Here is a 72,089-nt window from a genome sequence, read left to right as displayed (position 1 = left end):
GGAAACCATAGCAGGAACCCCTATCGTGCCCTTAGTGCTGGAACTCCAGGACCGCCTGCAGGAGTTGACTCAGGCTGTGCGTGTGAACATGCAGGCGGCCCAACGGCACCAGCGTGTATGGTACGATCAGAGGGCTAGAGAACGCACCTTCGAGATAGGACCGAAGGTCCTGGTACTAGAACCGGTTAGGCAGAACAAATTCCAGGCCGCATGGCAGGGGCCTTACCGGGTAGTGGGGAAAATAGCCGACACCACCTACAATGTCGCCGATTGTGACGACCCCAGGGTTATCCGCATGTTCCACGTGAATATGCTGAAGCCCTACCGGGAGCGCCCTGAAGATGTAGCTGCCATCTGCGCACCCGAAGCAGAGGATTTAGCCGAACTCCCCTTGCCTGATGTCTTAGGTGAGAGGACTCAGTCGAAAACCTGGGACCAGGTACACTTAGGAAAAAACCTAGGGGCCCGGGAGAGAGGGCAGGCCGAGACATTGCTGAGGCAGTGGCAGAGGATGTTCTCAGAGAGACCGGGGTTCACCCGACTTGCAAAACACAAGGTTGAGACACAAGATCAGACCCCCCTGAAACAACCCCCCTTCCGCGTCCCGGAGTCTGTACGAGAAGGGATGCGCGACAAGAGATACAGGAGATGTTGCGCTTAGGGGTCATTGAGGAGTCAGAGAGTCCCTGGGCGTCCCCTGTAGTGTTAGTGCCTAAGAAAGATGGGACTACCCGGTTTTGTGTAGACTATCGCAAGCTAAATGAGAAAACTGTGACGGATGCGTATCCCATGCCGCGTGTGGACGAGTTGTTAGACAGGCTGGCTGGGGCAAAGTATTTGACCACCATTGATCTATGCAAAGGCTATTGGCAGATTCCCCTAAGTCCTGATGCTATTCCCAAGTCTGCATTTGTCACCCCGTTTGGCTTATTCCAGTTTCGGGTTATGCCATTTGGGATGAAGAATACCCCCGCGACTTTCCAGAGGCTGGCAGACCGGCTTCTGGATGGTCGCCAGGACTATGCTTGTGCCTACCTGGATGACATCGCCGTCTACAGCGCGACATGGGATGAGCATCTAAATCATCTAGAGACAGTATTGGATAGGATCCACAAAGCCGGACTCACCCTGAACCCCAACAAGTGTCACGTAGGCAAAGCAGAGGTGCAGTATTTAGGACATTGGGTGGGGGGTGGAAAACAACAACCGGAACCCGCCAAGATTGAGGCCGTAGCCAAGTGGCCCACCCCACGTACTAAAACCCAAGTCATGGCCTTTCTAGGGACAGCGGGATATTATAGGAAATTTGTCCCTAATTACAGCAGCATTGCCAAGCCCCTCACTGATCTGACACGTAAGAACCTCCCCGCCAGGTAACCTGGACCCCTGAGTGTGAGGAAGCCTTCCGCCAGCTAAAGGACGCTCTCACAAATACCCCGATATTGTCCGCACCCTATCCAACTAAACGTTTCCTTGTTCACACAGACGCATCTATGTTTGGGTTGGGGGCAGTACTGAGCCAAGTCGGGCCGGACGGCCAAGAACACCCAATAGCTTATCTGAGTCGGAAATTACTGCCTCGAGAAGTCAGCTATGCGGCCGTCGAAAAGGAATGCCTGGCAGTAGTATGGGCTGCCAAGAAGCTCCAACCATATTTGTATGGAAGACAGTTTTCACTCATAACGGACCATAACCCCCTGGTATGGCTTAATCGGGTCTCCGGGAACAATGCCAGACTACTACGGTGGAGTTTGGCGCTACAACCGTTAGACTTCATCATCCACTATAGACCCCGCAAGCAAAATGGCAACGCCGATGGACTAAGCCGACAAACTGAACTGCTACCAACCTCATAAATCGTGGACCTCCTCCAGCTGATCCGTCGGGGAGCAGACTGGGTAGGCCGATCCTGTCCGGGAAGAGCGAGCATTGTGACGGATCAACCCCGTACTCCAAGATTTTGCCACATGGGGGTTGTCGTAGCGCCTATGCAGCTAATGGGACATAATGTTATAAAGTGGGGTGAATATGGTGGATCGCATATTGTTGGACATTCTGTGATGTGACCGTAGCACTCTTGGCCCCCACCTTCCTGTGTTCAGTTAGCAGTGGCAAACAGACAATGTGCTGATTAATGGGTTGTTGCATTACTGCTGTCTGGGAGCCTTCTGTGGGTATTATCTGGTGAGAACAATGGGTGCTAAAAATAGCCTGTGTGATTCCCTATAAAACCTGCTTGTGAGAATAAAAGTTAAGTTCATCTTGGAGACACTGTGCGATAGTCATATTTTATATATCCCAGCGTAAGAAAAGCCTTTCCATGTCAGGGGCCTGCAGAAGAAGATTGGACATCTGCGGATGGGGTAACTAGCTCCCGTCACAGTATGTTCTTGTAATAATGTCATGTATTTATTGATTGATTTATTTTGCCCTGTTAATGGACAATTAATGTGACACGGACACTTCTAATTGCATTTAGTTACCCATAAGGGTATATATAAAGGATTTGGTGGCTAAGGACTGTGAGCAGCCCAAAAACTGTCATGTACATAGTTGCACTCCCTGGAGTGCCCCTTAAGTGACCACGGAAAAAAAACCCGTTTGGTGTGGCCGAAGAAGGGGTCCAGCACCTGGATCACTTATGCCCTGTAGCCACGCACAGGGCCTACGTTGAGGGTTTTCAGGCGGGTCCCTCATGTTTCTTCATCGGTGAAATGGACACCAGGTTACGGGACTTACCGTGACTTAATTAATGTTATTTATAATTGTTATTATTGTATTATAATGTTACCTGTAACGTTCAAGAAAAGTGCCTCCCATAAAGGGAAGAAATGTTATTGTTTTAACCTGTAATGAAAAAAATGCTTCAGTTCAGGAGTACTCAGTTTTGCTAGGGGGAAATGTGGCGCCCTGCTGCGCATTGGTGCCACAGAACCCAGATGGGTGCATGGATGGACTTCTCCACAAGAGGCCCTCACTACATTCACACACCTCCACCCTACCACCTCAGACGAGCAGAGAGAGCCCATCAGGGATATATAAAGGGAGGGTGGAGCCAGGCAGCTCAGTTAGTGTTTGGAGTTTAGTGTTCAGTCAGACAGAGAGAGAGCGAGAGTTTGAGAGCGTGCTGACGCTAAGAGAGCAGCGAAGAGGCAGCAAGCTGGCTGCTGTGCTTAGGCGAGCAGAGGCCTACAGCACATGTGAAGGACTAGTGAAGGCCCTGAGTGGCCGAAGGTGAGAGGACAAGGAAGAAGTAGCGAGGGGGCAGAGGAGTATACCAGGCTCACCCCGATATATATATACCGCACACCGGGTCCGCGCCTACAGGGACCCATTACACCCAGTAGGAACCACCGGAACCCCTGGAGGACTACAGGTCCCAGGTTCACCAAACGCTGATTACAGTACCAGGGCTAGGAGTCACGGAGGCCCCAGCATCCAGGGAGAGTGATCTCCAAGAGAAAGTCCTACCAACAGGTCAGCAGGTGCAAAGAGAGACAGTAACCAAGCTAGGCCTAGCTCCAGACAGGTCAGAAGCTTAGCGAGGAAAGCCACGGATCAGGAGACCCTATACCCGCTCACTGAGGAGAGTCCAAAAGTGCGCCCTTCATCCGGAGTACCCTGGACCGTGCCTGCACCATCACCAGTAAAGGTACTGAAGCTTACCCCCGTGTGAGTGTCCGTCTTTCCTCCGGGACCGTCCTGCCGTCTCTTCCCTGCACCACCATCCATTACACTCCTACACTGCCCTGGAGCTAGCTCTACTTGTGGAGAGCCACGCCATCCCTGCTGCCATAACACTAGCTCCAGAGGACTGCTCCACAGCGGCGGCACCCTTTAGCCGCAATCCACAGGTGGCGTCACGAACACTTTCCCAAATCCCCTATAAACAATTCCCCTTTTACTGACCGCCCTGGGTCACGGACCGGGCCAGCTACCATGATATCCCCCGGCAACCAGAGGCCCAGCTGCCGAGTACCCCACGGCTCAGGGGACGCGTCATCAGCCTAGTCCAAACTAAAAGGCCCCATTTCAAGTGCAAGCTAATGTGTCACCCTGGCCTGGATGCCACAAATATAATAAAGCTGTGTCTGAGAGCAAGGGGGAGGTTCTCTAGTCAAGGAACATTAGCATGCAATACCTCCTGTCTCAGGCCAGTAGGGGGAGCAGGCTGCCCCTATAAAAGTTGGAACTGGGGGCAGGGTTAGGGAGAACTGGACAACCTGTCTCTGGATTGAGAAGTGTCCCAGAGCAGGGACAGACAGTTGTGTTGCAGCCTAAGAGGACGTGTGGCAGTAGGAGAGCCACGAGCCAGGGACAAGAGGCGAAGTGCGCCTGTCCTGGCAGACAAAGAGACTAATCTACCAGACTTTGGTGTCTGAGGCTGTGAGGATTCCACGTCCCACAGAAGAGGAGTCCTTCCGCCAGTTGAAGATGGTCCTCACAGGGGATGAGATCCTGGCCTACCCTGATTATGGCCAGCCTTTTATTCTCCACACAGACGCCAGTAATTTGGGACTGGGAGCCGTACTGTCACAAAACCAACAGGGCAGAGAAAGGGTGATCGCGTACGCCAGCCGGAAGCTGAGGCCCACCGAGAGGAACCTGAAGAATTACAGCTCCTTCAAGCTAGAATTCTTGGCGGTGGTGTGGGCCGTAACAGAACACATCAAGCATTACCTGGCCTCCGCAAAGTTCACTGTGTACACGGACAACAATCCGTTAACACACCTAGACAGTGCAAGACTTGGTGCCCTGGAACAGCGGTGGATGGCCCGTCTCTCTAATTATGACTTCGTGATCAAGTACCGGGCAGGCAAAACCAAGGCCAACGCTGACGCCCTATCGAGAATGCCTCACTTACCTGAAGGTGACGAAGACCCAGAAGAGCTGGAGGAGGTAGAACTCCCCGCGTTTCACCGGTATGGAGCCACTCAATACTCCCACCGCGTGAAGGAGGAAGATTTAACAACCGTTATGATCAATCCCCTACCTCACCACAGCTGGGCCGACACCCAAGATAGTGACCCTGCAATCCGCCTGGTGAAAGATCTGCTGACCCAGGAACACGCCCGCTTAGATCCGGATGCTCCAGAGGATTCCAAGCAGCTATGGAAAGAGAAGAGCAAGCTGTTCCTCTATGAAGGCAAGCTGTGCAGACGACTTGTCAACCACCGGACACACGAGCTGACTTGGCAAGTCGTGGTCCCAAATCGGGATGCAGCTATGGTCCTGGGGGCTTACCATGACAGAGCGGGGCACTTCGGTTGGAAGAAACTGGAGTTCCTTCTAAGAGGACGGTTCTTTTGGGTTGGCATGAGAGGGGCTGTAGAGAAGTGGTGCAGGGACTGTGGCCCTTGTAACTTAAGGAGAAAAGACCGCACCAGCCAGAAGACACCCTTGAAGCCCATCGTCACCCAGCAGCCTCTTGAGCTGGTAGCTCTGGACCTCGTCAAATTGGCTCCAAGCTGGTCAGGATACATCTACGCCCTGACAATCGTGGACCACTATTCCCGTTTTCTAGTGGTGGTCCCGGTAAAAGACTTGACAGCCCAAACGGCGGCCAGAGCCTTCCAGCAATATTTCTGTCGCCCACACGGGTATACAGAACAAGTTCTGACAGACCAGGGTCCAGCGTTCGAGGCCGAAATCTTCCAAGAGTTCTGCAACCTCTATGGCTGTAAGAAGATTCGGACAACGCCTTACCACCCACAAACCAACGGGATGTGTGAGAAAATGAACAATATAGTCATTGAACTCCTGAAGAAGTTGCCCCTGGAGGAACGCAGTCTGTGGCCAGAAAAACTGCCGGACCTGATAGATTTATACAACCATATCCCGGTGAATGCTACAAACTGCACCCCGGCTTACCTGATGCGAGCCAGACCAGGTAAGCTGCCCGTAGACCTGGAGATGGGAGTCCTAACACCTGAGGACACCTCCCCGGGTAAGGACTGGGATACGGAAAGGCGACTGCAGTACAAGAAGGTACAGGAGAGTGTGGAGAAGAGCCTGGCCCAGGTGAGAGAAAGGCAAGAAAGACTCTTCAACCAACACGCCCCTGCTGGTCCCCTAGAACCTGGTGAGCAGGTCCTGAAGCGAAAGAGAAGGCTACATAAGTTGGACGACCAAGTGGTAATGGGAAGCCTACACTGTACTGCAGTCTGATCACGACAACTCGAAGGTGTGCGTGATCACCAGGGATGGAGGAGAAACCACTAGTACTGTCTCCAGAGACCACCTAAAAAGGTGCCCCGAGCAACTCCGTAGTGCAGAAGAGGATCAAAGTGACCTTGAACCCGCAGAGGACAAGGAAGAAATGATCAGCACCGTTCTCGGAGAGTTCCCTCATTCCTGGAATCGAATAAACGATGCCATACTGGTACCCGTCCTGCATTTCCTGCAACCGGCTCAGCAACAACCTACACCAGAGCTGGAAGGTGAAGAAGAGCTAGCAGTTCCAGAGGCAGAAGAGCCAGTACCAGCAGCACAGGAGAGTCAACCCTCTGCTGACAGTGAGCCTGCCATGCCTGTGGTAAGCCAAAGGACCCGCAGACAGCTGCCTGCCCTACCTGTACACCCAGCTGGTAGCTGTACCCCTAACGCTAGTGGGGAAAGCCAGGTCGGTCCACCACCAGACAGTGGGTTACGCAGGTCAACCAGGAGCACAAAGGGGCAGATACCCGCTCGCTGGAGAATATAGGGTACACTAAAACTGTAAATAACCCTGTTGCCAAGTGTTGAAATGTTTGCAAAGTTACATGCATGATTGCTAATTCTGTGCTTCAGTTTCTTACAGTTACCGTACAGACTCAAAGGTTATGAACTTTTAATAACCGGGACTTTGTATGGACTGCGTTCGGAGCCTGACCCAGGAATGAACCTTGACTGTCTCAGGCCAGTAGGGGAAGCAGGCTGCCCCTATAAAAGCTGGAACTGGGGGAAGGGTAAGGGAGAACTGGACAACCTGTCTCTGGATTGAGAGGTGTCCCAGAGCAGGGACAGACAGTTGTGTTGCAGCCTAAGAGGACGTGTGGCAGTAGGAGAGCCACGAGCCAGGGACAAGAGGCGAAGTGCGCCTGTCCTGGCAGACAAAGAGACTAATCTACCAGACTTTGGTGTCTGAGGCTGTGAGGATTCCACGTCCCACAGCAGAAACCAGTCCGCAGGGGACTGTATGTTCCTTGGCCCAAGAAGCCCGGAGGCTCCGCCACAGCAGAAGGGACCAGCAAAGCCATACCAGGCTGGGAGTAGAAAGGGACCCACGTTGCAAGCCATATGGGCGAGAGGACACAGTGAGCTCGGGAACGTGGGCTGTTACCCTACAAGGAGGGAAATAGCCAGAAGGAGCACAGAGAGCACGGTAGGCCTACACCCTCACCCTGACCAGGGCCAGCCTCCCACTTGTTCTCAGACATCCAGGCCCCTTCCTAGCCGGGCCTGTTTCTGGGTCATATTACCTGTTCTAATAAAGACCCTGAACTGTTTAAGAGGCCTCCGTTTCCTGGCTATCGCGGTCGGAATCATCCCCTCCATCATCCATTATATATTCTGCCCTGGGGCCATACTCCTCCCGTGGGGAGTTGAACAATTCAGTGCTGCACATTTATATCAGCCCCAGCGGTCTGCACTGCAGCGGCGGTTAGCCCTGACCGCAATCCACGGGTGGCGTAGTCGTACATCACTTAAAACTTATAAAGGACTGCCACTGGTCTGACCACCCTGAGCCACGGACCGGGTTGCCACTACTACCCCCATCGTCTCCTTGTTGCCCGGCTCCGAGTGCCCCACGGCGGCGAGTCACTAGCAGTATAGTATTGCAGCCTGCGGGTGGGTGGTTGGCTGCATATTTGCGCTTGCATAGCAAGGAATGGGGGAGGTACAATTGAACACTGCCTTGGGACAAGGACTTGCACGGGGATAGTTGCAAGTCTGCATCTTCTGATGCGGCAAGGATCACTTCTGATGGGCACACTTTTAGGCAGTGACCTGGGAGTCAGAGATGCTTCCAGGGGTCTTCCCCATGCTGTTCCCATGTCTTTTCAGCACTGTATGCATGTGTCACACAGCACATGGCCAGATAAGGTTGTAAAATGTTAAAATGACATTTCCCGATGAATGCATTTGTCACAGTTGAAAGCAATACAAAAGTGCAAAAACGCATAAAAAATGCTACTTGTGAACATAGCTGAAGGTGTGGAGGAGTATTTTTGTTTTTGGTTATTTATTTTACCTTATACACAAGTCTTTACCCTGGAAAGGAACTTCCTTAACATATTTCACAGGAAAGCAGTTTCAGTTTCGTTTTTGAATGTTTTATTTTGAGCCCGTAAAAGTGACTTAATACCTCTGACCACGTTGTTGACAGCAGTGACCTGGGGGTCAGAAATGCTTCCTGGGGCGATCCCCATGCTGTCCCCATGTAATTTGAGCACTGTCACTATCGTTTTGAGCACTTTTTCGGCTTTCTACAGACTGCCTGGGGTGCCGCCGCAAAAATGCTCGGGGCTCCCATAGACTAACACTGGGCTCGTTGCTTGGGTCGAGCACCCGAGTATCACGGTGAGCTCGGCCTGAGCTTCGAGCACCCAAGCATTTTAGTGCTCGCTCAACACTAGCTATCACATTAGAGATGGTGAAGTTCAAGCTCTTTGCTTTGGCATGTGTAGGAGGACACAATCTTTTATGTGACCTCAACTACAGGACCGAATGCTGGCTGCAGTGCTGGGAGAGAGTGGAGTAGGGTGAACATGACAAACTGCTAGACTGTGAGAGAGGTGTAGGCGGAGATGTTATGGTGGATTGAGAAAGATGTAGTGTGCTCGGTGTCTGAGATCAGTCAAAAACAACAGGCATGTCCACTTCCGTAACAGCTGAAGGGCTCTCACTCACCCCTCATGTATTGGGTAAACAAGTGGAGGTTCAGCGGTCGGAGACCTGTGTGAGAACATTTGACTTGGTGACGAAAGGAGGAAGAAGCAGCAGTTGCGGTCGATAGGGTGGCCGATGGTTGGCGAGGCCCAATAGTCTGCATTTTAGGGCAGTGAGATTCCCAGTCTAATGCATGTTGATCGCGCATGTGCAATTTCATGCATATAGTAGTCAAATTATTGCAATTTTTGCCTCTGCTCAGTCATTTTTAATACCTGTGAACTGCAGACCCACGATTGTTGCTGACTACAGCCACAGTTGTGGCTGCGGATGCAGTGCTTGTCATTGTTGCAACACTCAGTGCCTGTGCGGGAAGCTGCAACATAACCTCCTCATCTTCCTCCTCCGCCTCCTCTGCTGAGCTACTCAGATTCGTGCCTCTGAGTTCACACCAAGTGGGATCTACAACCTCATCGTCATACTATCTGTTCTCCCACTCCTCGTCCTGAGAGTCACCCTCCTCCTCTTCCTGCTCTGACAGCACAGTAAAGTCCGCGTGCACCTCAGGTATCTGAGTCTCATCAGTATCACCGAATTCATCATCTTTCCACCATCTCATTCAGCCACCCAAATGACCTATCCATCCAAGTCAATGGCTGCCCACTGTCCCCAGTCCCACAAGCTAGACGCTGATCTCTCCTTCAAACCTGAGATCCAAGCTCTTTCCACTTCCTGCCGACTCCAACTCCAAAATATCTCCTGGATCCGCACATTCCTCAACCATGAATCCGCAAAAACACCAGTGCATGCCCTCATCATCTTCCGTCTCGACTACTGCAACCTCCTGCTCTGTGGCCTCCCTTCTACCACTCTCGCACCCCTCCAATCTATCCTAAACTCTGCTGGCTGACTAATCCACCTGTCACCCTGCTATTCTCCGAGTTCTCTCCTCTGTCAATCCCTGCACTGGCTCACCGTTGCCCAGAGACTCTAACCCTATCCCTAACTTTGGCATACAAAGCCATCCAAAACCTTTCTCCTCCATACATCTGTAACCTAGTCTCCCGGTACTTACCTGCACACAACCTCCGATCCTCTCAAGATCTCCTTCTTTACTCCCCTCTTATCTCTTCTTGCCCCAATCGCATACAAGATTTCTCCCGTGCATCCCACCTACTCTGGAAGTCTCTACCCCAACACATCAGACTCTCGCCTACCGTGGAAACCTTCAAAAGGAACCTGAAAACTCACCTCTTCCGACAAGCTTACAACCTGCAGTAACCATCGCTCCACCATACCGCTGCACGACCAGCTCTACCCTTATTTACTGTATCCTCACCCATCCCCTGTAGACTGTGAGCCCTCGCGGGCAGGGTCCTCGCTCCACCATACCGCTGCACGACCAGCTCTACCCTCACCTACTGTATCCTCACCCATCCCCTGTAGACTGTGAGCCCTCGCGGGCAGGGTCCTCGCTCCACCATACCCCTGCATGACCAGCTCTATCCTCACCTACTGTAGCCTCACCCACCCCCTGTAGATTGTGAGCCCTCGCGGGCAGGGTCCTCGCTCCACCATACCCCTGCATGATCTCCTCTACCCTCACCTACTGTATCCTCACCCATCCCCTGTAGACTGTGAGCCCTCGCGGGCAGGGTCCTCGCTCCACCATACCGCTGCATGACCAGCTCTATCCTCACCTACTGTATGCTCACCCATCCCTAGTAGACTGTGAGCCCTCGTGGGCAGGGTCCTCTCCTCTCCTGTACCAGTCGCTGATCCCTTTTTACATGTAAAGCACCATGGAATAAATGGCACTATAATAATAAATAATTATAATAATTATACTATTTGTACGGTCGGTCAATTGATGCCACTTTTCTTGGAGTCTGTCCTCAATTTGAGCTGTTTTGGCAGCTTTTGGGCCCCTTTGAAGGTGTTTTGTATGTGTTTGGTTTTGCCTCCCAATGAATCCAATGGGATTCAGATATGTTCGTGGAACTGTTCGATGAATTGTTCAGAGAATGTCGTGAATTTCACCGATCTGAAACGAACTGAACCTTGAGAGATTCGCTCATCCCTACTCCTTAGTTTTTAAAGAGCTGAGATTTTTTTAATACTACAGTTAGTTCATCCTATTTTTAACAACCCAGTTGCTGCACTTAAATTTCACTATTGGTACACCCGTAAAGCATGAGGTACCTAGTTAGTAGTTTTTCATTATTTTTTTCATTAATTGCAGAGTGCTTTTCCATATGTTTATATACACATATAAGTTTGGACACAACTGTTCATGCTATGGATTTTCTTCTTATTACTGGAATGTTCAAATAAACTAAATGATCCAGATCACCCTTTCCAAAAGTAATAAAGTCAGTGGGGAACCCGGAAAGAACACAACTGAAGAGGTGTATCTAGACGCAAGCCACACATCACGGGCCCACGAGCCGCATGTGGTTCTCGAGCTACAGGTTGGGGACCCCTAATCTAACTTTTCCGGCACCCGGTGCAAGAATTCAGTTTGGCGTCCCCCCCTCAAGCACATATGTGATTTCCACACTTAGGCCACAGCCCCATTATCAGTATTTGGTCAGTATTCGGTCAGTATTTTTTCTCAGGAGTGAGAGCCAAAACCAGGAGTGGGTGATAAATACAGAATTGGTGACTTGTTTCTATTATACCTTTTGTCTGATTGTTCCTCACCTGGTTTTCTCTCCCACTCCTGAGAAAAAATACTGACCAAATACTGACCAAATACTGATAGTGGGGCCGTAGCCTTAGTTACGTGCCGACAAGCTGCTCTCCCTAATTGTCTCAATGTTCAGTGAAAAACAGAGAAGCAGAGGAGAAGCTCGTTGTCCCATGACCGTAAGTATGAAAATCGCATATGAGTGAAGTGGCCGTGTGATCACTGCTGGAACCTGCAAGCAGAGCTGAATCCTGACCGGGAGGATATTACACGCTGTAAGGAACGGCATGCTGCAGGGCTTCATTTTATAATTAAAGGGCTTGTCCAGGTTTGAGATGAAAGTCTCTATGTGAATGAAGCTGTATGTGACTTCAGGCTTCAGAATTCTCACAGTACATGCAAAATACACACTTTTAGGATTCTAGTAGTGTTGAGCGAGGACAGGGTCGGACTGGGGTGTCTGGGGCCCACAGGGAGAACTGACTCTAGGGGCCCACCTACAGCCATATGCAAATATCTGTTATCCGCTCTCCCTGTTATAGTGGAGCATTGACTGGTGGCTCCTGCACATCTACTGTGCGACACTAACTGGGATGTACCATTACGGTAGTTTGCATTAAAGGGGTTCTTTGGTGAAAACAAGTTATCACCGATCGATGGGATCCACAGGATCGGTGATCACTTATTGATCGTTTGGATCCGAACATTGGAAAACGCACCTATCGGAAGAATGGGGAAGTTTCATCCCTGACAGGACACTTATCCCCATTTTAAAATGCAGCTTCCAAAAAAGAGCAGCGCTCACAGTCACTGAGGGAATGACTGGATGAGTGGTCGCATCTCACATGAGCTCCAGTCTAATGGGGAGAAAAGCTCCACATTCTGCCGATTGTGTCCCAGCAGTCAGACCCCCACCAATCAATATTATCACTGATCCTGTGGAGAGGTGATTACTTGTTTTCACCGGAGAGCCCCTGTAAGTAGTGTTGAGCCACCCCCGTAGTGTTCGAGTTCGGTTCGGTTCGTCGAACACCCGTGTGTTCGCCGAACTGTTTGTCGAACTGTTCGTCGAACACCTTCGAACACCATTAAAACCAATTGCAGGCAAACAAAACCACAAAGAAACACATAGAAAACACCTTCAAAGGTGTCCAAAAGCTGACAAACTGCTCAGAAGACATAACTAACACATGGAAAAGTGACAAGTACATATAGTCATGCGAAAAGAAAAGAGGTGGAGGAGTAAAAGGAGGGGGAGACACAGATATAGGCATGTCATGCCCTTCTAGAATCCAAAAAGTGAGAAGCCGACACGTTCAGTCCGCTCCTGCCCGTGCCACCTCCGTGTCGCCGGGTTTGTGCCAGAGCCGCGGTGAACCCTGACGGCCAGCCCCCCTCTCCCAATACTGGTGCCTGTCCGCTGGTGGGTCGAGCGAGCCCCCCTGTGGTGGAGGCAGCTCTAAGCTTTTTAATTTAAATTGTCTCTCTAATTTGAATGAATGCACTTTAAATCCATTTACAAGGATCTATTGGAGGGCAAGTCTCATGCCAGCAGCCGCATAATTCCAGCTCCAGTAGCGTCCACTAAAGCTGCTGCAGTTAAAAAGCTTTTATAAGGATCGAGCTCGGCTGTCCACCGCAAGGCATCCTACTGCCAGTCCCAGCCCCTATGCCTTGGGGTGCCTCCCGATGCTCTTCACTGAGTATCCCGTGGTCCCGAAGCATTTCCTTTGAAAAAATTAAGTGTCCAAACTACAGGTGGTGTAGCTTGCTTAACAGCCGGGATAATCCGCTGACTAGCAGACACTGCTACTAGGCATAAAGTATTTCCTGGGCTAGATGCAGTTAAAAATTTGTAATTAGATACTCTCGTTGGATGCTGAGAAAGCATTCCATAGAGTCTCCTGGCACGCCATATATGATTCTCTTAAAAAGCTTTGGGTAGGGGTCTAGGGGACCCTTTTATAGCCAAAATCACGGCCCTGTATCACAATACGTCACCTAGGCTGAAGATAAATGGAACTGTAGCACCCTGAGGGCTCGGTTGCTACAGAGGTATTGCACCTCACCCAGAGGTGTGATATCTCACTCTCAGGTAAGGATGGAGTGTGGATCAGGACCCGACAACTGCATGAATTACACCACATTGCCGTGGGGCAGGGCGACCAATATGCCTCTGAGATGGGCACGACAGTCCCTGTCCCTGGCTGGAGTGGGGGGAGGGAACACTGAGGAAGGGGAACCCTGTAGTGCAGGAGCAGGGAGGAAGCAGTTCCTGGGTGCATTGAGAAGGGAGTATAAAAGGTGGGCACCATCTTAGTTCAGTGCAGAGAAGTCTGAGCAGAAGTGGCAGGGTGCAGGGGCTCTGCATGAGCTCTGCTCCGGAGGCGGGCCTAGTAACAGAGGCCCAGGCCTGGAAGAGGGAGAAGGAAGGAAGAGGAGCGGAGAAGGCTCCAGGAACGAGGAATGAATGGATCCCAGGGGTGCGGACGGGCGAGTCGACACTGCACGCCCGAATCCACCTGCGTGGAGGGGTCAGGCCAAAGGGGGAGACCGGTCCCCGTAACTAGTGGAGGCAGGAAACGACCCTCAGCTAGAAACCGGAGGCTGTGACATTTTATGTGGCGCAGCCCCTCGCTACACCCGCTAGGAAGGCACCACATAGGGTCAGGGAAACTGGCGCCAAGTTTACCAAGAGGAGGCCCGAGGCAGCCGGACAGAAGGGTTGGTAAGAAAGGCCAGACAAAGGACACACAAAGGGGGTCCTGTGAAGCGCTCCAAAGTTATCTGGGAGTTGTCTGAGCCCCTCACCTGGTGAGCACAGTACGACGTGGGCAGCCGTTACCTGCAGACGTGGTCTGGATAATAAGAACTGTGAGTAAAGGCCCTGGACTGCATCACTGACTCCGTGTCATTACTGCTGCTGCCCTGCACCATCACCCCCATCCTCCGCATACACTGCCCTGAGGCTATACTCCTCCCTTGGGGAGTTATGCTACGCTCTGCTGCACCCACAACACCAGCCTCAGCGGTCTGCCCTGCAGCAGCGGTTCACTCTGACCGCAATCCACGGGTGGCGTAGTCGGACATTTAAACATCAAAACCACATAAATAGTTCCGCCACTGGTTTGACCACCCTGAGCCATGGAACCGGGTCGCCGCCACGAAGACTACAACCACCAGCATCCACCAAAAAGGGTCCGGCTCCGGGTGTCCCAAGGCCCAGGGGGTGCATCAGAACATTTTCATCACCTTTCACAATCACCAATGGGACAAGGCAGGGATGTCCTCTGTCCCCTCTCTTATACATCCTAGTGACGGAGCACCTGCTCTCATCAATTCGCCATAACCCCAAAATTAGGTGGATTGAGGTGGGAGGCACCGAGTACAAGTGCTCTCTATTTGCTGATGATGTCCTAGTATATATCACTCAATCACATATATCCATCCCTGCTGTTATGGCTGAAATAGATCACTTTGTTACATGGTCAAATTTTAAAATCAATGCAGCGAAGTCTGAGGCCCTCGATGTCTCCCTCCCCAAATCCATATAGGATTCCATCCAGTCCAACTTTCCCTTTGCCTGGCCCTCACAGGGTATCAAATACTTAGGAATTCCTATTCATAGAGACCTCTCCCATCTATGTTATCTTAATTTTGGGCCCTTTATTGAACAACTCCCTACAGACCACGGTTGGCAAGTTAGAACTGTAAGATTCACTACGTGAACCACTGGTGTTTTGTGGAAAAGCACATGTACACTGTGTTCCTAATTATTATGCAAAAAGTGTTTAGGAGTGATAAGGGAAGAATTTGTTTGTTTGTCAGTTAAACTCATTGATGGTGATGTGTGTCAGGGCTCTTTATATCACTGTAAGCAATTGCAGACACCTGTGCTAATTAGTTTGGCAGGTGTGTCCAATGAAAGGCAAGACTACTTAAGAAGGCTGTCTCACATTATTAAGCAGCCTACATTTTCTGCCAAAATGGGAAAGAAAAAGGATGTGTCGGCTGCTGAGAAGCAACAAATTGTGGAGTGTTTAGGTCAAGGCATGACTACAATCAACATTGTGCGATGATCAGGATGAAGTATCTTGGCAATCAAGAAGTATGTAGCTGATTCACAGTACACACGTGTGCGTGCTGATAAGGGCAAATTGAGGACTCTTTCCTACAGGCAATTACGTCAGGATAAAAGAGCAGCGGCAAAAAAGCCTTGTCATAGCAGCAGACAAGTTTTTGAAGCTGCTGGTGCCTCCAACGTCCCCCAAACAACAAGATGCAGGGTCCTTCAGAGGTTTGCAGCTGTGCATACGCCATCCTGTCGACCTCCTCTATCCACTTCACACAAGCAGAAACGGCTCCAGTGGGCCAAACATTACATGAAGACTGATTTCAAAACTGTTTTGTTCACGGATGAGTGCCATGCAGCGCTCGATGGTCCAGATGGATGGAGTGGAGGATGGCTGGTTGATGGACACCCCACGCAAACACGGCTACAGCGCCAACAAGGAGGAGGTGGAGTAATGTTTTGGGCTGGAATCATGGGGAGAGAGATTGTCGGCCCCTTTAGGATCCCTGAAGGCGCTAAAGATGAACTCCATAATGTATGTGGATTTTCTCAAACAGCACTTCCTGCCATGGTTCAAGAAGAAGAACCGTGTATTTCACAGCAAGATCATTTTTTTGCATGATAATGCACCATCTCATGCTGCACATAAAACATCTGCATCTCTGGCTGATATGGGCATAAAAGGGGACAAACTTATGGTGTGACCCCCATGCTCCCCTGACCTCTACCCCATTCAGAACCTCTGGAGCATCATCAAAAGGAGTGTCTATGATGGCGGGAGGCAGTTCACATCTAAGCAACAGCTCTGGGAGGGTATTCTGTCCTCATGCAAAACAATTGAAGCAGAAACCATCCAAAACCTGACAAATTCAATGGACGAGAGAGTTCAGAAGCTCCTTTCGAACAAGGGGTCCTATGTAAAAATGTAACATCACCTAGAATAAAGTTTTGAGTTGAAAACTGTTTGATTTCAGTTTCTAATAACCTGCTAATGCTTATAATTTCAAAAATGACTATTTTTTTGGTCTTTATTAAAATGAAAAGGTTGATCGAAAAGTTTGGGGGATCTAAGAGTGTGGCAACCCAGTAGTCATGATTACTTCAAATTCTGACAATATGAGGGTCATGTTGCAGGTAGTGCAGCAATAAGGCACTTATGTGTCTTGCGCATCTCGGAGCCCCAAAATTATTTTCCGGGTTAGATGCAGCTAAAAATTATTATTAATTTTAAATCTGGTGGAGCTTAGTATAGATGGCCTAATAGGATCAGTGCTGCACACTGCTACAAAGCCCAAATTATTTTCCAGTCAAGATACAGATAAACATGATTAGTAATTTTAAATCTGGTGGAGCTTATTATAGATGGCCTAATAGAATCAGTGCTGCATACTGCTACAAAGCCCAAATTATTTTCCAGCCAAGATACAGATAAACCTGATTAGTAATTTGAAAGCTTAAAACGGTTGGTAGGGTGATTTTAACCAATCATCAAGCTTTTACTCTCCCCAGGATGACACAGGGGTAGAAAAGTCGTTTCGGATCCATGATTTGTTCATCTTTATTAACGTGAGTCTGTCTACATTATCAGTGGAGAGCCGCGTGCGCTTATCTGTCAGCACACCACCAGCAGCGCTGAACACACGTTCAGACAGAACGCTGGCTGCGGGGCATGACAAGATCTCCAAGGTGTAAGTGGCTAGCTCCGGCCATTTATCCAGATTGGAAGCCCAAAAAGAGCAAGGGTCCAGTGACACAGTCATGGCTTCAATGTTTACTTGGAGATACTCCTGTACCATCGTCTCTAGGCGTTGACTATGTGTCAGACTTCTTGTCTCCTGTGGCCTTGCAAAGGATGGGCTAAAAAAGTGGTGAAATGATTCCGCAAAATTGATGTTACCAGCAGATACTGTGGTTCTGTTACTGTTTGAGTGCTGAACACTTGACGGTCCCACGGTTGGCAAGTTGGAACTGTGAGATTCACTACGTGCACCACTGGTGTTTTGTGGAAAAGCACATGTAAGATTCTGCAACAGTCTCTGCTGATACTCCCGCATGCGTGCATCCCTTTCTATGGCAGGAATAATTTCTGCAAATTTACTTTTGTACCGGGGATCTAACAGTGTGGCAACCCAGTAGTCAGGATTATTTCTAATTCTCACAATTCGAGGGTCATGTTGCAGGTAGTGCAGCAAGAAGGCACTCATGTGTGTTGCGCATCCAGGAGCACCAAGTCCCTGTTGTGTTGGTGGCGAGGTAGCAATCATGCTTCCTTCCTCTGTCCTCTCCCCCCAACCTCGCACAACAGAAATGTGATCAAGGTCTCCCTCATCTGATGAGTCTTCCATCAGTTCGTCCTCCACTTCTTCCTGGGCTCCTGCACCTTCCTCACTAGTTTGGCTGCTACCATGCGCCCTGGTAAAACCATCTCCCCCACCCTCACATGCCTGCCGCCTTGGTGCTGCCGACCGTCTGGACCTTGCAGATGTTAGCCCTTCCGCATACAACTCCTCCTCCTCTACTTCCTCCACCTCCTCTTGTGCCACCACCTGACTCCGAATTCTGTTTAACATGTGCTCCAGCATGTAAATCACCGGAATAGTCATGCTAATAATGGCATCGTCAGCACTAAACATCTTCGTCGCCATTTCAAAACTGTGCAGAAGGGTGCATAGGTCCCTGATCTGAGACCACTCCTCCAGTGTGATTTGCCCCACCTCTGGATCTCGTTGGCCCAGGCTATACGTCAGAACGTATTGCACCAGGGCTTGTCGGTGCTGCCACAGTCGCTGCAACATGTGCAGAGTTGAATTCCACCGGGTAGGCACATTGCATTTTAGCCGGTGAAGTGGCAGGCCCAACGACTTCTGTAGAGATGTAAGTCGCTGAGCTGCGGGATGCGAACGGCGGAAGTGAGCACACAGCGACCGTGCCCTCTGCAGAAGGCCATCTAGTCTGGGATAGTGGGCTAAAAATGCTGGACAACCAGGTTCAACACGTGAGCCATACAAGGCACGTGTGTGACATTGCCCCGGTGAAGGGCCGCACCCAGGTTTGCAGCATTGTCGCACACGGCCTTCCCTGGTTTCAGGTCCAGTGGAGACAACCATTCATGAAATTGGTTCTCCAGAGCTGACCACAACTCCTCAGCTGTGTGACTCACATTTCCCAGACATTTCAAAGTAAAAACCGCCTGATGACGTTGAACCCTACTGCCAGCATAGTAAGGAGGTGTGCAGGATCCCTTCTGCGCAGTTAGAAAGCTTGTGGCATGACCAGACAGGCTTTGGGTGCAGGTAGAAGACCGAGAGGAGGTTGAGGAGGCAGAAGCAGTGGAGGAACTTTGACATAAAGAGGATTGACGCACAACTCGTGGGGACGGCAAGACTTGGACAGCAGCCCCTTGTCCTGCTGTCACCATAGTTACCCAGTGCCCAGTCAGCGACATGTAGCGCCCCTGTCCATGCCTACTCGTCCAAGTGTCTGTGGTGAAATTCACCCTGTCACACACAGAGTTTCTCAAAGAAGCGGTGATGTTGTGTGCGACATGCTGGTGGAGCGCAGGCACACCTTTCTTTGAGAAGTAGTGCCGACTGGGCATCTGGTACTGGGGCACTGCGACGGACATAAGGTCTCGAAAATCCTCTGTGTCCACCAGGCGGAAAGGCAGCATTTCTGTAGCCAAGAGCTTGCAGATGGTGAAATTCAACCTCTTAGCTTTCTCATGGCTAGGAGGAAATGGTCTTTTACTTGTCCACATCTGAGGGACCGAGGGCTGGTTATTGTGCTTAGACGGGGTTGATAAGGGTGTCCCCGGCAAACTGCTGGTCTGTGAGGAAGATGCAGGCGGACATGTTAGGTTGCCTTGATCCAAAGGTGGTGCTATCGATGTCGGACAGCGCTCAACACCAGCTGGTGTTACCACCTCCAAAGAAAATGATGACCTGCCAATCACGCTGGCTGTTGCGGGTAAAGAGGTGGCAGGTCTGCGCCCCAAAACAGGTGTGACTGCTGTCCCCCCAGTCACAGAGGATGAAGAGGCCGCGGATGCACAAGATATGGCAGATGGTGGTTGGCCCGGCCGGCTAGGCCGCATTGTAGCACACTGAGCTTCCCACTGCAACTTATGCTTCATGTCCATGTGCCGGTTCATGCATGAAGTACTCAAACTATGTATTTTTTGGCCTCTACTTAGCTTTTGCTGACAAATGTTACAGATAACACGAGTTGGGTCATCTTTATCGATCTGAAAAAATGCTCAGGCTATGCAAGGCTTAGCACCCATGCGACCTGAAGAGCCACTACGACTTGTGGTGAGAGGCAGAGTTGTGTTTGAGGATGCAGTTGTTGACGTGCTTCCAGTACTACGTCTCTGTCCAGGAAGGTGCAACCTGACCTCGTCGTCACTAGCATCTTCCTCCACCTCCTCTACTGACCTCATCTCTTGGCTGACTGTGGGTTGACAGTAAGTGGGATCTCCAACCTCATCATCATCACCCTGTGCGTTATCACACCCGTCGTCCTCAGAGCCAACCTGTTCCTGCCCTGACAAAAAACTAAAGTTGTCGCTCCAATCAGGTATTTGAGTCTCATCATCGTCTTCCTCATTGTCTCCACCAACAGGAGTTACAGTTTGGGAATGAGGGTCTACATTATGGTCAGAACCTTCTGCGTCTGGTCCTGGATCCGACTCATAAAGATTCTGGGCATCAGTGCAGATCATTTCCTCGTCTGGATTCACAGAAGCGCTGGAGTCGACCTCTGATTCCCAGGCTATAGTATGAGTAAACAGCTCTGCAGACTCAACCATCTGTTCTACCTCATACTCAGACGGGCAGCTGGAGATTTGGGAGCTGTGAGGAAGCAAGTGCGATTGGGGTGACACCTTTGAGGACTGGAGTATTTGTGATGTTGAAGTTGATGTGGAGGAGAGCCCACTTAAAGGAGCACATGATATCCGTTGAAGCACCTGCTGTTTTTGTGCCTCATCTGGAATTTGTAGCGATTGGCGTGGCCGTAAGAAAGGGATCTTATCACATTGTCCGCTAAAAGAAGTAGACATTTTAGTTTGGCTGGAAGATGGTCTTTCTTCTGCAGATGTTACTGTTGCTTTAACACCTACCCCACGGACACAACCTTTTTTCCCCTTCCCAACGCGCCTATTCCCCTTTCCACCAGCAGCAGGCCTTTTTCCACTCATTTTGGTGGTTAACTAATTCACAACTCTGGAGTTGTTTGCACAAAAAAACAATGGATGGGAACCGAGCAGAGCTGAGTGGCCAAACTGTGGTATTAGGCCAAAACTATTGGCTGGGTTAGATGCAGAAAAAAATTATATTCAATTTGCAACCTGATGGAGGTCAGTATAGATGGACTAATAGAACAAGTCCCACACACAGCTAGAAGCCCAAATATTTTTTCAGAGGTAGATGCAGAAAAAAATTGTATTCAGTTTGCAACCTGATGGAGGTCAGTATAGATGGACTAATAGAACAAGTCCCACACACAGCTAGAAGCCCAAATATTTTTTCAGAGGTAGATGCAGAAAAAAATTGTATTCAGTTTGCAACCTTTTGGAGGTCAGTATAGATGGACTAATAGAACAAGTCCTACACACAGCTAGAAGCCCAAATATTTTTTCAGAGGTAGATGCAGAAAAAAAATATATTCAGTTTGCAACCTGATGGAGGTCAGTATAGATGGACTAATAGAGAAAGTCCCACACACTGCTAGAAGGCCAAATATTTTTTCAGAGCTAGATGCAGAAAAAAATTATATTCAGTTTGCAACCTGATGGAGGTCAGTATAGATGGACTAATAGAACAAGTCCCACACACAGCTAGAAGCCCAAATATTTTTTCAGAGGTACATGCAGAAAAAAATTATATTCAGTTTGCAACCTGATGGAGGTCTGTATAGATGGATTAATAGAACAAGTCCCACACACAGCTAGAAGCCCAATATTTTTTCAGAGCTAGATGCAGATAAAAATTATTTTGAATTTGCAACCTGATGGAGGTCAGTATAGATGGACTAATAGAACAAGTCCCACACACTGCTAGAAGCCCAAATATTTTTTCAGAGGTAGATGCAGATAAAAATTATTTTTAATTTGCAACCTGATGGAGGTCAGTATAGATGGACTAATAGAGAAAGTCCCACACACAGCTAGAAGCCCAATATTTTTTCAGAGGTAGATGCAGAAAAAAAATATATTCAGTTTGCAACCTGATGGAGGTAAGTATAGATGGACTAATAGAGAAAGTCCCACACACTGCTAGAAGGCCAAATATTTTTTCAGAGGTAGATGCAGATAAAAATTATTTTTAATTTGCAACCTGATGGAGGTCAGTATAGATGGACTAATAGAGAAAGTCCCACACACTGCTAGAAGGCCAAATATTTTTTCAGAGCTAGATGCAGACAAAAAATTATTTTGAATTTGCAGCGTGATGGAGGTCAGTATAGATGGACTAATAGAACAAGTCCCACACACTGCTAGAAGGCCAAATATTTTTTTAGAGCTAGATGCAGAAAAAAATTATATTCAATTTGCAACCTGATGGAGGTCAGTATAGATGGACTAATAGAATGATGCTATGCCCAAAAGATTTTACTTCACTAGGTGCAGTAAAAAAATTGGTATTCTATACACAGGTGGTGTATCTTGCAACACAGATAGACTACTCCACTGACTAACACACTCTGCAATAGGCCAAAAAGGATTAGCTTTGCTAGATTCAGCCAAATGCTGTGAAAAATACTTGCACAGCACTGGCACAGACCTGCCTGGCAAAAACTGATAGGAACTGATGTAACCTAGTCCTGAAAAGGACTGCAATTACAATTAGTCTTTACTCCCACAATCTATCTATTTAAGAGCACAGACCTGCCTGATAAAAGTCGTAGGAAATGCTGTAACCTAGTCCTTAAAAGGACTGCAATCACAACTATTCCCTACTCCCAAGCTATCTGTAGATTTGTGCGAAAATTGGCTTGAAATTAACAAGGTATAGCGCACACAGCAACAGCGGTGCCGTCTAACATGCAGCTGCAGCAGTGAGAAAATGGTGGCGACGGGGAAAATGGCTTGGTCTTATAGGGCAAGGACATGTGACATACACAGCCAATGACACATGCCCTTGCTTGTGTGAAAAAAAGCACTTCGCTCCGTGTGTGCGCTGCTGATAGGCTGACAGATTGCACCTCCCCACTGGAAAGAGAAAAAAAAATGGAGATCTTCATTATTCCTGCAGAGATCCATCCCCTGCCCCTCCCCCCGCCCCGCTGTACACTCAAACTGCGTATTAACATTAATTTTCATCATTACTGAGAAAAAATCCAGTTATGATTTTGGTGCACGAACAGTTGTCGAACATAACCTTGAACAGCCAAATTTTTCTCAAATCGTTCGTGTTCGCCGAATGGCTCGAACACCGCCCAAAACAGCTCGAATTTGAGATTGGCGAACAGTTCGAGTCGAACAACGCTCATCTCTACCTGTAAGTGCATCTCTGCCGCTCTGGTCCAAGTATTTAATCTCTAAGGCCACGGCCCCACTATCAGTATTTGGTCAGTATTCGGTTAGTATTTTTTCTCAGGAGTAGGAGCCAAAACCAGGTGAGGAACAATCAGAGAAAAGGTATAATAGAAACAAGTCACCAATTCTGTATTTATCACCCACTCCTGGTTTTGGCAGCGACTCCTGAGAAAAAATACTAACCAAATACTAATGGTGGGGCTGTGGCCTAATGGAAAAAAATCTTTTCCTAGTTAATATCAGCAAGAACAAAATGACCACCATACACAACACAGTTCACTATATCAACACCAATAATACCACATACAAAAGGGACAAATATCGCCACACCATGGCTAGATCACATATTACCACCACATAGTGACCGAATAATACCACATACAAGGAATAAATACGGCCACACCATGAACAGACCACATATTACCACCCCAAAGTGACCAAATACTACAATACTGATCATGAATACAAACCACAATACTAACAACACTGTTATTACCACCAGCGACATTAAACACAGGAGCTCTGTATATAGTGTCAGTGTACAGGTAATACAGGGATCACCAGTGACATTATACACAGGAGCTCTGTATATAGTGTACAGTGTACAGGTAATACAGTGACCACCAGTGACATTATACACTGGAGCTCAGTATATAGTGTCAGTGTACAGGTAATACAGGGTTCACCAGTGACATTATACACAGGAGCTCTGTATATAGTGTCAGTGTACAGGTAATACAGTGATCACCAGTGACATTATACACTGGAGCTCTGTATTTAGTGTACAGGTATTACAGTGGTCACCAGTGACATTATACACAGGAGCTCTGTACATAGTGTATAGTGTACAGGTAATACAGTGATCACCAGTGACATTATACACAGGAGCTCTGTATATAGTGTATAGTGTACAGGTAATACAGTGATCACCAGTGACATTATACACAGGAGCTCTGTATATAGTGTACAAGTAATACAGTGGTCACCAGTGACATTATACACAGGAGCTCTGTATATAGTGTACAGGTAATACAGTGTTCACCAGTGACATTATACACAGGAGCTCTGTATATAGTGTACAGGTAATACAGTGGTCACCAGTGACATTATACACAGGAGCTCTGTATATAGTGTACAGGTAATACAGTGGTCACCAGTGACATTATACACAGGAGCTCTGTATATAGTGTACAGGTAATACAGTGGTCACCAGTGACATTATACACAGGATCTCTGTACATAGTGTATAGTGTACAGGTAATACAGTGGTCACCAGTGACATTATACACAGGAGCTCTGTATATAGTGTACAGGTAATACAGTGGTCACCAGTGACATTATACACAGGAGCTCTGTATATAGTGTACAGGTAATATAGTGGTCACCAGTGACATTATACACAGAAGCTCTGTATATAGTGTATAGTGTACAGGTAATACAGGGATCACCAGTGACATTATACACAGGAGCTCTGTATATAGTGTCAATGTACAGGTAATACAGTGATCACCAGTGACATTATACACTGGAGCTCTGTATATAGTGTACAGGTAATACAGTGGTCACCAGTGACATTATACACAGAAGCTCTGTATATAGTGTATACATAATACAGTGATCACCAGTGACATACACAGGAGTTCTGTATATACTATATGCACACGTGGTCAGAATTGTTGGTACCCCTTGTTTAATGAAAGAAAAACCCACAATGGTCACAGAAATAACTTGAATCTGATAAAAGTACTAATAAGTTAAAAATCTATGAAAATGAACAAATGAAAGTCAGACATTGCTTTTCTGCTTCCACTGAATTTAAAAAAAAATTAAACTCATGAAATAGGCCTGGACGGAAATGATGGTACCCCTGAAAATAATGTGACAAAAGGGACATGTTAAATCAAGTTGTGTCAACTAATTAGCATCACAGGTGTCTACAATCTTGTAATCAGTCAGTGGGCTTGTATATAGGGCTACAGATACTCACTGTGTTGTTTGGTGACATGGTGTGTACCACACTCAACATGGACCAGAGGAAACAAAGGAAAGAGTTGTTTCAGATTAGAAAGAAAATTATAGAAAAGCATGTTAAAAGGTAAAGGTTATAAGACCATCTCCAAGCAGCTTGATGTTCCTGTGACTACAGGTGCACATATTATTCAGAAATCTACATGGGACTGTAGCCAACCTCCCTGGACGTGGCCGCAAGACGGAAATTGATGACAAATCAAAGAGACCGATAATATGAATGGTAACAAAAGAGTCCAGGAAAACTTCTAAAGAGATTAAAGGTGAACTTCAAGCTCAAGGAACATCAGTGTCAGATCGTACTATCCACCGTTGTTTGATCCAAAGTGAACTTCATGTAAGACGACCAAGGAGAACACCATTGTTGAAAAAAAAAATTGTAAAAAAGCCAGACTGGAATTTGCCAAACTACATGTTGACAAGCCACAAAGCTTCTGGGAGAATGTACTATGGACAGATGAGACAAAAATGGAAGTTTTTGGCAAGGCACATCAGCTCTATGTTCACAGACGGAAAAATGAAGCATATCAAGAAAAGAACACTGTCCCTACTGTGAAACATGGAGGAGGCGCTGTTATGTTCTGGGGCTGCTTTGCTGCATCTGGCACAGGGTGTCTTGAATCTGTGCAGGGTACAATGAAATCTCAAGACTGTCAAGGGATTCTAGAGAGAAATGTGCTGCCCAGTGTCAGAAAGCTTGGTCTCAGTCGCAGGTCATGGGTCTTGCAACAAGATAATGACCCAAAACACACAGCTAAAAACACCCAAGAATGGCTAAGAGGAAAACATTAGACTATTCTGAAGTGGCCTTCTATGAGCCCTGACCTAAATCCTATGGAGCATCTTTGGAAAGAGCTGAAACATGCCGTCTGGAGAAGGCAACCTTCACACACAAGACAACTGGAGCAGTTTGCTCAAGAGGAGTGGTCAAAATACCTTTCGAGAGGTGTAGAAGTCTCATTGACAGTTACAGGAATGGTTTGATTGCAGTGATTGCCTCAAAAGGTTCAACAAAATATTAAGCTAAGAAGAACCATCATTTCTGTCCAGGCCGATTTCATGAGTTTAATTTTTTTTTTAATTCTGTGGAAGCAGAAAAGCAATGTCTGACTTTCATTTGTTCATTTTCAAAAATTTGTAATTTATCAGATTCAAGTTATTTCTGTGACCATTGTGGGTTTTTCTTTCATTAAACGAGGGGTACCAACAATTTTGACCACGTGTGTAGTGTAAGTGTACATGTAATACACTGACTCACCAGTGACGTCTCTAGGTGAAGTCCTTCATCTTCGCTTTTCTTCTTCATCTGGCACAGACGGCCATCACTCCTTCCAGCCAGGAATCATCTCTGCAGAAAATAACACACAGTTATCAATAACTGATCTCTTCTAGAGAATATTCCCACTTTTCCCCTCCGACTTCTACACTACACCAGTTGAAGAAAAAAAGCAACATAGTGCCGTCCTGCACAGTAACAGGACCCCTCTTTTGTCCCATCCCATGGAAAACAATTTCCTAAAAAGTAAATTATATTACAGAAGTAATAATGTAATAATAATAATTGGAATCTAAAGTAATAATGTTCCCCACTGGTCACCATAAACTAATAAAGTATGTTCCTCAATCTGGCTCCCAAACAGTAATTAAGTCCCTTGTGTAGCCAGGCACCCCCATATGTCCCTTCTGGCCACCATTTGTCTAGTGTGACCCCTCCATATATTTATCCTAGCACACGTGTATCGAGCCTGCCCCCTCCCATATACCCATCCTAGCCCCCCCATGTGGCCAGTCTGCCCCCCCACATATCCATCCTTGCCTCCATGTTTCCAGCCTATGCCCCCATATATCCCCCCCATATATCCTCCATGTGTCCAGCCTGCCCCCTACATATCCATCCTGGCCTCCATGTGTCCAGCCTCCCCCCTCATATATCCATACTGCCCTTACCCCCTGCATATATCCATCCTGACACCCCCCATATATCCAGCGTGCCCCTCCATATATTTATGCTAGCCCATGTGTATCGAGCCCGCCCCCCCACATATTCATCCTAGCCCCCATGTGTCCAGCCTGTCCCCCCCCCATATATCCATCCTGGCCTCCATGTGTTCAGCCTGCCCCCCCATATATCCATCCTGGCCTCCATGAGTCCAGCTTGCCCCCCCCCATATATCCATCCTGGCCTCCATGAATCCAGCCTGCCCCCCCATATATCCATCCTGCCCCCTATATATCCATCCTGGCCTCCATGTGTCCAGCCTGCCCCCCCATATACCCATCCTGCCCACCCCCTTTGCCTGGGTCCAGCCAGGGTTCCCCCTTGTGGGTCTAGCCAGGGCCCCCCCTTGTGTGTCCAGCCAGGGCTCGCCCCCTTGTGTGTCCAACCAGGGCCCCCCCTTGTGTGTCCATCCGGGCCCCCCCTTGCGTGTCCAGCCAGGGTTCCCCTTTGCGTGTCCAGCCAGGGACCCCCTTGCGTATCCAGCCAGGGCTCCCCCCTCGTGTGTCCAGCTTGGCCCCCCCTCGTGTGTCCAGCCAGAGTTCCCCCTCGTGTGTCCATCCAGGGTTCCCCCCTTGTGTGTCCAGCCAGGGTTCCCCCCTTGTGTGAAATGCCAGGGTTCCCCCTTGTGTGTCCCGCCAGGGTTCCCCCTTTGTGTGTCCCGCCAGGGTTCCCCCTTGTGTGTCCCGCCAGGGTTCCCCCCCTGTGTGTCCAGTCAGCTACCCCCTTGTGTGTCCAGCCTGGCTACCCCCTTGTGTGTCCAGCCTGGCTACCCCCTTGTGTGTCTGTCCAGCTCGGCCCCCCCCTTGTGTGTCCAGCTGGGCCCCCCCTTGTGTGTCCAGCTGGGTCCCCCCTTGTGTGTCCAGCTGGGCCCCTCCTTGTGTGTCCAGCTGGGCCCCCCCTTGTGTGTCCAGCTGGGCCCCCCTTGTGTGTCCAGCTGGGCCCCCCCTTTTGTGTTCATCCAGTGTTCCCCCTTGTGTGTACAGCCAGGGCCCCTCCTTGTGTGTCCAGTCGGCTCCCACCTTGTGTGTCCAGCTGGGCCCCCCCTTGTGTGTCCAGCCAGGGTTCCCCCCTTGTGTGTCCATCCAGGACCACCGCTTTTGTGTCCAGTTGGCTCCCCCCTTGTGTGTCCAGCCAGCCTACCCCCTTGTGTGTCCAGCTGGGCACCCTTCTTGTGTGTCCAGCTGGGCCCCCTTCTTGTGTGTCCAGCTGGGCCCCCCCCTTGTGTGTCCAGCTGGGCCCCCCTTGTGTGTCCATCTGGCCCCCGCCTTGTGTGTCCAGCCAGTGGGTCCAGACCAACACACACACACACACACACACACCTCTTACCTTCCTGCGCTCCCGTGTGGTGTCCTCCTTCTCCTGAGTTGCGCGCCTCCTTCACAGCAGGCGCATGACGATGACGTCATACGCCGGCCGGCGAAGGGAGACACGCAGCTTCAGCTGCTTCACTGGGTCGTGCGCCGCGGTGGTTCAGGTAATGAACGCTGCGTGCGCGCGTCCCTGCATACACTGTGCCTGCGCTTTTAAAGGGCCCGTGCCCCTTAAAACCGCAGGATTTTTTTTTTGTTCTCTTCTCCCCCCTGTACTCTGCAGCAGGGGGCGGGGCCCACCGGGAAATTTCCCGGTATCCCGCCAGCCCAGACCGACCCTGAGCGAGTATGTTCTGTTCCTAGTACGCTCGGGCGAGCTCCGAGTATTTACAGCTGCTCGGTGATATGGTTGAATCGCTCCCGTGTGCATGATTTGTGACTGTTTGACAGTTTTATTACATGTGGGGAATGTGTAAGAAATAGACAATCCTCACATGTAAATAAAACTGTCAAACAGTCACAAATCATGCACACGGGAGCGATTCAACCATATCACCGAGCAGCTGTAAATACTCGGAGCTCGGCCCGAGCATACTCGGCGAAAGGGTTAATAGCTCATACTCGCTCAACACTAGATTCTACCTTTCCGGTGGCAAGAGTGGACGGTCATGTGACGTAGACGTATCCAGCCTCGTTTACGTCCAGGTACCTTATAGATGACGTTGTCTCTGGAGTCGTTCTCTTTATTTTCTTCTTTATTTTGTCCAGAAGCCATAATGACTTTTATCATCCACAACTCGTCTCTGTAGACTTCCATGTTCTCCGGTCTTCTGCAGCACATCCCCGCAAGATGCCTTTAAAGATAGCAGTCATTATAATGCTCCTGAATAAAAATATCTGCCCTACACTGAGCCCCTAAATAAGTAATTGCCCCTCACTATATTCTCTACACAAAATATGACCCCAAACTCTCCCTCTATAGGCCCCAGTCTCTATACTGTGCCCCCTCATCATACTCCCCATCCTTGGCATACTGTCTCCTCCTGGCTGTGTCCTTACATTATCCCCCCATGCGATCCCCCCACTATTCAGTCTCTATTCTGTGCCCACTCACACTTTTCTCCCTCCATACCGTCTCCTCACATATTTTCCCTTCCCTCCTCATTCTGTCTCCTCTCACATTCCCCCAGCTAACCATACAGTCTCCTCATATATATACCTCTTCACTCACCATACTGCCTCCTCACACATCCCCCAGACTCCCCATACTGGGCTTGCACACATCCCATCACCCTCGCTCCCCATACTGTGTCCGCATATATTCCCCCCTTGCTTCTCATAATTTGTACACACCAATCCCCCCACCATAATAAGTCTGCACCCATGCCCCACTCATTCTGTTTCCCCATAAATGCCCAACCTCTCCCACCATGCTCCTCATTATGTGTCCTCAAATTTCTCCTGCTTCCCCCTTCCCCTCACTATATAGTGTCCGCACTCATCCCTCCCTCGTTCACCAAACTGAGCCCTCAAATCTTAATTCTTCTCCCCCCTCATAAACTGTGTCCTCAAATCCTATTTCTTTTCCCCCTCCTACCCCATTACAATAAATCTTTGGTGTATGCGTCTTGAGCACATGACCTGATCATGCTGCTCACATCACCCTGACCCGGTGGTCAGATCCTCAATTGATACTAAGAACGGCCGATTCCTAGTCTGGGGAGGTGGCAAATTATAGCCGCCGGGGAGACAACTCAGACCGCCGCATCAGGCGGCCTGACGGCGCCCCCCCCCCCCCCTTGCCGGCTGTGCCCAGGGAAAATGCACCGCCTGGCCCCCTTAGATATGCCTCTGTGCCATTGCATGGTGTTTTGAGTAGATTTCTCCAAGAAAAGTAAAGGATTCTTCTTCTAGTATATATAAAAAACATCACATTTTATTTAATCCTCTAAAAAAAGTGAAACATTTTACATACTTTGCAAAATGTTAAAGTGAATACCCTCCATAAAAAACAACACAGTTTGACCGCTACAGGTACATGCCAGGACTAAGAACACTGTAGCCATGCACCCTTTTCCACCCATCTTTCCCAGACAGGCTTTAGTTAATGCAAAGTTGTATTCTACCCCTTCCCTAGTTAATTTGAGAGTAAATCACTTACAGAGGTGAGTCACGACTCTGTTGTCGGGTATCCTGGGGCCAGGGGCTCCTTCCCTGTCTCTAACGCTTGGGGCACCTTAGCTATCCCTGCTCCCCGGATTACTTCTAATAGTGAGGATGCCGGGGCCACATACCTTGCTGAGCTACTAAATCCGCCCTCAGTCTGTTCCCTACCCCCACCCAGGCAAGAGGGGGTGGGGGTAGGGTGTATGGCAATACACCAACCAGACTTACAAGGTAATACATACAGGGATAAAGGAAAATACCAATCATACAAATATGCTCTCACAAACAACAGAGCAGAACACTGGGGGAGTGAAGGAAGGGAAAAACCAAAGTAGGAGAAGGAGAGAATTAGCACACAACCCAAACCAAGCAACAGTCTTAGATAAATCCACCAAACGCCTTCTCAAACCACTAAACTCCACTAACTCCTGAACCATGCAGCAATGAAGCTAGCTGTGGCAATACCTGCTTACCAGAGTCCAGTATATATAGGAGTTGGGAGTGGCCAACACTGAACAGCTGAGAGCATCAAGGCAGGTAAGCTTCCAGGAGCTCTCAACTGAACAGATTAACCCCTGCTCTGCTAGAAGAAACCTGCACTGTTTAATATGAAGGTGAAGTGCTTCTATTGAGTGCAGGAGTGGGAGGAATCAGACAGTGCGGTCTTCTGGCTCCTCTCTTTTGCAGTAAACCCGCGACAGTTACCCTTTTGCTCATCAGTGTATGTATTTGCTTAATGCAGTGTGCCTACGCCGTATTTTACTCTGTTATTTTTGTTAATGATCACAGTGTACGCGTGCACCTGCATATTACACTTATACTGTGAGCGTGCCCTTATTTATCTTTAGATTTTTGTACTTCGTATAGTACATTTGGGTGTGTCCCCTGTGAATTGTGCATCTTTCTTTTCTCGGGCAGGTGTTATACCCAGGTCCTGCTCTGCCCCGTTTATTTTGAGGCATGCATGGCACAGAGTCAGGAACCTTCCTGATTGGGTACATGCTTTTTACATTTGTTATTCACTGACTGCAGTGTGCCTATACATTATGTTTTTATTCTAGGCTATATTTGCTTAAAGGGGTGGTCCAAAGGCCCATGTAATTTTCATCCTAAATCCCTATCTATTTAGTGCCATAATTGAAAATATTTTCTAATATTCTTGCTTTAAAAATTCCCCATCCTTCCCTTATTACACTAACTGCTTTTCTATTTTTTTCCTGCTTCCTCTTTGATGACGCTTTTTTAGAGATTCACAGTGCATGCTGGGATACTCAAATGAAGCATTATCAGGGGGCAGAGTCTGCAGTCACTGCCGCAGCCCCTGTCCCCTCCTTAAAATGAAGTGTCATCAGTGATTGGGCTAGTCCCTGCCGCGCCTCTGTGTGCACAGCACGCGCTTTGTTGCCGGCTCAGATCAGCAGTAACGAGCTGACAACACAGCACATTGTCACAATACTCAGAGTGTAGAGACCAGTGACGTCACTGGGAGAGACTGGTCCCTACATGCCAGGTATTCTGACACTGCACAATGCTGGGTCGTTACTGCGGAGTTATTTTCTACATATTTTTTAAAACTTTTTTTTTCACTTTTCACTGTATTTGTTAGTCCCCTTAGGGGACTTGAAGCTGCGATAATCCGATTGCTTGTCCTATATATAGCAATGGGGATGCACTGCTGTGTATAGCGAAAATCCCAATCTCCTATGAACGCCAGCAATGGGCTGGTTTTCACAGGCGTACAGTGATGACAGACACAGGGGTGGGTCTTCAACAGACCCCCGGCTGTCATGGTAACCCATCGTCGTCCTGCGATCACATCATGGACACTACGGAGGCGCTCCGCACCACATACAGCTGTAAAAGGCAGATGATGGCTGAATAACACAGCCATTACCTGCCAGGAAAGATGCGGGATCAGCGTCCGAGCCCGCATCAAAGTACATTATACCAGTACATTATATGTGGTAAGGCGTAATATTGGCCGTACTGGAGGAATGTTGAAAGTCTTTAGACTAAGAAAAGGGACAGCATAGTGATAGGTGAGGTCTCCATACATGGGGAAAATATCCAGAAACCCATCCAAGAGGGAAAAAAAACATTACAAACAACAAATGTATTAGATCATTTTAAAGACATGATAGAAAAAGGATGTACGGTATATCCTGGGAGTAGGCTTACGTGTTATGAGCAGAAGCTTACTCCCAGGATATACGTCCTTTTTCTATCATGTTTTTGAGATGATCTAATACATTTGTTGTTTTCAATATTTCTCTTTTGGATGTGTTTCTGGATATTTTTCCTGTATATGGACTTTCCCCCTGGTACCAGCATTCAGCCCTATACATGCACCGCCCAAGGATCATGCCTGCTGATTTGTGATATATAGTATATAGAATGAGTCGAAAACCTTTTTCTTTTTGCTTTAGCGAGTTCTCCATACATACTATGTACAGAATGATATCAGCACTACACGCCATACACAGATAAGATGCTGTATCCCACTTCCCGATATTAGGGGAAGAAAAATATACTTCACCACTGAACATTGCAATAGTCCACGACTGTTACCCTTTCAAGTATTGGGGTTATCCGCTTATGGGGACAATATATATATATATATATATATATATATATATTTTTTTTTTACATATAGGATTAAAAATTATTTTTGCAATTGTGTTTCATTAACAATTTTGCAGCAATTACCCTCTATATCACTGTAAAAGTCAACCCATGCTCCATTTTAACAATGTGGCTAGTTTGAACAGTGTTTTTGGGGTGACAGACTATAATACATAAGCGCCATCTGTGGACTGGCAGCACAGGGACTTCCGGCCCTCGATCGGCTGCAGCTAATTTGCAGCTTAACATTTGATAATGGTAAACACGCGGTGTAATGAATCCATTGCCTGGAATTTTTGCACATTCTGTAACGATCTGTAAAATGTTAATTCAGCCTTGAATATAATATCAGGAAATGCATTCTCCACAGCAAATGTGAACGGAAGAGAATCTATAGAAGAAATATTCAATCCATAAAAGCCAGCTGTTGCAGCTGATGCTCCGGCCGGGGGCCAGCAGGACCCTCCAGCAGACAAAGCGCCTGCACAGTGCAAGCAGAAATGTTCTTTTTATTTTACGGCTCCTGAAGTTGTAAGCTTTATATGTATCAAAACCAAACAGAGTAATTGTTCCCATAAATGATACATTTACAGTTATCAGGATTTCACAGCAAGGGATTGAATATTTCATTGGCGTTTAATGTGCAGTTGAACGTTCCCTTCCTTCCACATCTCGTACAATCTGTTTCAATACTTGTTTTCAAACCTAAGCACAAACTGCTTTGTGTGAATGATTGCTTCCGAGTAAGTGTAAGGAGCCACATGTACATTGCTTCACAATATCCGCATTGTGCTGTGTGTGCATGGAATACTGCCCTGTTTTCTCCTATTACCCTTTGTGAAAAATTACAATTTGGGACTAAAGCAAAATTTAGTGGAAAAAATAAATTTTTGGGGTTTCACATCCAAATGTACTAAAATCCTATGAAACACCTGGGGGCACAAAATGACCACTGCACTTCATGAATGAATTCCTTGACGGATACAGCACCCACAAATACCCAGCTGACGTCGGCGGTCGCGTCACCTGTCACATGACTAAATGACGTCATGGAAGGTCCTTTTACACCACCGCAAGCAGCCGAAGAGCCAGCAGCGCCGCCGGGAGCAGACAGGGGGCCATCAGAAGGTAAGTATACGGTTTTTTTTTATTTTAATTCTTTTTTAACTACATGTACTTTGGTACCCGGGTCTTTAGGAGAGTCTCCTCTTCTCCAGACGCGGGTAGCATCCGCGCATTGAATGGCATAATATCCGCATGTGTACGTGTAGTCATGTGGCTGTTATGCGGTCCAATGCAAGTCAATGGCGGCAATTTCGCCGCGATTCGGCAAAATTAATGGTTGTGCTGCAGATTTTTCCGCAATGATAATCCGCAGCGGAAATTTCCGCAGCATGTGCACAGCAGATGCAGATTATCATTGGGGAACATGACAGACAACTTAACAAGTGTTTGTAATGGGTTTTCGCAGTGGAAATGGCACAGCGGAAAAGCATTAAATCTGCATCGTGGGCACGCAGCCTTATGCAACATTTTAGTGGAGAAAAAAGTAATTTTTAATTTTTACAGCTCGCTGCTATACAATTCTGTGGAGTACCTGTGGGTTGAAAAAGTTCACTAAACCCCTAGATTAATTCATTGATGGGTGCAGTTCCAAACTGAGATAATTTGTGGGTATTTCTGCTGTTTTGGCACCTCAGGGGCTCTTCAATGTGCCACGGCATCAGCAATCTATTCAAGCCAAAATTATGCTCCAAAAGACAACTAGCGCTCCTTCTCTTCTGAGTCTTGCCATGCATCTAAACCGTAGTTTCCAGCCACATGTGGGATATCACTGTGCTAGGGAGAAATTAAAAACAAATTATGGGTCCTTTATTTCCTGTTACCCTTAGGAAAATGAAAAATTTGGGGTAAAGCTGGCCCGATTCTAGCTCTCCAGCTGCTTGAGATTAAAATTGAAATGACTCTCTGCAGTGCAATATAAACCTGCAATGAATGAACACAATTCAGTCTTTGTTTTTTGGGTTTAAATTTTATGGTCTTTATTGCATAGCAGTAGAGATTAATTCATTGCACACTCAGGTAATATGGATGCAAACTTGATGTGATTCTCTATCTTGACTGTAATAAATTGAGTATCAGGGCGACCTTAGGTAGACGTTGATTCTGGTAGTGCCTAGACCATAATAGGGTGATATTATTCACAGTGGAGGGCTCAAGCGTGTCCCTGACAGGCAGGGGGCCACAGGGATCTTGCTATGACTGACAGCCATAGCAAGGCGCGGGAGCGCTGCTAATAACCCCCACGCCACCACTGTCTGACCATCTGTCCTCAGGAACGCCACATTAGGATCCCTACTGTTGCAGGAGTACTGCATGCATCACAAGATCCCTGTTCCCTGGGCCAGCGTCAGCATCCGGCGCACCCGGGTAAGTGCCGGGGCCCTGAGCAGGTGGGGGTGCCCACTCACCGTCGGGCACCCCGGCGCGCTATGGGATCCGTGAGCGGTGTGGTGCCGGTAACAGCGCCTGCTCCCCCCACTTGCTCAGGGCCCCAGTACAATACTTACCCCTCCCTGTGCCTCCGCAGCAGGTCCTGCATCTTCCACGGCTGCTGCACTGTGACATCTCAGGTCAGAGGGTGCGGTGACGTCTTTACAACGCGCTCTCTCCTGAGCCGTCACAGCGCAGAGCGGGAAGACACCGGCGCGGGTGAGGGGTTAGGAGCAGCGGCAGCAAGTGAGAAGTGAGGTGAGTATTTGATTTTTTTTCTATATGTATGGAGGCATGGGGCATTATATGGAGGGGTGATGACATCCTACATGGGGCATTATATGGGAGGGGTGACATCCTGCATGGGGCATTATATGAAGGTGGTGATAACATCCTGCATGGGGCATTATATGGAGGGGTGATGACATCCTACATGGGGCATTATATGGGAGGGGTGACATCCTGCATGGGGCATTATATGAAGGTGGTGATAACATCCTGCATGGGGCATTATATGGGGGGAGAGGTGACATCCTGCATGGGGCATTATATGGGGGAGTGACATCCTGCATGGGGCATTATATGGGGGGGTGACATCCTGCATGGGGCATTATATGGGGGGAGAGGTGACATCCTGCATGGGGCATTATATGGGGGGAGAGGTGACATCCTTCATGGGGAATTATATCGGGGGAGAGGTGACATCCTGCATGGGGAATTATATGGGGGGGAGAGGTGACATCCTGCATGGGGAATTATATTGGGGGAGAGGTGACATCCTGCATGGGGCATTATATGGGGGGGGGGAGAGGTGACATCCTGCATGGGGCATTATATGGGGGGAGGAACAAGTGACATCCTGCATGGGGCATTATATGGGGGGAGGAACAAGTGACATCCTGCATGGGGCATTATATGGGGGGAGCAACAAGTGACATCCTGCATGGGGCATTATATGGGGGGAGAGGAGGCATCCTGCATGGAGCATTATATGGGGGGAGGAACAAGTGACATCCTGCATGGGGCATTATATGGGGGGAGGAACAAGTGACATCCTGCATGGGGCATTATATGGGGGGAGAGGAGGCATCCTGCATGGAGCATTATATGGGAGGAGGAACAAGTGACATCCTGCATGGGGCATTATATGGGGGGAGAGGAGGCATCCTGCATGGAGCATTATATGGGGGGAGGAACAAGTGACATCCTGCATGGGGCATTATATGGGGGGAGGAACAAGTGACATCCTGCATGGGGCATTATATGGGGGGAGAGGAGGCATCCTGCATGGAGCATTATATGGGAGGAGGAACAAGTGACATCCTGCATGGGGCATTATATGGGGGGAGAAGAGGCATCCTGTATGGGGCATTATATGGGGGGGGTGACATCCTGCATGGGGCATTATAGGGGGGGGAGAGGTGATATCCTGCATGGGGCATTATATGGGGGGAGAGGTGACATCCTGCATGGGGCATTATATGGGGGGAGAGAGGTGACATCCTGCATGGGGCATTATATGGGGGGAGGAACAAGTGACATCCTGCATGGGGCATTATATGGGGGGAGAGGAGGCATCCTGCATGGGGCATTATATGGGGGGAGAGAGGTGACATCCTGCATGGGGCATTATATGGGGGGAGAGAGGTGACATACTGCATGGGGCATTATATGGGGGGAGATGTGACATCCTGCATGGGGCATTATATGGGGGGAGAGAGGTGACATCCTGCATGTGGCAGTATATGGGGGGAGAGGTGACATCCTGCATAGGGTATTATATGGGGAGGTGACATCCTGCATGGGGCATTATATGGGGGGGGACATCCTGCATAGGGCATTATATGGGGGGGAGAGGTGACATTCTGCATGGGGCATTATATGGGGGGGAGAGGAGGCTGTGGCACCCCAGGGGTCCGGTTGCCACAGTGGCTTTGCCTCCCTCACAAGGGGGTGATGCCATGCCTGGAAGCAAGGAGGGGTCCCCTAATTAGGTTTTGCTAGTATGCAACACTTTCCTGGCTCCAGACCAGCAAGGGGAGCTCCTCCCCTTGGCAACTGGGATCTGGAGGCGGGGTTAGTTAGTGTGAGGAGAGCAGACAGGAGTTCAGGACGTTGATGAGGAAACACCTAGGGAGTGGAGCTGCGCGGCAGCTCACCCCAGAGGGAAGCGCAGAAGAACCGGACATGGGAGTCCGAGGTTGTGGGGCACTGAAGGCCCAGCAGCAGAAACCGGAGGGCAGGAGTCAGCAGGTCTCCTGGCCCCATCAGACGCCCAGAGGCTCAGCAGCATGATAGGGCCCAGCACCACCACGTGGGAGCGACACTCCAGGAAGGCCCGAGCTGCCTGACATAGGGGTGAGCACAAAGACGTTTTACTCAGGGATGAGGTCCGCAGCATATCTATAAACAGCACGGCCAAAGAGGTAGCGCAAAGGGAAGGACTACAACTCCATCTGGCTAGGTGGATCCCCCAACTTGTTTCCAGGCTGCCCGGACCTCTACTACCAGCTAGTACGCATATCCCGGTCTGCCTAACCATCGCAAGTAAAGATAAGAGGAAACCGCCATTAAGTTGTGGACTGATTATTAACAGCGCCATCCTCTGCACTACACCATAACAGCAACATCTACACTGCCCGGGAGCTAAGCTCTACCTGTGGAGAGCTAAACCAACTCTGCTGCATTACCAACAGCTCCAGAGGACCTGTTCCGCAGCGGCGGCTCCCTTTAGCCGCATACCACAGGTGGCGTCACGAACTGTATATAAGAACTTTAATTCCCCTGTAAATATCCCCTTTTTACTGACCGCCCTGGGTCACGGACCGGGTCACCGCCACTGTGACATCTCCCCTAGCAATGACCGGCCCGGCACCGAGTACCCCACGGCCAAGGGGGCGCGTCAAGGCATCCTGCATGGGGCATTATATGGGGGGGAGGTGATATCCTGCTTGGGGCATTATACGAGGGGGAGAGGTGACATCCTGTATAGGGCATTATATGGGGGGAGAGGTGACATCCTGCATGGGGCATTATATGGGGAGAGGTGACATCCTGCATGGGGAATAATATGGGGGGGAGTGACATCCTGCATGGGGTATTATATGGGGGGAGAGGTGACATCCTGCATGGGGCATTACATGGGGGGGGAGTGACATCCTGCATGGGGCATTATATGGAGGAGGAGAGGTGACATCTTGCATGGGGCATTATACGAGGGGGAGAGGTGACATCCTGCATGAGGCATTATATGGGGGGTGACATCCTGCATGGGGCATTATATGGGGGGAGAGGTGACATCCTGCATAGGGCATTATTTGGGGGGGGTGACATCCTGCATGGGGCATTATATGGGGGGGGAGGTGACACCCTGCATGGGGCATTATATGGGGGGGGATGACATCCTGCATGGGGCATTATATGGGGGGAGACATGACATCCTGCATGGGGAATTATATGGGGGGGTGACATCCTGCATGGGGCATTATATGGGGGGTTGACATCCTCCTTGGGGCATTATATGGGGGGGTGACATCCTGCATGAGGCATTATATGTGGGGGCCAGTATCCTGTATGGAGCGTTATAAGGGGGCCAGTATCCTCTATAGAGCGTTATATGGGGGCCAATATCCTGTATGGAGCGTTATATGGGGACCAGTATCCTGTATGGAGCGTTACATGGGGACCAGTATTCTGCATGGAGCAATATATGGGGCCCATAATACTGTATAGAAGACTATGTGGTGCCCATAATACTGTATGGAGGACTATGTGGGCCCATTATTCTGTATGGAGGACTATGTGGGCCCATTATACTGAATGGAGGACTATGTAGGGCCCATTATTCTGTATGGAGGACTATATGGGGCCATTATACTGTATGGAGGACTATGTGGTGCCCATAATACTGTATGGAGGACTATGTGGGCCCATTATACTGTATGGAGGACTATGTGGGGCCATTATACAGTATGGAGGACTATGTGATGCCCTTTGTTGTGATCTCTACAGACGAGTCCTGGCTGGAGAAGTTGTCATGTCGGTCTGGGCCAAATGGAAAAATGGGAAAAATGAACAACTCCATCAGAAAGAACATCAGTTGTAAGTCACCATCTATAACTGTACTGTAATCTCTGCAGGACTGGTATCTACCACTATATGGTCACCATATGGCGGTAATATTAATGTTGGTCTTGGTATAGAGATTATTTCTAGTAACACCTCTGTCATCTGCTGAGTTTATCCTATACCCACGATTAGGCTGTGCCACAATAGTTGAAAACATAGTTATCTGGTTATGGGCCCACTCAGAAGTTTTGCTTCCACCCCGAGCTGAACCCCTAGCTACAGCTCCATTACCCTGATGTGGAAATTTCCTAACAAAAATCCAGTTTTCAGAAGTTATTTGATTAAAAAATAAATGTATTTAGAATAAGATTTACAGTTAAAAAGTGGTAAATAAAGATAAATGATCATAAAAAACATATATGGAGATCTCTGTGAATATGAGAGTGAGATCTAACCTGTTGTAAAAGGGTGTAGTATTTATATGGGGGGCGTCACCATCTAGCACACCCGGGCATGTGCTGGGGCCCTGGACAAATGGGGGGCCCACTCAGTGGTGTACCACTAATGGTGGCAGACAACGCGGCCGCTATGGGTCCTGTGAGTCAGGGGGGCCCAGAGTCAGTGCCAACACCAGGCCCCCATCCCCCACAGCATTGTACTTTCAACTGTTTCGGTAACCTGGATGCCGATACAGTTGAAAACAGTGATTGGAGAGGGAGCCATCAGCTGTTGCTCCCTCTCATATTATTCCCCCTCTGTTTCTGAGCTCTGTGACATCATCGCTCCCGCTGTACGGAGCAGTGCACAAAGTCAGAAGAAACTGAGAAGACCGGAGTGTGGCACCATAGGAGTCCGGTTGACACATTGGCATTGCCTCCCTCACAGGGGGTGATGCGATGCCTAGAAGCAAGGAGGGGTCCCCTTATCAGGTAACACCAGCATCCAAGACTTTTCCTGGCTCCAGACCAGAAGGGGGAGCTCTAACCCAGTTTCAGGGGAGCTTCCCCTTGAAATTGGAGCCTGGAAGCGGGGGTTAGAAAAGGTTGGAGTGAGAAAAGTCAGTTGGGGAAGGAGGAGAGAGAGAGAGAGAGAGAGAGACACGAGGGAGAACCTGGGGAGCGGAGCTGTGACCAAGCTCGCCCCAGAGAAAAGCGCCAGAAACCAGACACCGGGGCTCCGTGGTTGCTCGGGTACTGAAGTCCCGGCAGCTAAATCCGGAGGGCAGGAGACTGCAGGTCTCCTGGCCCCACCAAATACCCGGCAGCTCAGCAGCATACTAGAGCCCGGAGCTGCCATGAAGGAGCGACACCTGAAAAAGGCTCGAGCTGCCTGCCAAACGGGCTAGGATTCAACGATCACTCAGGAAAGAGGGCCACAGCATAGCTTTAGGCAGCAGGGCCAAAGAGGACAGCGCAGAAGGAAGGTCTACAACTCCACCTGGAGAGGTGGATCCCAAAATTGCTTCTAGGCCTCCCGGAACTCCATTACCTTCTGTTACCAGTGCCCCGGTCTACACCATCAAACCTCAAGTAAAGGTAGAGGAAACCGCCATTCTTGTGTCGTCTGGTCATTATCTGCACCCTCAGTCCTGCACCCCAACATCCACAATCCCCTACATAAACCATACCTGGGGCCCCGCTCTACCAGTGGGGAGCAAATCCATCCCAGCTGCGTCACCAACGGCCCCCAGTGGTCTCTTTCATCAGCGGCGGCCACCTATAGCCGCATACCACTGGTGGCGTCACAAAACTTGTCCCCTAAATAGACTGTCCTTTTTATTGACCGCCTAGGGCCCCGGACCGGGTTACGCCTCCGTGACTATCCCAAGGAACTGACTGACCTGGTGGCGAGTACTCCATGGTCCTAGGGGGCGCGTCATTTTTGGCGTCACAAACAGGGTTGTCGTAGCCCGGTATAACCGGGTACTGTGTGCCATAGACTTTGTTGGACTGTATAATGGCGTCATTTGACATCAGCCAGGGGGAAGCAGGAGGCCCCGATCCGGAACCGCCGGGTAATCGATCCCTCTCGCCTGAAGAGCAGCAGACTGGTAAGCCAGCAGAAACCCAGGACCTGGCTGAGGTTCACTAGGGGCAAGGTGCAAGAATGTTTATAACAAAGAGAAAAATGGAGCCTTAAATTGCTTAGAATGATTATTCAAATTTTATTGCATATAAAGATTAAAATCAGTTACAAAAAACACCCATATAACATTTATGCACAAAAATATGATCAACACAGACCTCAGACTGTAAGTGGCCAGTGGCGCCAATTACAATATGGTATAATGAATAGTAACTATGCCACTAGGATATTCCTATACACAGTACATGCTGATAGTGTCTAGTGAGTCCATGTTATACCCTGAACCAAAGGGGAGGTATAATACCTAGTACAGCTTAGTAGCTATCGATAGGCTCAAGGGAGAATACATATTAGATAATTGGACTCATAAACATACCCAGCATTTGAGAATGGACGCCAATGGGACTGTCAGCCTGGTGAGAGGATTCCCCAAGTCCCTACGCACGTTTCGCTTGTATTAAGGTGCAAGAATGTGTAGAGAGAAGTTTGTCCCAGGCGAGACAGAGGCAGGAAAGAACTTATAATCAGCATGCACCTGCAGTTCCCTTGTCACCTGGAGAACAGGTACTCAAAAGGAAGAGACGAGTTCACAAATTAGACGATCAGTGGGAGGTTGAGCTATATACCGTCTTACCTTCAAATTTCGACAACACCAAGGTATGCCTCATCAGTAGTGATGAGCGAGCATGTTCTCTACTGCTTGGTGCTCGCCCGAGCATCTCACTGCTCGAGATGCTCGGCGCTCGCTGAGTATTTCCGGGGTTGCTCGGCGGGAGCTCGGGTCTCCTCCCTGCATGTTTGGCGCTCTTTAGAGCACCAATGAACATGCAGCGATTGCATGCCACTCACTGTAATGCCGTAGCCATGTTGGTTGTGGTATTACAGTGATTGGCTGGCCGCACAGCGTCATCAGGTCTATATCAGACCTGGTGCCGCCATGCTTGTCACAGTCACTCCAGAATAAGACAGTGTAGGGAGAGGTGCTGCTGAGCTAGGGAGAGTTTTGCTTGTTTCTAGCTAGTGTAGGTGTACCAAACTATATTAGGGACACATATCCATCTCAACAAACAGTCCTTCTGAGGACTAATCCATCTGCAGAGATATCAGGCAGGCAGTGTATATAGGCAGGCAGGCAGGGTATATAGCAGACTGCTGTGCATATAGCACAAGAGGCTCCATTCCAGTTCTGTCTGCTGCTGTTAGACATTTCTAGACATAGGCCCAGGTCTCAGGGGCCAGGAATATTTTTTTTTTTGGAACTTAATCCTCATTATTTGCTTAAAAAGCAATCCAGAGAACACAGTTTTTCTGCGCCATTTGCTTGTTGGCACTGCAGAATACAGCAAGGTCCTTTTCATATTACAGCGCTAAAAATCCAGCTATTTAAAGCTGTGGTTTGTCCGTTACACAGATCACATATAATTGCGCTGAAAATACTGCCATTTCTGGCCTCCATTAAAAAAAATTTCAGTGTGTCAGTGAAGCAATTCACACCAGTTTGCTGTTCAAAATAGTTATCTACAGGCCAGGTATCTAAAACAGTTTTCTCCGTCACACGGATCACATATACGTTTTCAGAAAATACTGCCATTTCTGACCTCCATTAAAAATTTGTTTCAGTGTGTCAGTGAAGCAATTCACAGCAATTTGCTGTTCAAAATAGTTACCTACAGGCCGGGTATTTAAAACTGTAGTTTGTCTGTCACACGGATCATATATAAGTTCGCTCGAAATTCAGTCATTTGATGTAAGCGTGGAAGATATTGTCCTCCATTTAAAATGGGCAAGGCATGTGGCAAGGGATGGGGAACTGGATGTGATGGTGATGATGGTGCACGCAGAGGACGAGACTGTGGGCAAGCTAAAATTGTGCCACAACAAACACCCACATTTTCTCGCTCGACCTTCCTGTCCCAATTAATAGGGGACCGCAGAACACCACTATTGAACACAGAGCAGTGTGAAAAGGTTATTGGTTGGATAGCAGATAATGCTTCCAGTCACTTAGCCACCACCACCACCACCTTGTCATCCACACGGTCAAGTCTCAGTAGCTGTGAGTCAGGACCGTATATTCCTCACCCTGAACCTCCTTCCTCTCACCATGCCAAGTGCCCAGAGACAACTGATCCCACACTTGGACTCTGAAGAGCTGTTCACTTTTCCATTTATAGATTCTGGCCTCTCGCCTGGTCCACTTGAAGCGGGGCAAGAGGAGATCGCATGTAGCGATGCCCAAATATTTGAGCAGCCACTGTCACACAAAGGTGACGGTGGGAAAGTGTCACAAGAGGTGGACGATGATGAGACCTAATTTCCAGAAAGTCAGGAGGAGGACCAGGGTGCGGAAGTGGAAGACGAGGTGGTGGATGATATAGTAACTGACCCAACCTGGCAGGAGAACATGCAGAGCGAGGACAGAAGCACACAGGGGGAGGGAGGCAGAGAACCCCAACAGACAAGAAGAAGCAGTGTGGTGGCCGCAGAAAGAAGGCAGACAACCGTTCCTCGTAACACCAACACGAAGGAAGTTGCCAGTACAACTGTTAGGTCTTCCTGACTCTGGTTGTTTTTTAAATACTCTGCCAATAACCCAAAAAAAGCCATTTGCACCACCAGCCAGGCCAGCATCAGCAGGGGTGGAAATACGACCTGCCTGACCACCACCAGCATGATCAGGCACATGGCAGCAAAGCACCTGACTTTGTGGGCCGAACCCCAGGGTCCAGAAACAGTGTCTGAGGGTGGAACCATTGCTTCTTCCGCTGTTGTGCATGAAAGCCAATCCCCTGTCCATGGTGCATGCGAAGATGCCTCCTGCCCTGCACCTGTTGTTGCACACTCTCAAGTAACAGCATGAGGAAGCACGTCCATGTCCTTGTCCCAGCGCAGCGTTCAGTTGTCCATACCTCAGTCCTTGGAATGCAAGCGCAAATACGCAGCCAACACCTCACAGGCCACACTACTAAATTCCCACATATCACAACTGCGTGCGCTCGAAATGTTGCCTTTTAGGCTTGTGGAGACAGATGCATTCCGCAACCTGATGGCAGCGGCCATCCCTCGGTACTCGGTCCCCAGCCGCCACTATTTCTTCCGGTGTGCCGTCCCCGCATTACAAAAGCATGTGTCCCAAAACATTAGCCGTGCCCGCAACAATGCAGTTACCAGGAAAGTCCACCTAATTATGGACACGTGGACAAGTGCTTGTGGGCAGGGATGGTACATCTCACTGACGGCACACTTGGTTAACATAGAGGAAGCCAGGACCCAGTCGGACCTTGGGACGGAACACGTCCTCCCGATGCCAAGGATTGCGGGCTCTAGGTCAATCAGGGTTGCCCCCACAGTGTACAGCTCCTGTACCTCATCCTCCTCAGCCTCCTCCTCCTCTTCAGCCTCCATCTCCAAAATGACCACATCTGTCACAAGCTGGAAGCACTGTAGCACTGCCTCGGCCAAGATGCAACAGGCTGTGCTGAAGCTAATATGCTTGGGTAACAAACCGCACAATGCTGAAGAGTTGTGGACAAGATCTGTGGCTCACCTCACTGAACCTACAGCCAGGCATGGTTGTGTGTGACAATGGCCAGACCCTGGTGGCAGCTCTGAGGCAAGGCGAGCTCACACATGTACCATGCCTGGCCCATGTCCTTAACCTCATAGTTCATCGGTTTCTCAAATCCTACCCAGAGCTGTCGGATCTCCTTGTTAAAGTACTCCGCCTGTGTGCCCATTTTAGAAAGTCACCTACAGCTTCCGCCGCCCTTGCCGTGTTTCAGCAGCGTTTGCAGCTTCCGGCTCACAGACTGGTGTGTGATGTCCCCACGCGTTGGAACTCTACACTGCAGATGTTGGGAAGGATTTGTGAGCAGAAGAGGGCAGTTGTTGAGTACCAGCATCAACAAGGCCGTTGGTATTCAGTTCAGACTCCACACATAAGACCTCAGGAGTGGACATGGTTGCCAGACATATGTACGATCCTCCAAAACTTTGAGGTCTCCACCCAGATGGTGAGCGACGATGACACCATAATTAGCATCACCATCCCGCTTCTCTGTCTTTTGAAACGCTCTCTGCTCACAATCAAAGAGGATGCATTGCAGGCAGAGAACGATGAGATGGAGCAAGGAACCATACAGAGTGATTACACACAGTTCAGCCTCATCTCATCCCAACGTGGATTGGGTGACATTGAGGAAGAGGAGGAGGAGGAGGAATAACAGGAGCTAGTTTCATGCGCTATAGACGGTACTACCTGCACAACTGTCAGACCATCTGTTCAGTGTGGATGGACAGAGGACAGAGAGGAGGAGGAGGAGAGCATTATCAGTCATCCTCTTGGTGAGGACACGGAAGTCTTGACTGTTAGCAATCTGGCACGCATGGCTGACTTTATGTTACGCTGCCTTTTTCATGACCCTCACGTTCTCAAAATTTTGGGTGACAGTCATTACTGGTTGGGGACACTTCTAGACCCACGCTACAAGGAGAACTTTATATCTCTTATTCCTGAGGCGGACAGGTCTACAAAAATGGGGCTGTACCAGAAGGCCCTTGTAGCGGAACTATTAAAAAAATTCCCATCTGAGAACGCTAGCGGCAGAGGTCACAGTTCGTTGGACAACCAAGGAGTACAGGCGAGAGAGACACAAATGCAATCCAGCAGAGGCAGGGGAACACTGTCAAAGTTCTGGGAGAGTTTTCTCAGACCCTCCCATTGCACAGGCCCTGAGGTGCGGGGTACTCTCACAGGGAGTGCAAAGTTTGGGAAGATGCTGAGAGAGTACCTTGCTGACCGTACCAACGTCCTCCGTGATTCCTCTGTGCCTTTTAATTATTGGGTATCCAAGCTGGATACGTGGAATGAACTGGCTCTCTATGCCTTGGAGGTCCTGGGCTGCCCTGCCGCTAGCGTTTTATCAGAGTGGGTTTTTAGTGCCGCTGGTGGAATGATAACTGATAAGCACATCCGCCTGTCAACTGAAAATGCTGACAGGCTGACTCTTATAAAAATGAACAAGGGCTGGATTGGGCCAGACTTCTCAACATCACCGAATGATAGCAGCGTAGCAAACTCAAATCTTCACACCCACACATGGGTATACGCTTCCTGATTTTGGCTATTTGCTCTTGTCCTCCTCCTTCTCCTCATCCTCATCCTCCACCACCATATCACCAGGGTGACCGTGGTCCGTGATGCAACACCCACATAATTTTTTTAAAGGGTGTTTATGATGCCCGTAAAAAAAAAAAAAAATTATACAGTATGTTTGTGTATACCCCCCAGGGGTAAATGTTTGTCAGCCCATACACGTAGTGCATGGGCATTACAAGTATAGGAGACCCGCTCCTTTCTAATGGGAACATTTTTTATGAGGCCCTCTAAGTCTCTTCCAAGAGGCATTGTAGTGCCTCCCAATTTTTGGCAGCCCTTGCATTCACTGCATAGGTCAACACTATGGGAGACCCTCTCCTTTCTAATGGGAAATTGTCTTACTGTGGCCCTGCACTATGTGTCTTTAAATTCTTAGTGGGGTTTTTTCCCAAAGTTTGGCAGCCCTTGCAGTCACGGCATGGGCATTACCACTATAGGAAACCCGCTCCTTTATAATGGGAACATTTTTTTTACTGAGGCCCTCCTCTATGTCTCTTCAAAGGGGTATTGGGTTGCTCCAAATTTTTGGCAGCCCTTGCAGTCACAGCATGGGCATTACCACTATAGGAGACCCCCTCCTTTATAATGGGAACATTTCTTTTACTGAGACCCTCCTCTATGTCTCTTCAAAGGGGTATTGGGTTGCGTCCAAATTTTTAGCAGCCCTTGCAGCCACTGGATACGCAATAACAGTATAGGAGACCGACTTGTTAATAATGGGAACAACAAAGCATAGCCGGCTGATGGCTCTCTGACAATAGCGAGGATCGACTGCTGGCCTTTTCAGAATAGTAAGGGCTGTCTGATGGCCCTATAAAAATAGGCTTTGTGACTTTCAGAGTCCCTCCATCATAAATGAAACAGGATGTGTCTGATGGTGTGTCACACAGCACATGGCCAGATAATGTTGTAAAATGTTAAAATAACATTTCCCGGTGAATGCATTTGTCTTAAAAAATAAGGTAAAAAACCCCAAAACAATAGGATATTTCTTTAGTATAAAAAACAGTGTCACCAATTTAACCTCAATGTAATCACATTGTTCAGCTCCTGCACCTCCTCCTCCATCTCCGAAATGACCACATCAGTCACAAGCTGACAGCACTGCAGCACTGCCTTGGCCAAGCGGCAACAGGCTGTGCTGAAGATAACATGCTTAATGCTTAGGTGACAAACCGCCCAGCGCTGCAGAGTTGTTGAAAGCTGTAACACAGCAGCCTGAGCTGTGGCTCTCACCGCTGAACATACAGCCAGGCATGGTCATGTGTGACAATGGGCGGAACCTGGTGACGGAGAAATGACAGCCGGAGTAGATAAGGTTTCCCTCTATGCCAGTCCTTTCACCGAGCTAAAGAATATGGCTGAGGTGAAATACAACTCCCACTGAGAAGCTGTTTCAGATTGAAAAACATTGTGCCCACCAGAGGATTTGATTCTGAGGGCTCACCTTTCTCCCCCGCTCAAGAGCCCCATAGCAGCTGCAAAGTTAACGCTATCATGAACTCTTCTGAGATAGACGCCAGGCCACACTAGAGGATTCTCTGGTGGGACCGTCCAACCCTGCCGAGAAGCAGTCCTGGCTAAGAAAAGTGTGTGGGAAGGTTCCCGGACACTCTATGTCTGCTTTTTTACTGAGGAGGAAACACACGCAACCACAGGGAGAACATACAAAGTCCTTTCAGATGTTGTCCTTGCTGGGATTTGAACCCAGGATCCCAGCGCTGCAAGGCTTCAGTGCTAACCACTGATCCAATGTGCTGCCGTTTACCCTCTAATATCTAACAGGCTGGAGAAACTAGCACCTACTGCCACTCTATCTTCAGCTCCTTTGTGAGAAACTAATGTATTTGGGCAGCCACTCAGTCTACCAAACAAAATTCCTGCGAAGGAAATTGGGGGTGGCTTCGCTACTGGTACTGGGGGCAGTGCTAATACCATGACGTCATACCACAGTTTACTGGAAATTTTCCAGGCTGGTAGGAGGCAAGCAAATTCCCACAGAAAAGTACCAGCAGTTATGTTCAGGGACCCGCACTTGTAGAAGGCGGAGACAACACCGGGAGAAATAGTGATGGCTGGGGACTGAGTATGGACATGAGGAATGAGGCATGAGGTTGTGAAAAGCTTCCGCCTCCACTAGCCTAAAAGGCCACATTTCAAGTGCAAGCAACTGCCGAGAAATCTGGCAGTTTAGTATTGCGGCCTGTATGTGGGTGGGTGGCTGGCTGCATACTTGCACTTGCATTCCAAGTAACAGAAAACTAAGCAGATGGTGGTCTCTATCATCATCATGGCCTCACCTCGGCACTATGAACTCTCCTGAAGGAGAAGCCAGGGCCCACCGGAGGAGTTTCCGGTTTTCTGGTGGGTCCGTCCATCTCTGCCGAGAAGCAGCCCTGGCTAAGAAAAGTGTGTGGGAAGGTTCCCGGACACTCTATGGCTGCTTTTTTAATGTGAATCAGACGTGCTTATGCATGTTATTTCTCAAACCGCATTGCAGATCAGGCCATTGCCCAACTCTGTAGTCATGAAATTAAATGTGCAAAGAAAGATGTTTGTGTGTCAAAGCACCACCAACAAGGGCGAATTGATGTTGGACGGGCTGCCATTGCTTCTGCAACAAGCTGCATTAGAGGACTTCCTGGGAGAAATGACACCCAGAGTAGATACGGTTTCCCTCTATGCCAGTCCTTTCACCGAGCTAAATACAACTCTCAGCAAAAAAAGCTGTGGACTGGCTCTGTACCATCCCTGGCCACAATTCACCTGTCCACGTGTTTGTGGTTTGGCTGTCCTTCCCAGTAAGTGCACTGGGGAGGGCACGGGTAATGTTGTGGGACCCATGCTTGTGGAAGGCAGAGATGATACAGGGAGAAATAGTGGCTGCTGGGGACCGAGTATGGACACCCAGCCACCGCCGGCAAGAGGTTATGGAAAGCTTCTGCCTCCACGAGCCTAAAAGGCCACATTTCAAGTGAAAGCAGCTTTAGGGACTTCCTGGGAGAAATGACAGCTCGGTAGATATGGTTTCCCAAGTCCTTTCACCAAGCTAAAGAATATGGCTGTGGTGAAATACAACTCTGCAAAAAAATCTGTGGACTGGCTCCGTACCATCCCTGGCCACATTCACTTGAGCACCTGTTTGTGGTTAAGCAGTCCTTCCCAGTAAGTGCACTAGGGAGGGCACGGGTAATGTTGTGGGACCCGTGCTTGTGGAAGGCGGAGACGATACAGAGAGAAATAGTGGCGGCTGAGGACAGAATATGGATACCCGGTCGCCGCCGTCATAAGATTGTGGACAGCTTCCGCCTCCACAAGCCTAAAAGGCCACATTTCAAGTGCAAGCAGCTGTCAAAAATTTGGCAGTATAGTATTGCAGCCTGTGGGTGGGTGGGTGGCAGGCTGCATACTTGCGCTTGCATTCCAAGGAATGGGGTAGGGACAACTGAACGCTGCACTGGGTCAAGGACATGGACAGTGATTGTTGCAAGTGTATACAAGTCATTACCCTGGAAAGGATGTTCCTTAACATATTTCCCAGGAAAATCCATTTTGGTTTCGTTTTTGTATGTTTTATTGTGAGTCCGTAAAAGTGCCGTAATACTCTGACAACCTTGTTGACAGCAGTGACCTGGGAGTCAGAAATGCTTCCAGGGGTCTTCCCCATGCTGTTCCCATGTCATTTGAGCACTGTTCTCATCAATGTGGGCAATTTTTAGACCCTCTGCAGACCGCCGGGGGGAGCTGCCTGAAAAATACTCGAGTTTCCCATAGACTTAAATTGGGCTCGTTGCTCGGGTCGAGCACCTGAGTATTCCAATTTGCTCGACCCGAGCAACGAGTACCCCAGCATTTTTGTGCTCGCTCATCACTAGTCTTGATTCATCCCTATGGTTCTGCCTTCTTTGATGTCAGCTTTGTGAGGCAGAAGTCTTGGAGCTCTTTTGGTCTCAATATGATCTGACTCAGGGTCGCCCCGAATTGCAGGGTTTCGTTGTCCAGTCGTTCACCCGTCAGAATGCGGTGAAGAAAGTGATCGTACTAACCAGTAACGAGTCTCTTTCTGGTATGGATATCATGACTTGGTTTAGTCGTTTTGGGTAGGTGGTTCATGTCCCCAAGAAAAACTTGTACGAACATGGCATCTACACCTTTATCGTTAAATTAAAGGTCTCAGGCAACTCAGGTTCTCACATGCCCACCACAACAGTTTTAGGGAGGGATTGAATGCTGATTTTTTACCAGGGGCAGCTGAAGGTTTGCCACAGCCCCTTGCACTTCAGCACAGGGTGTAAGGTGGAGAAGTGCGCCATGTGAAGGGGTCTATGTCATCTTGCAGCAACCTGTGGTGATATTCGGTGTAACCTGTGTGGTGATCTAGGTCATCCGTTTAGTCGCTGTCCATGCTACTATGCCAATGCGGGACTGATTCCGGGGAATGTTGGCCAGGAGGAGGGGGGACCAACTCTGCCGGTGGCAGGGGAAGCAAGAGACCAGTGAAGAGCAAACCACTCCCTCAGATGAAAAGGCAGGAAATACGCCAAGGAGAAAGGGAGAAGGAGCAAGGGATTATGTCCCTGCCATTGGTCCCTAGCTTGAGGGAGCTTGCAGCTGAGGTCCCGGATGGTGAGCTAGACGAGGAGATCAGGAGGATGGTCAGAGAGGAAGAGGCCGCTGCTTCTCAGTCTTCATCCACTGAAAGTCTTGATGAGGACGAGAAGAATAGGTGGCTAGAGCAAAAAAAGAAAAAAAGAGGAACAAGGGGGAAAAAGCCATCCTGAATCAGAAGTCGAGGGAAGGTTCATCCACCTTTCCTCTGGTGGATCTCTCCAATCCGTACAAGGCCTTGGGAGAGTCTCCTCATTCTTCAGAGGAGGAGGAGGCGGGTCTGGTGCCAAGTGCTGCAGAAAAGGAGACCGGAGTTGTGGGGGATACTGGGCCTTCTGCATCAGGGTCTGAGGCAGTGCCCTTCATGGAGGGGGTCGCCATGAGACCACCTGACAAGGGCAAGAGTGTGCAGAAGGCAAAGGAGGGCATGGACATGTCTGTGTCCCTAAAACATGTAATTTCTTCAGCAGAGGAGGAACATGCTGGGTGGTGGTGCTGCCCAACATGATCACCCATGGTGGTGGCACCCGTTTAAGCTGGCAACCATTAATGTTGCCAGCATAAAGTCTGATGAGGCTAGGTTTACGGTCTTTGATTTTCTCGGTCACCTTGATACTGACTTTTTGTTTTTGCAGGAGACCAGGTTGGCAGATCTCACATCCCTGGTGAAATCAAGAAGGGAGTGGATGCATGGACCTTCTTATCGGTCTCTTGCGGCCGAGCCGTATAGCGGGGTGGCGCTTCTTTTTAAAACCACAGATGTAATATGGTGACGGATTATCGAGTTGGAAATGGGGAGGTGCTTGATCCTGGATGTACTCACGAAGGGACAAGGCTCATAAACATCTAGGTCCTCTCTCTAAATGGGATCATAAAAGTCTCTTTATGAGTATTAAACCCTTTCTGCTTTGTAGCTGACAGGTGTTCTTTGGAGGGGACTTCAATAATGTCTCGAGGCCCCAGGACAGAGACCGGTTGGCCTATGACAGTATCGCTTTGAATAGCATAGTTAGTGAGGCTCGCCTGGTGGATGTCCACATTCGGAACACCTCAGGCCATGTGGGTTTCACTTACTTTAGAGGTAGCCAGTGCAGGTCTAGAATAGACAGGTTTTATTTAAAGGAGGAAGCCATCTCTTCACCGATGTCAGTGGTGGAGGTGGAATTCTCTGATCACTGTCTAATTACCTCGGATGGGAAGAGGTTTGTGGAAGCTGAATTCATCATTCCTTAAGGAAGCAGCTGTAACAAGGTCCTTTGAGGATTTCTTTCAAAGCCAGGTACCATTGCTGGGCCTTTGTAACTCTAAATCGGAGTGGTGGGAGATGTTTAAACACCGAGTGGCAAAATCCTTCCACCAGCTATCTAACCTCAGAAGCCTGAACAGGGAATGCCTGTATCAGAGCCTGAGGAGGAAACTCAAGCAACTTATCTCGACTGGGGGTGACCGAGAGGACATCTCCAGAGTGAAAGCCTTGCTTTCCTTAATTTTTGAGAGGGATTTCGGGAAGTACCTCTCACCCAACCCCTACAGGAACTGTAGGATGTCAGTGAAAAGTAAAGTTGTGATAGGTCTGAAGAAAAGTACGAAGTCCTTGATAAGATCCAGATTGGGGATCCTGGAGGTCGTCAGATCCTTCTACTCGCATCTCCTGGGGAGGAAGGAGCTAGAGCGGGATAGGATGTTTGCTTTCCTGGCTGAGGCTGTTCCTGTACCAGGGGTAGACCCCTCACTTGGCAGTTTGGAGGATGAGATCAAAGAAGAGGAAGTGAGATTGGCAATGATGGGCTTTGGCTCAAAAAGTCGCCAGGTCCAGATGGCTTAACATCTGAGTTTTACAAGACCTTTAAGAACTCCTTGGTCCACTTATTGACTCAGATGTTTGATGAGTGTCTTTCCTCGGACACTCTTTTGCAATCAGTGAGGAGGTCTGCTTTGATCATTCTTTCAAAGGGAAAGGATCCTTCGCACATTAAGAACTGAGGGCCTATAGTACTTCTCAGTGTGGATAGAAAGGTTCTGGCCAAAGTGCTCTTCAACAGGTTCTTGCCAGAGCCTATCTAGACACGGGTTTAGAGCCTGTTTTTCCATGTGTTATGGGGAAACAGGCTGAACTTTGTCAAGTGGTAGATTACTTACCGTACAAGGAGACTAGGGGAGTTAAATATGGTTAACTCCATGGTGTTTCTGGTAAATACTTTTCTTAAGATAAATGTTTCAAACCTCTGGAAAGGAACCCAAGGACTAACGTTTCTCATTGCGGAGTGTGACATGTTAAGTATCTCAAGGTAAGGAGACTTTTAAGCCGCAATGCTCCTCTAGAAAATATGAACATTGTCTCTTCAGAGAGGAAGAGGATTAGAACTCTAGTGCCACCTATAGAAAGTAGCAATCCTAAGGCTGCGTTCCCACGAACCATTTATGAGGCGGAATTTCCGTAGAGTAAACGCTTGGGAAACGCTTGGTAATCCGCCCCCCATGGTCCCCAATGACAAGCCACAATGTCAATGCCCATGCTGCGGATTTTTCCGCAGCATTTATGCTGCGCTCAAAAATCCGCAGCATGTCCATTAATTTTGCAGACACGCAACGTAATCGCCGCCATTGACTTGCATTGGACCGCGTGACATCCGCATCACTACATGTGGATAAGCGGATATCACACGGTTCAATGTGCGGATGGTACCCAAGCCTGGAGGACAGGAGACTCTCATCCAGACCGGGGTACCATAGAAACTGTAAAAATAAAGAATTAAAAATAAAAAATAAAGCTTATACTCACCTTCCGATGTCCTCCCGGTGTTTTGTCTGCTCCGTCCGGTCTCTTGCATTGCTCGCGCTGTTGTGAAGGACGTGCCATGACTAGAGATGAGCGTTGTTCGACTCGAACTGTTCGCCAATCTCAAATTCGAGCTGTTTTGGGCGGTGTTCGAGCCGTTCGGCGAACACGAACGATTTTAAAAAAATTCGGCTGTTCGAGGTTATGTTCGATAACTGTTCGTGCACCAAAATCATAAATGGATTTTTTCTCAGTAATGCTGAAAATTAATGTTAATACGCAGTTTGAGTGTACAGTGGGGTGGGGGCAGGGGATGGATCTCTGCAGGAATAATGAAGATCTCCATTTTTTTTTCTCTTTCCCCCATTTACAGTGGGGAGGTGCAGTCTGTCAGCCTATCAGCAGCGCACACACGGAGCGAAGTTCTTTTTTTCACACAAGCAAGGGCATGTGTCATTGGCAGTGTATGTCACATGTCCTTGCCCTATAAGACCCAGCCATTTTCCCCGTCGCCACCATTTTCTCACTGCTGCAGCTGCGTGTTAGACGGCACCGCTGTTGCTGTGTGCGCTATACCTTGTTAATTTCAAGCCAATTTTCGCACAAATCTACAGATAGCTTGGGAGTAGGGAATAGTTGTGATTGCAGTCCTTTTAAGGACTAGGTTACAGCATTTCCTATGACTTTTTATCAGGCAGGTCTGTGCTCTTAAATAGATAGGTTGGGAGTAAAGACTAATTGTAATTCCAGTCCTTTTCAGGACTAAGTTACATCAGTTCCTATCAGTTTTTGCCAGGCAGGTCTGTGCCAGTGCTGTGCAAGGTTTTTTCACAGCATTTGGCTAAATCTAGCAAAGCTAATCCTTTTTGGCCTATTGCAGAGTGTGTTAGTCAGTGGAGTAGCCTATCTGTGTTGCAAGATACACCACCTGTGTATAGAATACAATTTTTTTTACTGCACCTAGTGAAGTAAAACCTTTTGGGCATAGCATCATTCTATTAGTCCATCTATACTAACCTCCACCAGGTTGCAAATTCAATATAATTTTTATCTGCATCTAGCTCTGAAAAAATATTTGGGCTTCTAGCAGTGTGTGGGACTTGTTCTATTAGTCCATCTATACTGACCTCCATCAGGTTGCAAATTCAATATAATTTTTTTCTGCATCTAGCTCTGAAAAAATATTTGGGCTTCTAGCAGTGTGTGGGACTTGTTCTATTAGTCCATCTATACTGACCTCCATCAGGTTGCAAATTGAATATAATTTTTTTCTGCACCTAACCCAGCCAATACTTTTGGGCTAATACCACAGTTTGGCCACTCAGCTCTGCTCGGTTTCCATCCATTGTTTTTTTGTGCAAACAACTCCAGAGTTGTGAATTAGTTAACCACCAAAATGAGTGGAAAAAGGCCTGCTGCTGGTGGAAAGGGGAATAGGCATATTGGGAAGGGGAAAAAAGGTTGTGTCCGTGGGGTAGGTGTTAAAGCAACAGTAACATCTGCAGAAGAAAGACCATCTTCCAGCCAAACTAAAATGTCTACTTCTTTTAGCGGACAATGTGATAAGATCCCTTTCTTACGGCCACGCCAATCGCTACAAATTCCAGATGAGGCACAAAAATAGCAGGTGCTTCAATGGATATCAAGTGCTCCTTTAAGTGGGCTCTCCTCCACATCAACTTCAACATCACAAATACTCCAGTCCTCAGAGGTGTTACCCCAATCGCACTTGCTTCCTCACAGCTCCCAAATCTCCAGCTGCCCGTCTGAGTATGAGGTAGAACAGATGGTTGAGTCTGCAGAGCTGTTTACTCATACTATAGCCTGGGAATCAGAGGTCGGCTCCAGCGCTTCTGTGAATCCAGACGAGGAAATGATCTGCACTGATGCCCAGAATCTTTATGAGTCGGATCCAGGACCAGACGCAGAAGGTTCTGACCATAATGTAGACCCTCATTCCCAAACTGTAACTCCTGTTGGTGGAGACAATGAGGAAGACAATGATGAGACTCAGATACCTGATTGGAGCGACAACTTTAGTTTTTTGTCAGGGCAGGAACAGGTTGGCTCTGAGGACGACGGGTGTGATAACGCACAGGGTGATGATGATGAGGTTGGAGATCCCACTTACTGTCAACCCACAGTCAGCCAAGAGATGAGGTCAGCAGAGGAGGTGGAGGAGGATGCTAGTGACGACGAGGTCAGGTTGCGCCTTCCTGGACAGAGACGTAGTACTGGAAGCACGTCAACAACTGCATCCTCAAACACAACTCTGCCTCTGACCACAAGTTGCGGTGGCTCTTCAGGTCGCATGGGTGCTAAGCCTTGCATAGCCTGGCCATTTTTTCAGATCGATAAAGATGACCCAACTCGTGTTATCTGTAACATTTGTCAACAAAAGCTAAGTAGAGGCCAAAAAATACATAGTTTGAGTACTTCATGCATGAACCGGCACATGGACATGAAGCATAAGTTGCAGTGGGAAGCTCACTGTGCTACAATGCGGCCTAGCCGGCCGGGCCAACCACCATCTGCCCCATCTTGTGCATCTGTGGCCTCTTCATCCTCTGTGACTGGGGGGACAGCAGTCACACCTGTTTTGGGATGCAGACCTGCCACCTCTTTACCTGCAACAGCCAGCGTGATTGGCAGGTCATCATTTTCTTTGGAGGTGGTAACACCAGCTGGTGTTGAGCGCTGTCCGACATCGATAGCACCACCTTTGGATCAAGGCAACCTAACATGTCCGCCTGCATCTTCCTCACAGATTGGCAGTTTGCCGGGAACACCCTTATCAACCCCGTCTAAGCACAATAGCCAGCCCTCGGTCCCTCAGATGTGGACAAGTAAAAGACCATTTCCTCCTAGCCATGAGAAAGCTAAGAGGTTGATTTTCACCATCTGCAAGCTCTTGGCTACAGAAATGCTGCCTTTCCGCCTGGTGGACACAGAGGATTTTTGAGACCTTATGTCCGTCGCAGTGCCCCAGTACCAGATGCCCAGTCGGCACTACTTCTCAAAGAAAGGTGTGCCTGCGCTCCACCAGCATGTTGCACACAACATCACCGCTTCTTTGAGAAACTCTGTGTGTGACAGGGTACATTTCACCACAGACACTTGGACGAGTAGGCATGGACAGGGGCGTTACATGTCGCTGACTGGGCACTGGGTAACTATGGTGACAGCAGGACAAGGGGCTGTTGTCCAAGTCTTGCCGCCCCCACGAGTTGTGCGTCAATCCTCTTTATCTCAAAGTTCCTCCACTGCTTCTGCCTTCACAACCACCTCTCGGTCCTCCACCTGCACCCAAAGCCGGTCTGGTCATGCCACAAGCTTTCTAACTGCGCAGAAGGGATCCTGCACACCTCCTTACTATGCTGGCAGTAGGGCTCAAAGTCATCAGGCGGTTTTTACTTTGAAATGTCTGGGAAATGTGAGTCACACAGCTGAGGAGTTGTGGTCAGCTCTGGAGAACCAATTTCATGAATGGTTGTCTCCACTGGACCTGAAACCAGGGAAGGCCGTGTGCGACAATGCTGCAAACCTGGGTGCGGCCCTTCGCCAGGGCAATGTCACACACGTGCCTTGTATGGCTCACGTGTTGAAGCTGGTTGCCCAGCAATTTTTAGCCCACTATCCCGGACTAGATGGCCTTCTGCAGAGGGCACGGTCGCTGTGTGCTCACTTCCGCCGTTCGCATCCCGCAGCTCAGCGACTTACATCTCTACAGAAGTCGTTGGGCCTGCCACTTCACCGGCTAAAATGCGATGTGCCTACCCGGTGGAATTCAACTCTGCACATGTTGCAGCGACTGTGGCAGCACCGACAAGCCCTGGTGCAATACGTTCTGACGTATAGCCTGGGCCAAAGAGATCCAGAGGTGGGGCAAATCACGCTGGAGGAGTGGTCTCAGATCAGGGACCTATGCACCCTTCTGCACAGTTTTGAAATGGCGACGAAGATGTTTAGTGCTGACGATGCCATTATCAGCATGACTATTCCGGTGATTTACATGCTGGAGCACATGTTAAACAGAATTCGGAGTCAGGTGGTGGCACAAGAGGAGGTGGAGGAAGTAGAGGAGGAGGAGTTGTATGCGGAAGGGCTAACATCTGCAAGGTCCAGACGGTCGGCAGCACCAAGGCGGCAGGCATGTGAGGGTGGGGGAGATGGTTTTACCAGGGCGCATGGTAGCAGCCAAACTAGTGAGGAAGGTGCAGGAGCCCAGGAAGAAGTGGAGGACGAACTGATGGAAGACTCATCAGATGAGGGAGACCTTGATCACATTTCTGTTGTGCGAGGTTGGGGGGAGAGGACAGAGGAAGGAAGCATGATTGTTACCTCGCCACCAACACAACAGGGACTTGGTACTCCTGGATGCGCAAGACACATGAGTGCCTTCTTGCTGCACTACCTGCAACATGACCCTCGAATTGTGAGAATTATAAATAATCCTGACTACTGGGTTGCCACACTGTTATATCCCTGGTACAAAAGTAAATTTGCAGAAATTATTCCTGCCATAGAAAGGGATGCACGCATGCAGGAGTATCAGCAGAGACTGTTGCAGAATCTTACATGTGCTTTTCCACAAAACACCAGTGGTGCACGTAGTGAATCTCACAGTTCCAACTTGCCAACCGTGGGACCGTCGAGTATTCAGCACTCAAACCATAACAGAACCACAGTATTTGCTGGTAACATCAATTTTGCGGAATCATATCACCACATTTTTAGCCCATCCTTTGCAAGGCCACAGGAGACAAGAAGTCAGACACATAGTCAACGCCTAGAGACGATGGTACAGGAGTATCTCCAAGTAAACATTGAAGCCATGACTGTGTCACTGGACCCTTGCTCTTTTTGGGCTTCCAATCTGGATAAATGGCCGGAGCTCGCCACTTACGCCTTGGAGATCTTGTCATGCCCCGCAGCCAGCGTTCTGTCTGAACGTGTGTTCAGCGCTGCTGGTGGTGTGCTGACAGATAAGCGCATGTGGCTCTCCACTGATAATGTAGACAGACTCACGTTCATAAAGATGAACAAATCATGGATCCGAAACGACTTTTCTACCCCTGTGTCATCCAGGGGAGAGTAAAAGCTTGATGATTGGTTAAAATCACCTCACCAACTGTTTTAAGCTTTCAAATTACTAATCATGTTTATCTGTATCTTGGCTGGAAAATAATTTGGGCTTTGTAGCAGTGTGCTGCACTGATCCTATTAGGCCATCTATACTAAGCTCCACCAGATTTAAAATTAATAATAATTTTTAGCTGCATCTAGCCCGGAAAATAATTTTGGGGCTCCGAGATGCGCAAGACACATAAGTGCCTACTTGCTGCTCTACCTGCAACATGACCCTCAGATTGTCAGAATTCGAAGTAATCCTGACTACTGGGTTGCCACACTCTTAGATCCCCCACACTCTTCGATCAACCTTTTCATTTTAATAAAGACCAAAAAATGGTCATTTTTGAAATTATAAGTATTAGCAGGTTATTAGAAACTGAAATCAAACAGTTTTCAACTCAAAACTTTATTCTAGGTGATGTTACATTTTCACATAGGACCCCTTGTTCGAAAGGAGCTTCTGAACTCTCTCATCCATTGAATTTGTCAGGTTTTGGATGGTTTCTGCTTCAATTGTTTTGCATGAGGACAGAATACCCTCCCAGAGCTGTTGCTTAGATGTGAACTGCCTCCCGCCATCATAGACACTCCTTTTGATGATACTCCAGAGGTTCTGAATGGGGTAGAGGTCAGGGGAGCATGGGGGTCACACCATAAGTTTGTCCCCTTTTATGCCCATATCAGCCAGAGATGCAGATGTGTTATGTGCAACATGAGACGGTGCATTATCATGCATGAAAATGATGTTGCTGTGGAATACACGGTTCTTCTTCTTGAACCATGGCAGGAAGTGCTGTTTGAGAAACTCCACATACATTATGGAGTTCATCTTTACCCCTTCAGGGATCCTAAAGGGGCCGACAATCTCTCTCCCCATGATTCCAGCCCAAAACATTACTCCACCTCCTCCTTGTTGGCGCTGTAGCCGTGTTTGCGTGGGGTGTCCATCAACCAGCCATCCTCCACTCCATCCATCTGGACCATCGAGCGTTGCACGGCACTCATCCGTGAACAAAACAGTTTTGAAGTCAGTCTTCATGTATTGTTTGGCCCACTGGAGCAGTTTCTGCTTGTGTGAAGTGGATAGAGGAGGTCGACAGGATGGCTTACGCACAGCTGCAAACCTCCTAAGGACCCTGCATCTTGTTGTTCGGGGGACGTTGGAGGCACCAGCAGCTTCAAAAACTTGTCTGCTGCTATGACAAGGCTTTTTTGCCGCTGCTTTTTTAACCTGACGTAATTGCCTGTAGGAAAGAGTCCTCAATTTGCCCTTATCAGCACGCACACGTGTGTACTGTGAATCAGCTACATACTTCTTGATTGCCAAGACACTTCATCCTGATCATCGCACAATGTTGATTGCAGTCATGCCTTGACCTATACACTCCACAATTTGTTGTTTCTCAGCAGCCGACACATCCTTTTTCTTTCCCATTTTGGCAGAAAATGTAGGCTGCTTAATAATGTGGGACAGCCTTCTTAAGTAGTCTTGCCGTTCATTGGACACACCTGCCAAACTAATTAGCACAGGTGTCTGCAATTGCTTACAGTGATATAAAGAGCCCTGACACACATCACCATCAATGAGTTTAACTGACAAACAAACAAATTCTTCCCTTATCACTCCTAAACACTTTTTGCATAATAATTTGGAACACAGTGTACATGTGCTTTTCCACAAAACACCAGTGGTTCACGTAGTGAATCTTACAGTTCTAACTTGCCAACCGTGGTCTGTACGGAGTTCTTCAATAAAGGGCCCAAAATTAAGATAACATAGACGGGAGAGGTCTCTATGAATAGGAATTCCTAAGTATTTGATACCCTGTGAGGGCCAGGCAAAGGGAAAGTTGGACTGGATGGAATCCTATATGGATTTGGGGAGGGAGACATCGAGGGCCTCAGACTTCGCTGCATTGATTTTAAAATTTGACCATGTAACAAAGTGATCTATTTCAGCCATAACAGCAGGGATGGATATATGTGATTGAGTGATATATGCTAGGACATCATCAGCAAATAGAGAGCACTTGTACTCGGTGCCTCCCACCTCAATCCACCTAATATTGGGGTTATGGCGAATTGATGAGAGCAGGTGCTCCGTCACTAGGATGTATAAGAGAGGGGACAGAGGACATCCCTGCCTTGTCCCATTGGTGATTGTGAAAGGTGATGAAAATGCTCTGACGCACCCCCTGGGCCTTGGGACACCCGGAGCCGGACCCTTTTTGGTGGATGCTGGTGGTTGTAGTCTCCGTGGCGGCGACCCGGTTCCGTGGCTCAGGGCGGTCAAACCAGTGGAGGAACTATTCATGTGGTTTTGATGTTTAAATGTCCGACTACGCCACCCGTGGATTGCGGTCAGAGTGAACCGCCGCTGCAGGGCAGACCGCTGAGGCTGGTGTTGTGGGTGCAGCAGAGCGTAGCATAACTCCCCACGGGAGGAGTATAGTCTCAGGGCAGTGTATGCGGAGGATAGGGGTGATGGTGCAGGGCAGCAGCAGTAACGACACAGTGTCAGTGATGCAGTCCAGGGCCTTTACTCACAGTTCTTATTATCCAGACCACTTCTGCAGGTAACGGCTGCCCACGTCGTACTGTGCTCACCAGGTGAGGGGCTCAGACAACTCCCAGATAACTTTGGAGCGCTTCACAGGACCCCCTTTGTGTGTCCTTTGTCTGGCCTTTCTTACCAACCCTTCTGTCCGGCTGCCTCGGGCCTCCTCTTGGTAAACTTGGCGCCAGTTTCCCTGACCCTATGTGGTGCCGTCCTAGCGGGTGTAGCGAGGGGCTGCGCCACATAAAATGTCACAGCCTCCGGTTTCTAGCTGAGGGTCGTTTCCCGCCTCCACTAGTTTCGGGGACCGGTCTCCCCCTTTGGCCTGACCCCTCCACGCAGGTGGAATCGTGCGTGCGGTGGCGACTCGCCCGTCCGCACCCCTGGGATCCCTTCGTTCCTCGTTCTTGGAGCCTTCTCCGCTCCTTTTCCTTCCTTCTCCCTCTTCCAGGCCTGGGCCTCTGTTACTAGGCCCGCCTCCGGAGCAGAGCTCATGCAGAGCCCCTGCTCCCTGCCACTTCTGCTCAGACTTCTCTGCACTGAACTAAGATGGTGCCCACCTTTTATACTCCCTTCTCAATGCACCCAGGAACTGCTTCCTCCCTGCTCCTACACTATAGGGTTCCCCTTCCTCAGTGTTCCCTCCCCCCACTCCAGCCAGGGACAGGGACTGTCGTGCCCATCTCAGGGGCATATTGGTCGCCCTGCCCCACGGCAATGTGGTGTAATGCATGTAGGTGTCGGGTCCTGATCCACACTCCATCCTTACCTGAGAGTGAGATATCACACCTCTGGGTGAGATGCAATACGTCTGTAGCAACCGAGCCCTCAGGGTGCTACAGTTCCATTTATCTTCAGCCTAGGTGACTTATTGCGATACAGGGCCGTGATTTTGGGTATAAAAGGGTCCCCTAGACCCCTACCCCAAGCTTTTTAAAAGAATAATATATGGCGTTCCAGGAGACTCTATGGAATGCTTTCTCAGCATCCAACGAGAGTATCTAATTACAAATTTTTAACTGCATCTATCCCAGGAAATACTTTGTGCCTAGTAGCAGTGTCTGCTAGTCAGCGGATTATCCCGGCTGTTAAGCAAGCTACACCACCTGTAGTTTGGACACTAAATTTTTTCAAAGGAAATGCTTCGGGACCACGGGATGCTCAGTGAAGAGCATCAGGAGGCACCCCAAGGCATAGGGGCTGGGACTGGCGGTAGTACGCCTTGTGGTGGACAGCCGAGCTCGATCCTTATAAAAGCTTTTTAACTGCAGCAGCTTTAGTGGACGCTACTGGAGCTGGAATTACGCGGCTGCTGGCATGAGACTTGCCCTCCAATAGATCCTTGTAAAAGGATTTAAAGTGTATTCATTCAAATTAGAGAGACAATTTAAATTAAAAAGCTTAGAGCTGCCTCCACCACAGGGGGGCTCGCTCGACCCACCAGCGGACAGGCACCAGTATTGGGAGAGGGGGGCTGGCCATCAGGGTCCACCGTGGCTCTGGCACAAACCCGGCGACACGGAGGTGGCACGGGCAGGAACGAACTGGCCGTGTCGGCTTCTCACTTTTTGGATTTTAGAAGGGCATGACATGCCTATATCTGTGTCTCCCCCTCCTTTTACTCCTCCACCTCTTTTCTTTTCGCATGACTATATGTACTTGTCACTTTTCCATGTGTTAGTTATGTCTTCTGAGCAGTTTGTCAGCTTTTGGACACCTTTGAAGGTGTTTTCTATGTGTTTCTATGTGTTTTTGTTTGCCTGCCATTGGTTTTAATGGTGTTCGAAGGTGTTCGACGAACAGTTCGACGAACAGTTCGGCGAACACACGGGTGTTCGATGAACCGAACCGAACTCGAACACTACGGGGGTGGCTCAACACTAGCCATGACGTCATTGAGTCATGTGACCTGACACATGACTGAATGACGTCACCGCAGGTCCTTCACAACATCGCGAGCAATGCAAGAGCCCGGACGGAGCAGACAAAACACCGGGAGGACACCGGAAGGTGAGTATAAGCTTTATTTTTTATTTTTTTACCTAACTTGGTCACACTATTTAAATCCATGCCGGTTGCATGGATTTATATAGTGTGAACAAGTTGTCAAGCACTTTTCCAAGTGATGCTAAAATTGCTTGGAAAAGTGCTTGATAACTCGCATGCAGAAATGCATGCAAAAATGCTTGAAAAACGCTTCTACCTGGCGGGAAAAACGCATGTAAAAATCGCATGCGTTTTTCTTGCCAGAGAGAAGCGTAAAAAATATGCAGCATTTCTGCATCGTGGGCACATAGCCTAAAAGTCAATATCGACTCTCTAATGAGTCTTGTCACATGACTTAGGTTAAAAGCCAGAACCAGAATCTCAATTTGAGGACACTGTTTCAGGGTACTGCCCCTTGTCAGTGCAAAGTGTGAGATCTGATTTGGCTGGGTTAGAGGCGTCTGACCGGGATCCAAGGGGTAACGTTTCTACTTGCGGAGAGTGGCATGTTAAGCATTCATGTTAAGGTGAGCAAACCCCTGGAAAGAGGGGGCTCCTCCTTTGGTGTTCTCTTGTAGGGGGTGGCTACAGCCTTTCTTTCAGGAGTAGGAAACAGGAGGGCATGTGAAGGATCTTCGCACACTGCACGGGCATCTCCCGACTTATGTTAGCCCAGTTTTGGAGCGATTAGTCGATGGGGACTGGGGATGTGGGAGGTAACAACTCTGACGAGGAAACTCCTTGATGAGAGGATCTTGTCGACCCATTTCTGGAAACCGTTGGCCCTCAGGAACTGCCCAAGTCTAGATCTGGAGGTTGGGTTGCAGCTTTTGAATTCAAAACGGATCCCCTCGAAGTTTTGGGCTTTGACTTGGTGCTGTTTTCAGGGTAAGCTGTATGTAAGGGACAATTTGAAGTATAGGAACTCCGAGGATAGGAATTGTCCTCTTGAGAGTTGTGCTGACATACTAGAGAGTATGGAGCACTTCCTACTTCATTGTCCATTTAATGCAGAGGTGTATAAAGTGGTGGGCGCTTCTATTGGCTGGCCCAGGCTGTCGGGCTTCTCCTATGCTGAGTGGGCCTAAGGGGCCTTCAGAGACCAAGGTGGACGGGACCAGACCACTCTTTTTTTAGTTAGTGTAGTAGTTAGGTATTTCACCTTGAATGCACGGTGCTTAGTTTCAACAGGTAGCAAAATCGTCCCAGTCGGTGAGGTGTGTAGTAACATCCTTGGTGACCTGGCAAAAGTGCGCTCCTTGGAGTATGAAAGATTGGGTGTACCAAGAGTCTCTCATCTCTGGAGGGGTTTTTCCTTTAAGGTGCTTTAGTCCTCTAGTACCCCAAGTCCCCCTCGTGGTGGACTAAAATTCTCAATTTAGGCTTTTGTTTTAACAAGAGCAATATGATAGGGAGGGTTTGCAAGCACCAAAGGTACAAAGATTGTTGGTTATGACATAGTTTTGTTTATATTTTTTTCATATTGTCTCGTGAATAGGGGAACTAGCTAGGTGGGGAGGAGTTATTTGGGGGAGGGGGAATACATTTTGGGGGTGTAACAATGACTGGTCTGGACTAGCCCAGGCCCCATCTGTGGTAAACTTTGGGGTCTGATCAAAGCTCGTAAGAGTATCCTGAACTTGGTGGCCAGTTTTGGATCAGAGGTGGAGGGGTTAGTTAGAATAGGTTAAGGTGTGTTTTGCTGTGTATAAGTTTTAAATTTAAAAGAAAAAGGGTTTTTTTTCGTGTGATTTACATAAATAGGTTTTGTGTATGGGTTTATGGTAGCTGAACCAGAGGTGGAATGGGTTGGGATTATGTAAATAATGTGTATACATATTTGTTTTATAATTATGAATGTATAGTAAGAATGGCGTCAGTCAGGTGGGGATTCTTTGTTGTGATTTGCCGGAAAATTGTTATGTAAAAACATTTTGTTTTATTGTAGTGTTTTATATTTTTCCAATAAAATAGAGTTCCAGTTCCAGTAGTGAACACTAAAGTCTCCCATGACTACTGCGTAGACATGGATGGTACAGTGAAACTGCGAATGGTCAATTAGTTAATTTTGCCTGCTTTGCTGAATTTATGACAACAGATCACCATAAAGTATATGAATCTGTCAATGAGTATATGGAAAAGAGCAATCAAGTTATATACTGTGAAAGAGATGCATATGACCAGAATAAACACTCATTTCTAGCCGATGATACTGATCTGAGACAACAAGAGACACAACAAGATGGCAAAAAGCAACAACTTGACTTGGCCTCTGAAAAATTTAAAAATATTGTGAAGTGGATTTAACTTAAAAAAGTTTGGAAGATAAGGCTTTCTACCATGTACACACAGATGGTACAGTCAAACTGCAAATAGTTTTTCAATGAGTTAATTTTGCCTGCTTTGATGAATTTCTGACTACAGAAAAAAGATACCAAGTTATGGACTATGGAAGAGATGTATTACGGACAAGCTGAATCAGCCTGTATTACATATATGTTCCACCAGGCTGTATTATAGGCACACTACACCAGCAGCACCACAGCCATATCATCGTCCCCTATTTGATGCTCGCTTCATTTTTTTCCACAGACACAAGTGCAGATTCGAAAAATTTGTTTTTACGCACATGACTCACACAGATGCGGTTGCAAATTAGAAAAATGTATTTTTACGCACAGTAATATCACAGACATAGGTGCATAAGAGTAGAAAAAATTGTTTTTACGCACATGACTCCCACAGATACGGTTGCAAATTAGAAAAATGTGTTTTTACGCACAGTAATATCACAGACATAGGTGCATAAGAGTAGAAAAAAATGTTTTTATGCACATGACTCCCAGAGACACGATTGCAGATTAGAATAATTTCTGTTAACTCACAGTACTCCCACAAACACGATTGCAGACTAGAAAAATGACTTTTTACGCTTTATTCCCACAGACAAGCGTGTAGAGTAGAAGAAATTGGTTACGCACGCTACTCCCACACATACGCATGCAGAGTAGAAAAAATTGTTTAGGCACACTACTCCCACAGACATGGGTACAGAGTATACACCGAGAGGCTTCTTGGCAAACTGGGCACACGCAAAACCTAATACTGTCCCTCAGTCCAGCTGCGTCCTGTCACTACACTAAGCAGAGCACAATGGCGATGGCACCCGTGATCCGGCATTTATGAAGTCCAGGTCATATGGTGCGCCGGCCAATCACAGCCATATCAATCACATGGCTGTGATGGCTCTGGATGTGCCCACAGCCTAAAAGCTTGTTGATTGGCTGTGATGCAGCCTTTCAACAAACTTTATTAGGTATCCAAACCCAACAGTAAACCGGACTTCCGGTGAAAAGTCAGTGTTCGGGGTTCTATACCGGACACTAGATGTCTGGTACAAACCCTGAACTTTACAGCTCTGTTGCATGGCTACTTGTGAGTCTCCTGACATACACTGATGATAAAAAGGGGCTGTGTGCACACGGTGCGTTTTTGGTGCGCTTTCGTTGTGTTTTTTCCAGGGCTGTGGAGTCAGTAAGCTAAACCTCCGACTACGACTCCTCAATTTCCATGACACTGACTCCGACTCCCTCATACACGGCTCATGTTTAAGTGATAAATTTACTGTAGCACAAATTCATCTCCGCTAAAAGTCCAGATCCTGAGATCAGGAATAGGACAGACATTTATAGGACATTTCATTACTTTCCAAAATTCTTATGAAAAAAATATTCCCCACAAACTGCATTGAACTACTGTACCCAATTTATTATATATTTTAAGAGTTGGAGTCGGTCCATTTTATACCGACTCCACCAAAATGGGCTCTGACTCTGACTCCACAGCCCTTGTTTTTTCCCTGTGGAATTGGGTAAAAAAAATGCTAGGGAATTCTTCTGCCAGCTAATTAAATGAGAAACCTATGAATTCCTAGGCAATAACACAGAGGAACCTCTAGCAATACAACAACCTACAAAGAATAAAGGTCCTCCAACATCCATCAAGGTAAAGTAAACAAATGTTATTGACATTGTTGTTGAAATATATCTGCACATTTCGGCCAATCTTCCTCAGAAGGGGTGAGCGGAAGATTGGCTGAAACACTCGTCAGGGGGTGAAACTGACGTGGTCTGTGCTCTGGGTAACAACAAAATAACTTTCTAAAAAGTGTTGTTTGATATGATTTGAATTAGTGCGCTATATGGCTGTAACGTTTCTCTGGTTTACTTGTTCGCAAATGAATTCTAATGCTCTGATCATTGCTATTTCATATGCATAGATGTACAGTTACTATGCCTCTGGGTTGTCTGCACACAGAACAATGATCATATCAAAATTGATATAGAATGATTATTTTTCTTTGAACAAATTTCATATTTCCTTAACATATTGATCTTTCTCTTGTATGCAGTATACACCAGGGAGATATTCCAACACCTCTCAGCATTTAATCTTGTTTAGCTGTCAAACAGATTACTTTTATGCTGCACGTTGCACTTTTACTACTGGCACCTTTTTTGAATCTACCTCACTATGTTGTTTTGTGCACTATTTATGTACCCCGTCTATAAATGATGGTAATAACTGACTTCATATATACTATAATGTATATCTGAAAACCGTATTCAGTTACTTGCTATGGCTATCTGCGTATTTTTCGGGTGCAGATAATTTCAATCTTGACGGTTTATATGTATGTAGGCATTTTTGTAACATCAGATCAATCCCCTTGGTTCTAACATAGATACCCTTTTACACATACAGTGCTATGCAATATCGGCCATACTAATTAATCCCAGACACATTTCTGCTCAGTTTTTTATTTTTTGTCTACCGTATTGGCATCTCTTTATTATATATGTTTTTATCAAAATCTTTCTGTGTCAATAAAATGTGTTTACTTTACCTTGATGGTTGTTGGAGGACCTTTATTCTTTGCAGGTTGGTGTTTAATTAAATGAGAATCCTGAGTGCCGTGCACATGATCAGTAATTTTCCTTTGAGTATTTGCAATGTGTTTAATTCTGCAGCATGTCAATTCTTTGAGCGATTTTGCCGCGTTTTTCACCCATTGACTTCAATTGAGTCAGTCAAATCCACATCAAAAACACAGGTATAAAAAGGTTTGCGGATTTACTGCGGATTGATGGGTCAAAAACGCGGCAAAAACGCACGATGGATTGACCGCGAGTCACAGGAGTCGGCTGTTGAGAGACTACCACCAAACCCCCAATGCCTGTGTCACTTGTAAAAAAATCTAAAATAGAAAACAGCATATACTCACCTTAAGACCTAATCACCGTTGCCCATGTCACCTGTAAAAAATAAAAAATAATAAACCACCATATCCCTCACCTGCCCGCCATAATCCACACAATCCAGTTTGTCCCACGGCGATCGGATCATTTATAGAACAGTTACATCTGGAGATATGACTGCACTATCCGGCAGCCAGCGATACACTGACAGAAGCGTGATCACTCCTGTGTCAGTGAATAGCACTGAGCTGCCGTGAAAGAGGTCACATGAGTTCATCAGCTGATTAGCTCATATGTTCTCACTTACAGCGCCGCTGCGTGAGAAAATTCTCACACAGCAGTGGTGCAGTAAGTGAGATCACTGGACCTCATCAGCAGATGAACCCATGTGACCTCTCTCAGTGCAGCTCAGCACTATACACTGACACAAGAGCGTTTACACTCATGTGACAGTGTCAGCTTGGTGTCATTTAGAGCAGTCACATTAGCTCTAAAAATCATCTGATAGCCGTGGGATACTCTGGATTACGTCATCACATCAGACAGGTGAGGGATGTTTTTTTTTGTTTTTTACAGGTGACAATGGCTTGAAATGGATTAGACGTTAAGAGTGTATAAGGTTGTTTTTTTATTTTCTGATTTTTCCAGGGGACAATGGCTTCATGGGATTAGGCATTAGGTGAGTATACTGTGTTTTTTTATCCTTAAATAAATACATACAACCGTGTGGACTTTTATTTCAAATAAAGAATTTTTTTCAGGCCATGTGTTTATATCCAAACCTTTACTATGGGGTTAGTAATGGGGGCATCTTATAAACGCCCTCCATTACTAACGTGGACTTCATGTCAGCTGCTAATACAAGGCTGACCTCAACCCCATCCCTATTACCCCGCTTGCCACTGCATCAGGGCAAGTGGGAAGAGCGAGACTAAGCACCAGAATTGGTGCATCTTATTGATGCGCCATTTCTTAGGCCGCTGACGGCTGATATTATTAGCCTCAGAGGGAGACAGGATCCATGGACCCTTCCCTGGCTATTAATATCAGCTCACAGCTGTCGGTTTAGCCTTTGCTCCTCAGATTTTATATGGGGGCTAGTGATGAGCGAGTATGTTCTGTTAACCCTTTCGGCGAGCATGCTCGGGCCGAGTACCGAGTAGTTACAGCTGCTCGGTGTTATGTTTGAATCACTCCCGTGTGCATGATTTGCAACTGTTTGACAGCTTTAGTACATGTAAGGAATGTCTATTTCTTACACATTCCTCACTTGTATTAAAGTTGTCAAACAGTCGCAAATCATGCACATGGGAGCGATTTAAACATAACACCGAGCAGCTGTAACTACTCGGTGCTCGGCCTGAGCATACTCGCCGAAAGGGTTAACAGAACATAGTCGCTCATTACTAATGGGGACCCTACGTAAAAAGTTTTCAGGGTCCCCCCTGTAATCTAGCCAATAAACATTAAGCAAACAGCTGTGGGCTGTTAATAGCCAGGGAACATTTTTTACTAATGGCCCCTTCCCTGGCTAGTAATACCAGCCCCCATTGGTCGGATTTCTCTCTGCTGGTAATGAAAATGATGCGGGAGCCCACGCCTTTTTTTTTTATTTCATTCTTCATTTTATTTAAATTATAAGAATTTCCATGCCCACTGTGCTTGTTTTTGACACTGTGTAAACTCACCCGCAGCATGTCAATTTCTGTAGCTAGCAATTTCTGATGCTAGTCTCCACTGCAGATTTTGACCAATTGAAATGTCATTACATGCGGTGGATCCGTGTGTATTGACAAAAGAAGTGTGGCATTAGAACGCAGCATTTTGGATGCAGCGAAAATACACTGTGTCCAAAGCACTGCTGGTTCCTGATCGTGGGGACGTACCCAAAAGCTAACCAAACAGCTGTGAGCTGTTTTTAATAGCCAGTGGACATGTTGGCCTAATGACCCCTTCCTAGGCTAAAAATACCAGCCCTCAGATGCCCCAGAAATGGCATTTCATATTTGAATGGGATTAGGGGTGATGGGATGAGGTAATAGGATTAGGTGTCACTTATACCAAGCCCTAGGTTTAGTAATGAAGAGGTGTCAACCACACACCCTCATTACTACACCTCTAAATAAAGAGTTAAATAAACACACACACAGAGAATAAAACACTTTATTTGAACTAAAACAGACACATTCTTTAATCATTTAAATTAACCCAATATACTCACCTCAGGTCCGACGGTAATCCAAGGGTTAAAGCGATGTCCCACATTTCTTTTTCAAATATCTTTTTTTAGTGCCAAAAAGCATTTATTGCTTGTAAGGCGGCACAGTTCACACCCTGCACTAACTTAGGCAGTGACCCAAGCAAGTCCAACATAAACAGCTTTATTCAGCAACTCACGCGTAAACAGAACAGTCCTCCGATTCGCAGCTGGGTTAACACGAGTCTTTAAACAATGTGGGCAACGGCCGCGCCGGGCCGCTAACAGCCTGACAGGTGAAGAGGCTTCCCAGGCGTGGGTTCAACCACCCTCAGTCCTGCAGAGCTTTCCTGCTGTGCTCCTAGCAGGTTCCAACATAGAACAACACTAATCCTTAGTGCAGGAGTTTTAAAGGACCTGTGGCAAAAGCCACTGGAAAACCTGGGTTGGAGGGACGAGGCCGCCCCACTGCC

This window comes from Phyllobates terribilis, unplaced genomic scaffold (assembly GCF_046119375.1).
Source record: "Phyllobates terribilis strain yellow unplaced genomic scaffold, ASM4611937v1 Scaffold_7__3_contigs__length_470593459, whole genome shotgun sequence".
Lineage (NCBI taxonomy): Eukaryota > Metazoa > Chordata > Amphibia > Anura > Dendrobatidae > Phyllobates > Phyllobates terribilis.
Note: the sequence above shows the minus strand (reverse complement) of the source record.